The sequence below is a fragment of the Cucurbita pepo genome, chromosome 3 (assembly GCF_057944985.1).
Source record: "Cucurbita pepo subsp. pepo isolate OVF chromosome 3, ASM5794498v1, whole genome shotgun sequence".
NCBI lineage: Eukaryota > Viridiplantae > Streptophyta > Magnoliopsida > Cucurbitales > Cucurbitaceae > Cucurbita > Cucurbita pepo.
In genome coordinates this window covers 9553893-9625981 of record NC_141800.1, presented here as the reverse complement: position 1 = coordinate 9625981, position 72089 = coordinate 9553893, and the positions used below count along the sequence as shown (strand labels likewise).

The 72089-nt window shown below is 37.5% G+C and overlaps 1 long non-coding RNA gene and 3 pseudogenes across 2 annotated transcripts; 3 read left to right on the top strand and 1 right to left on the bottom strand.

Annotated features, from left to right (window-relative positions):
* Positions 1–5435: 5435 nt before the first annotated feature.
* Positions 5436–7735, bottom strand: LOC147793208 (uncharacterized). 2 transcript variants are annotated; one of them, XR_015420481.1, is made up of 4 exons: positions 7586–7735; positions 7416–7493; positions 6784–6863; positions 5436–5580 (listed from the first exon to the last, which is right to left on the bottom strand). It is a non-coding gene; the product is annotated as an uncharacterized LOC147793208 (long non-coding RNA). The 2 variants fall into 2 exon arrangements; XR_015420480.1 differs by lacking the exon at positions 5436–5580 and having other exon boundaries at positions 6344–6863.
* An 11033-nt stretch (positions 7736–18768) lies between these two features.
* LOC147793207 (S-protein homolog 1 pseudogene) lies at positions 18769–19074 on the top strand (annotated as a pseudogene).
* A 9150-nt stretch (positions 19075–28224) lies between these two features.
* On the top strand, positions 28225–28530 carry LOC147793206 (S-protein homolog 1 pseudogene; annotated as a pseudogene).
* A 9092-nt stretch (positions 28531–37622) lies between these two features.
* LOC147793205 (S-protein homolog 1 pseudogene) lies at positions 37623–37928 on the top strand (annotated as a pseudogene).
* The last annotated feature ends 34161 nt before the right edge of the window (positions 37929–72089 follow it).

Genomic DNA, 72089 nt, shown 5'->3' with positions numbered 1-72089 from the left:
TCATGAGAGCACCTTGCCTCGAGCTATTCAACGGTTTAGATTGGGGACTCGGTTCTCCGACGTCGGTTTTGATCCGATCTCCTCCCCTTCCTCAAAACCCTAATCTTCTTTCCCTCTTCTTTCTCTTTTCCCCATTTTAACTCGGCCAAAACAGACTCCTTAACTAATAAAGGCGAAATGACTAGTTTGCCCCTATTGTAACCTCTTTTTTTCTTTTTTCTTTTTTTCTTTTTTTTTCTTTTTTTCTTTTTTTTTTTTTACTCGGGCGCTACAATCCTCCACACGTTAGGAACTTTCATCCTCGAAAGTTGGTCCTTCTCGGAAGAGTTCGGGGTAGGATCTCCTCATGTCATCTTCACATTCCCAGGTGGCCTCGTTGTCTCTATGGTTTTCCCATAAAACCTTCACTAAGGGAATCTCCCTTCTTCGTAGTCTTCTCACATCATGTGCCAATATCCCTATGGATTTCTCCTCATACGATAGGTCCTTCCGGATGGGAAGCGTTTCGTGATCAATGATGTGAGTGGGATCTGGGGTGTACTTCCTCAACATCGATACATGGAATACGTTGTGCACCACGGCGAGTGTGGGTGGCAATGCTAGTTTGTAGGCCACAAGCCCTACCCTTTCTAGGACTTCAAAGGGTCCCACGAACCTCGGGCTCAGCTTGCCCTTCTTCCCAAATCTCAGCACTCCTCTCATGGGGGCTACCTTCAGGAAGACGTGATCACCCACTGCAAACTCGAGGTCTTTCCTACGAGAGTCTGCATAACTCTTCTGCCGACTTTGTGCAGAGAGTATCCTCTGTTTGATTTTCTGTACCGCTGCGTTGGTAGTCTGTACCAACTCCGGCCCCAACAACTGTTTCTTGCCTACCTCCTCCAAGAATATAGGGGTCCTGCACCTCCGCCCATATAGAGCTTCGAATGGTGCCATCTGGATGGTTGCCTGGTAACTATTGTTGTAGGCAAATTCCATGAGGGCCAGGTGCTCGTCCCAGCAACCTGCAAAGTCTATTACACACGCCCTCAACATATCCTCTAGGGTCTGATTAAGTCTCTCGGTTTGCCCATCGGTCTGAGGGTGGAAAGCTGTAGTGAACTTGAGTTGCGTTCCCAACGCCTTCTGTAACCCCTTCCAGAAGTTAGAAGTAAACTTAGCATCCCTGTCAGACACAATGTTCACTGGCACGCCATGCAGGCGGATTATCTCCTTAACATACAACCGGGCCCACTGGTCCACTCGGTAAGTAGCTCTACCGGGTATAAAGTGGGCCGCTTTAGTCAATCTGTCCACAATGACCCAGATGACATTAAAGCCTCGTCGAGTCTTTGGTAGGCCCGCGATGAAATCCATGCTTATTTCCTCCCATTTCCACTGCGGAATATCCAACGGTTGCAACAACCCTGCTGGTCGCTGTCTCGGGGCCTTTACTTGCTGACAGGTCAAACACCGACTCACATACTCAGCCACATCCTTCTTCATTCTCGGCCACCAATAACTACACTTCAAATCCTGATACATCTTAGTACTACCAGGGTGGAACGTGTAGGACGTGTTGTATGCCTCAGTCATGATTTCTTGTAGGATCTTCTCATCCCGAGGTACGCATAATCGGTCCTGCCACATCAAACCCCCTTCAGAAGAGACTGAATATCCCTCTGGTCTCTCAGTTTCTTGCTGACCCCAGATCCTACTGAGGTGCGTATCAATTCTCTGAGCTTCAATGATACGTCTCTTGAGGGTGGGTTGGACCGACAGTTGCGCTAGTTGAGCGGTAATGCCTCTAACCAAGACTTCTATTCCAGCCCTCTGTATCTCATCCTGTAGGTACTTCTGCCTCGTGATAAGGGCAGATGTGTGGGCTGCCTTTCTGCTCAAGGCGTCCGCCACTACATTAGCTTTTCCAGGGTGGTAAAGTATTTCAATGTCATAGTCCCTAACTAGTTTTAACCACCTTCGCTGTCTCATGTTGAGCTCTTTCTGTGTAAACAAATACTTGAGGCTCTTATGGTCCGTGTACACTTGAACTCTCTCCCCATACAGGTAGTGATGCCAGGTTTTCAATGCATATACCACGGCTGCTAGTTCCAGATCGTGGGTGGGGTAGTTGCGCTCATACTCTTTCAGCTGCCTAGAGGCGTAGGCTATCACTTTGCCCTTTTGCATGAGTACACAACCTAGCCCTTTTCCTGAAGCGTCGCTGTACACCACAAGTCCGCCTGATCCGTCAGGCACTGTAAGTACAGGCACGGTGACCAACCTCTTCCTCAGTTCTAAAAAACTCTGTTCACACTCTTGAGTCTAGATAAAAGGTTTTTCCTTCTTGGTTAGTTGTGTCAACGCTGCAGACATTTTTGAGAAATCTTGTACAAACCTTCTATAGTAGCCTGCTAGACCCAGAAAACTCCTTACTTCAGTGACCATGGTTGGTCTAGGCCATTTCAAGACTGCTTCAATCTTAGCTGGATCCACAGTTACCCCCTGACGGACACCACGTGTCCAAGAAAAGCCACTTCCTGCAGCCAAAATTCGCACTTCGAAAATTTGGCGTACAACTGATGGGTTCTCAGTAGAGTTAAGACCCTCCTCAGGTGTTCCTCGTGCTCCATTTCAGACTTAGAATACACCAAGATGTCGTCAATGAACACAATCACGAAGGTGTCTAAGAATTCCTTAAACACTCGGTTCATCAACTCCATAAACACTGCAGGAGCGTTGGTTAATCCAAAAGACATGACTATGAACTCATAATGTCCATAGCGACTTCTAAAAGCTGTTTTAGGTATGTCTTCCTCTCTGATTCTCATCTGGTGATATCCTGATCGCAGATCGATCTTAGAGAACACCGTTGCACCCTGCAATTGGTCAAACAGGTCATCTATCCTTGGGAGAGGATATTTATTCTTGATCGTGACTTTGTTTAATTCTCTATAATCTATACATAATCGCATAGTTCCATCTTTCTTCTTAACAAATAGCATAGGGGCTCCCCAAGGTGAGACGCTAGGCCGTATGAATCCCTTGTCCAAAAGTTCTTGTAACTGTATCTTTAGCTCCTTGAGCTCTGCAGGTGCCATTCTATATGGCACTTTGGATATCGGTGTTGTCCCTGGTTCGAGGTCAATAACAAAATCTACCTCTCGATTAGGGGGCAACCCTGGGAGTTCTTCTAGAAATACATCCTCAAATTCCCCAACCACAGAAACAGAGGATACCTTTAGACTGGTCTTATTGACTTTTGTCACACTAGCCAGAATTGCCCAGGCTCCCTAATTCAACATTTTTCTAGCCTTCAACGCCGTGATGACCCTAGGGGTGCTTCTGGATATATCCCCTTTGAATTCAAAGTTCTCTCCCATCAGGGGCCTAAAGGTTACCTTTCTTGCTTCGCAATCGATGAGGGCTCAATTCTCGCCCAAGCAATCCATCCCTAGGATCACGTCAAAGTCTTGCATACACAGAACAATCAAGGATGCTACAAGTTTTCGCCCTGCAACTATCACACTACCACCCCTAACCCTATGGGTAGCAGTCAAGCATTTATTTGCTTCATTTGCTGGTGTAGACACAGTAAGGGGAATCTCTAGAGGTTCTAATTCTAAGTTTGCAGATTTCACAAACCCCTTAGAAATAAATGAGTGGGTAGTACCTGAATCAAATAACGTAAATGCTAGGTGATCAAGGATAGGTAGTGTACCTGTCACCACTGTGCCAGTCTCTTCTGCTTTCCTAGTCGTGATAGCATGGGCCACAACTCGAGCTTGCTGTGTGGCTCCCCGACCCCTCTGATACTGTCCAACAGGTCTGTTTCCCTCATGGTTTCTCTTATGAGGGCAGTCAGCTATGCGATGGCCTGGCTTGCCACAACCAAAGCATCCTCCTGTTCCAGCAAAACACTCTCCCTCGTGATATTTCCTACAATTAGGGCATTCAAGTCTGTTATACTCTGGGGCTCTACCCCGACGTTCAAAACGTCCTCGAGGCTGTCTGTCAGATCTAAAAGAGTTTCTGTTAGGCCTTCTTCGTTGGCCAAAGGCATTCTGAGTGGTCACCACTGGCACATTTTGCTTTACCACCTGCCGCGGCATTTCCATCACTGTTGCCACTCTCAAGGCTACAGCATAATCTGAAGTTGTTTGTACCAAAACTGGACCCTGAAGCTCTATCCGGAGACCAGCGATAAAACGATCAATTTTCATCTTCTCGTTACTGACATACTCAGGGCAGAACCTTGCCAGTTTATTAAACTCCAGATCATAATCCTCAACAGTTTTGTCCCCCTGTTTCAGTTCTAGGAATGTTGTCTGACACTTGTGTCGGGCAACCACTGGGTAATATTTACATAAGTAGGCTTCCTTGAACTGATTCCAAGAAATATACCCTTCCTTTGGTGTAATGGCCCTCTGTGCACCTTTCCACCAAAAATGAGCTTCGCCCTTCAGCATGTAAGTCCCACAATGGACTTGATATTCAGGAGGACATTTCATGTATATAAAAGCTGTCTCTACAGCCTCCAGCCAAACCTCAGCTGCAACTGGGTCCATCTTACCCCCGTCGAAAGTGGGCGGTTTATACCTCTGAAAGTCCTTCAAATAACGGAACTCTATAGTCGTGCCCGGATCACTCGTCCCCTGCACAGTGGTCTGGTTTGTCGCTAGAGTTTGCATTATCTGAGCCATCTGTGCCTGAGTCTCCATGGTGGCTCTCATGAAAGCCTGAAACTCATCCCTTGAAACTGTCGTCGTCGACTGGGCAGGCACCACAGGAATCGGTGCTGGCGCTGGTGGAGCTTCTTCAGGTTCATGATCCTGAGGAGCAGTCTCAAGAATAACTCGAGGCTCGGCCTTCCTTCGAGCTCGCCTCGGCACGGGCGCCGGTGGCGGCGTTTGTTCCTCATCCGAGGTCAGTTCTGGGTTCTCCTCCAGAGGTGGATGCTGCTCCATCTCGAGGAAATGAAGATTTGGGTCCTCTTCGACCCTTCTCCTACCCCTCCTAGAACCAGGCCCAAGGTAATCTCCTCCTCTCTTAGGCGCCATTATCTGTCAACAGAGGGGAGTGAGTCAAAAATGCGTTCTCATTGTGCCTAATTCAAAGAAGCACATCCTTAATATTTTAATCCTCGTCTTAGATCCCATAACATATAACTCAAGTCTTCCTATTTCTCAATTATCAGAGAACTTACCAGGTCGCGGCGGAGCGTGTCGAAACTTAAGCCACAGAGATACAAGATTCTACAACCTAATGTCTACAGGACCTTAAAACCATGCTCTGATACCAAACTGTCACAGCCCAAAATTTGAATCTCGAAATTAAGAGCCGGACCAACAGACTATGCAATGAAATCGTGTAAGAACCAATAGAGAAACGAGATTACACAAAATAAAACTTTAACAATTATGTAAGAGGTTTACAATCCAAAACAAGGTGTTCAAATATGAATAGTAAGTAAGCGGTTTACAAAACAATGCATGGCAAATCTAAACAAAATTATGCACAGACTCCTAGACGTCCCGGGACACTCCTCTGTGGCATTAAGATTCAGCATGCATTCCCGCCTCGATCCCTGGCCTCACTCGCCTGAAAAAAAAAAGAGTAGAAAGGAATGAGTATAAAAGAATACTCAGTAAGCAGCCTACTTGTAGGCTCTTTTCGCATCCTTATCTTGGTACGTAACCACGGTCTTTCTCGGATTTCGAAGCAGGGTGATGTAAGCTACAACTCTCTTTTCTGTATCATAAAAGACTTGCCCATCTTATGCAGTGAAATGATCAGTGTCCTGAGGTGAGGCGCGACCTCATAAGCAAATCTGAGGGGATCGTATGGCTGGATCTGAATACGTGACTCTCTCTCTGAACATCATTCGTGGAGGTTAACTGACGACCCTCACACGGGACCATACATCCACAAAACGGGGTGCGACCCCCTATGTGCCGGTCAGCTACTGAGTCATCCTAAGTGGCTCCACGTCCCCCGCTCAGGGACGGGCTTCTACGGCCCAGGAGTCCTGTTCAGAAGACCCCTTAGCTATCACCACTAGGTCTGGGCACCTGTCACACTTCCCCATCCGGATCTGCAAAGCTCAACGATCACCGTACCGGAGCTCTGTCTCGACGGTATGGTATCGGAGGAGAGAGGGAAGTGGAGGTTCTGATGACACTATCTTCACTGCTCAACTCTAGCGGACTACCTACAGTTACCGTGGTGACCTATTATTCTTTCTAGGGTGGAACTTGGTGCCTTAGACTAGATTCGTGTTTCTCTAGGATTCTCGTGCCTGGTGTCACAAACCTATCGAGTTTGGAATTATGGGCTCTGGTTCCGCCGATAATCATTTCGAGGGTCTAATTGCACGGTATTCTAGAGGTCCCCCAATCTAGGGTCTCGTCTAGCTTATTTAGCCATAAGCATCCTAATCTAAGCTCATAATTTCTTCCTATTCATCAAGAAAGATAATACAAGCAATCATCATACAATAGAGTTTACACGTAGCAGTTCATGCAAAATTATCAAACATGCTCAACGGGAAGATAACGTCCATCTTTACCCGGAGCGCAGATTTCACAAGTTTCCCAACCTCCTCATGCATACATACATTATCAGAGTCTCAACCAAAACAGATTTAATACACATTTTGTATTAGCTTTCCATAATCATCTTATATTCGCAGTTTCTATAATAACACGCTAAGTCGGGCTAGCTAATTTCATAGGGGGTAGCATGCATGCTTGTTCCTAGCGGTTCCTACAAGTACTGCTCGTGGAAATCCAAATGGCTACTTACTTGGTCGACGCGTGCCTTCCCGAGTTCGAGTTTTCTTGACGGAATGGATTCCAACAATTCTGGAATTTTCTTCACAGGTCCTAATTCACATAATAATAGGGTCAGCATCAAAATCGGGTCGGAAAACAAGCAAACAGAGACCGAACGGGAAGAAAAACGGTGCCTCATGCGCCCCACGCGCGACGCACGCACCCTGGAAGGTCACTACATGCGCTTCCTACGCGCGCGTGCCCTACGCGCTTCTCCCACGCGCAGGCGCGGGTCAGAGGCGCCGGGTCGGGCCGGCCGGGTCCGCGCGCCTGATGCGTGCCCGCTGCCGGGTGAGGACGTGCCTCACCAGCCGGTGATCGACACGTGTCGATCACCGGTTCTGCCGCTCTCCTCTGCACACCGTCCGACGCGTGGCGGCCTCCACCCTCTCTCCTGCCTTCATTTTCCAGGTCTCTTTCCCGTTTCGATCTATTTTCTCCCGATTTTTTTATCTTCCAATCCGTAATCCGATTCGTTAAATTTTCTTCACGAAACTTGTAGACCTCATATTCTACTCCTTGGAAAGAATTTTCTTAAATTTTTCTGATGATCACAGATCTTATGATTTGAGTTCAAATTTGGAGAAAAACACGAGTTCTTACCGAAAATCACGTTATCTTTAAACTCCGATTCGAACGCCGATCTTGGCCGCCTTCACTCCAGAACTTAACCAGATAGCGCTGTTGAGGGTAAGAGTCCAAGGATCAACACAAAACGTTGCTAGCACACGAAAATCTTGATGACTTCTCAATGTAGATACTCGTGGACTAACCTGAAGTTCTTGAACGTTTTGTCGAAATAGGAAGGTGCGATTCGTGAGAGCACCTTGCCTCGAGCTATTCAACGGTTTAGATTGGGGACTCGGTTCTCCGGCGTCGGTTCTGATCCGATCTCCTCCCCTTCCTCAAAACCCTACTCTTCTTTCTCTTTTCCCCATTTTAACTCAGCCAAAATAGACTCCTCAACTAATAAAGGCGAAATGACTAGTTTGCCCCTATTGTAACCTCTTTTTTTCTTTTTTCTTTTTTCTTTTTTTTTTTTTTTTTTTTTTTTTTTTTTTTTTTTTTTTTTTTTTTTACTCGGGCGCTACAGAACTCCTTGCTAAAGGGTATGTACGTGAAAGTTTGAGTCCTTGTTCTGTTCCAGTTATTCTTGTACCTAAGAAAGATGGTTCTTGGCGTATGTATGTTGATTGTAGGGCTATAAACAAGATAACTATAAAGTATAGGCATCCAATTCCTACATTAGATGATATGCTTGATGAATTGCTTGGATGTAGTCTTTTTACTAAGATTGATTTAAAATCGGGTTATCATCAAATTCGCATGCATATTGGGGATGAGTGGAAAACAGCTTTTAAAACCAAGTATGGTCTTTATGAATGGTTGGTTATGCCTTTTGGATTAACTAATGCACCTAGTACATTCATGAGATTAATGAACCATGTCTTACGAGAATACTTAAGTAAGTTTGTGGTTGTTTATTTTGATGACATCCTTGTTTACTCTAAATCTTTAGATGATCATATTACCCATGTACACAATGTTTTGACTACTTTAAGAAATGAATGTTTGTATGTAAATTTAAAGAAATGTAGCTTTTGCATGGAAAAAGTTAACTTTCTTGGGTTTGTAGTTTCATCTAATGGTGTTGAGGTTGATGAGGAGAAAATGAAGGCTATAAAAGAGTGGCCTACACCTAAAAATGTAAGTGAGGTAAGAAGTTTTCATGGTCTTGCAAGTTTCTACCGTAGTTTCATTAAGAATTTTAGTACAATTGCTTCACCCTTGAATGAACTTGTTAAGAAAAATGTATCCTTTATATGGGAAAAAGATCAAGAACTTGCTTTTAATACTTTGAAAGAAAAATTGAGTTCTGCTCCTTTGCTTGCATTACCTAATTTTGAGTCTACTTTTGAAATTGAATGTGATGCTAGTGGAGTAGGGATAGGTGCTGTATTAATGCAAAATCAAAGACCTTTAATGTTCTTTAGTGAGAAGTTGACTGGTGCATCTTTGAGGTATCCAACTTATGACAAAGAGCTTTATGCTTTGGTTCATGCATTGCAAACCTGGCTCTGATACCAAATGATAAGATAAGGAATCACTACAAGGGGAGTAAGATTCGGATTACCTTGTTGATCGAATATCTCAAGCCAAGAACACTTTGTTTGAGATTCGAATCACTCCAGAAGCAAGATCGATCATGTCTAGCTTCAATGATTCTTGTTGATCAAATATCTCAAGACAAGAACACTTGATTGAGATTCGAATCACTCCACAAGCAAGATTGATCATGTCGAGCTTGAATGATTCTACATGCAACCTAAACTACATAGAGTTGCATAGAAATTTAGCCATTGGCTAAAGAAAAGCACAAATGCTCCTTTTACTATATTTTCCAAGCCTCCTTACAAATACAACATACATGGCTTTATATAGCCTCAAAATGAAACTATTAAAGGCATTCCAAGAGTTGTAACATTCATACTTAATGACCATAATTGGCCATTATGTAAATGTAACCTAAAGTAAATAAAATGTCTTAAAATACAATAACTCTAAATTACTTTAAATTGTAACCCACCCAAAATTTATAACAATCAAACGTCATTCTTCTTCAATGTGGTATGAATTGAAACATCTTCTGATAATTTTGACAATCTTTTCTTCACATCTTCATTGAAGTATATTGTATGATTGATGTGTTTTGGTTCATATCAGACCCAAACCCAATCACCTTGTTTAAAAATCAATTTCTTTCTTCCTTGGTTCTTGCGCGTGACTAGTTTTTTATTTTTGTTTTCAATTCTTTCTTTTTATGTCTTTGTGAATTTTTTTTATGGCTCTTGAAGAAGCTGCATCATTAGCAAACATATTAGGTGGCAAAGGCGATAAATCTAGAGGAGTTAAAGGATTAAATCCATACACAACCTCAAACGGTGAACATTGAGTGGTGCTATGTATTACTCTATTGTATGCAAATTCCACAAAAGGTAGAGTCTCTTCCCAAGACTTAAGATTTTTAGAAATTAGTGACCTAAGTAAGACTCCTAATGTTCTATTAACGACCTCAGTTTGTCCATCGGTTTGGGGGTGACATGTTGTAGAAAATAGGAGCTTAGTTCCCAACATTCCCCACAAAACCTTCCAAAAATGGCTTAAAAATTTTACATCCCTGTCACTAACAATGGTTTTGGGAATACCATGCAATCTAACCACTTCCTTAAAGAATAGATTAGCTATATTGGTAGCATCATCTGTTTTGTTACATGGAATGAAATGTGCCATCTTACTAAACTTATCAACCACCACAAAAATGCTATCATGGTGTCTTCTAGTCTTTGGTAATTCTAGAACAAAATCCATGCTAATGTCAACCCATGGTTCACTAGGAACATCTAAAGGTGTGTAAAGACCATGTGATTGTGTCTTAGACTTAGCCTCCTTACATTTAAAACATTTCTTGCATACTTTGTTCACATCTTTCCTCATTTTCAACCAATAAAAATGTTCACACAACATGCTATATGTTTTAAATTCTCCAAAATGTCCCATAAGTCCTCCCCCATGAGCCTCCTTCACAAGTAACTCTCGAATAGAACATCTAGGGATACAAAGTTTACCCTTCCTAAAATGCATATCATCGAACATAATATGATCTTGCACATGTTTCCCTTCTAAACATTGCATATACACATCATAAAATTCAGATTTTTCAACTTTGTATAATTCAATCATGTGTTTAAAACCAAGAATTTTTGTAGTAAGGGAAGAAAATAAAGCATACCTTCTTGATAATGCATCTGCGACCACATTATCCTTCCCCTTTTTGTAATGGATTACATAAGGAACCATCTCAATGAATTCCACCCATTTAGCATGTCTCCTATTTAGCTTTGTTTGGCTTTTGAGGTGCTTCAAACTTTCATGGTTCGTATGAATAACAAACTCTTTTGGCCACAAATAATGTTGCCAAACTTGCAAAGCCCTCACAAGTGCATATAACTTTTTGTCATAAGTCGGATAGTTGAGTTGTGCTCCATTAAGCTTTTCACTAAAGAACATGATTGGGCTTTTTTCCTGCATTAAAACAGCTCCTATGCCTATCCCACTTGCTTCACATTCAATTTCAAAAGATTTATCAAAGTTAGGTAAAGCAAGACAAGGTCCATTGGTTAATTTATCTTTTAGTTCATTGAATGCATTCTCTTGTTTTTCCTTCCATTCAAATTTCACATGCTTTTTAACAAGTTCCTTCAATGGTGATGCTATGCTACTGAAATCTTTAATGAATCTCCTATAGAAACTAAGCATATAAAACTACTGTTTGTACAATCATGGACCAAGACGAGAAAAATGGCGGGGAGATTAATGATCTAGTTGAAGAAGTCCAGAAGAATGAGGAGAAACTGGAAGATGGTATTCATTTGGCACTTATTACAAGAAGACTTCTTAAAAATCAAGTTACGGAGAATGATGTTGATGATCAAAGAGACAACCTATTTCACACGCGATGTTTAATCAAGGGGACTACTTGTAGTCTTATTATTGATAGTGGAAGTTGCACCAATGTAGTAAGTACTATGTTTGATCAAAAGATTGCAAATTCCAACTCAAGATCATCTTAAACCATACAAGCTCCAATGGCTTAATTATAGTGGAACAATGAAGGTAATTTCCCAAGTTTTAACATCTTTTACTTTGGGAAAATATAAAGATGAAGTTCTTTGTGATGTGTTACCAATGCATGCTGGAGACATATTGCTTGGCCGACCATGGCAATTTGATAGGAGGGTTATGTATGATGGCTATTTGAATAGGTATTCTTTTGTCAAAGATGGTAGAAAAACCACTCTTGTACCTTTGAGTTCTGCAAATGTATTTGCTGATCAATTAAAGTTGGAGGAAAGGCAAAATCGTAACAAGTTGTGTAAAAAAACAGTGAGAAATCTCCAAAAAAAAAAAAAAAAAAATGAAGTCTCTTAGCATATTATGTTTAATCATATTTATTGCTTTGAAACCAAACAATATGATTAAGTCGTGTTTAGCAGTATCCAAGGCGCAAGTCACATTGTCATTATCCAAGATGCAACCTCCAATTGGAAAGTGACCTTTTTGAATTTGATGGCGGATTCAACTTTTGTGGTTCACTACAAGTTGAAAGATAACGATCTGGGCGAGCACATTATCAATGTTGGAGGCAATTAGAATTAGAGCTTTAAAGAAAATCTTTTGCAAACAATATTGTTTTGGTGCAATTTTAGCAGCAAACATGACCAAGCTACGGGCAATGTTTTCTGGTGAGAGCGACGAAGCTGGCTTAGTAATCAATGTGTTGATCTTAACTGCATTTGGACTGCCGGAGACCAAGGCATTTTCTTGCACTATAGTCCTACCAATTCCAACAAATTAATGTATCCTTGATGTAATCAATCCTCAACTGGCATATTATCTCGTCAATCCCAAGCTATGAACAAAAATACTCGTTCTTTATTTTAAGGTCAAAGATTCATCCCTTTCATGTTTATTGAAATTAAAAAAAAAACATAATTAAGGTAAAAAAATTATCATTTATTGAAATACAAAAAAACATAAATAAAAAACATAACACTGATACTAACCTAAAGTGCACCACAATTTACAAAGAAATCTTATTCATCGAAACTTTATGATAAGATAAGGAATCAACTACAAGGGGAATAAGATTCAGATTACCTTGTTGATCGAATATCTCAAGACAAGAACAATGTTTGAGATTCGAATCACTCCACAAGCAAGATCGATCATGTCTAGCTTGAATGATTCTTGTTGATCAAATATCTCAAGGCAAGAACACTTGCTTGAGATTCGAATCACACCACAAGCAAGATTGATCATGTCGAGCTTGAATGATTCTACATGCAACCTAAACTGCATAGAATTGCAAAGAAACTTAGCCATTGGCTAAAGAAAGCACAAATGCTCCTTTTACTATATTTTTCAAGTCTTCTTACAAATACAACATACATGGCTTTATATAGCCTCAAAATGAAACTACTAAAGATATTCCAAGAGTTGGTAACATTCATACTTAATGGCCATAATTAACCATTAATTAATTGTAACCTATAGTAAATTAAAAGTCTTAAAATGCATTAATGAAATACAATAACTCTAAATTACTGTAAATTGTAATCCACCCAAAATTTAAAACATGAAACTTCATTCTTTTTCAATGTGGCAAGCATGCAAGTTTGGTTAAACCAAATTTTGACACCTCAAAACTCCACTCAAATTTGTGAGACATAAGGAACAAGAAGTAACTTCAGGGGTAAAACGGTAAATTGACCTAGCTCTAGTTACGAACAACCTGTGAAGGATCGACTTACTAATCATGTTGCTGATATGCTCGTACGTTCAAAATAATTTGTGACCAACTTCATGCCATTGGTAGACTTGTCGAGGACATTGATAAAGTGTACTAGTTCCTTTGTGGACTCGGCACCAATTTTTCAACTTTTTCTACTTCTCAACTGGTTCTCACCCCTCTCCCCTATTTTACAGATTTAGTCTCAAAAGCTGAAAGTTTTGAGTTGTTCCAGCGCTCTCCTTAGTTTTCTGACTCCGCTCCTAGGACATTCACAGCCATTAATTGTGGTCGCACCCATTGTGATCTTTGGGGTCCTTCCCCCATCAAAACCAATTCGGGTTTTCTTTACTATGTTATTTTTAATGACGATTATTCTCGATTCAGTAGGCTTTACCCTTTAAAATTTAAATATGATTTCTTTGATATTTTTCTTCAATTTACAAATTTTGTGAATAAAATAATATTGTGATTGTTTCAAGGTTTTTCAAAGTAATGAACTTGCCGAATTAAGAAAGTTTAGGTGACCGTACCTTTTACACTCTGTTATGGAAGGAAGATATGCTGTAATAACCAAAATTTACAACACACTTTTAACTAATTGTGGTTAAAAAATAACTACCTACCGCCTCAGTTTGGCTATACGTATGTGTATATATATATATAAGAGATATAATCCAAAGACATTTTTAAAAAAGGGCGGGCGATCTTCGAGAAGAAAATGAAGTCTCTAAGCGTATTTTTTTTAATCCTATTGATTGCTTTGGAACCAAACAATATGATTAAGTCATGTTTAGGAACATCCAAGATACAAACTAGACCGTCAGCGTCCAAGATGCAACCTGTACTGTCCCATTGGCAAGTGACCATTTTGAATTCGATGACGGATTCAACTCTGGTCGTTCACTGCAAGTCGAAAGATGACGATCTGGGCGAGCATGTCATCAATGCCGGAGGCAATTACAACTGGAGCTTTAAAGAGAATCTTTTGCAAACAACATTGTTTTGGTGCAATTTTAGCAGCAAACATGGCCAAGCTACTGGTGATGTTTTCTGGCCCGAGCAACAAAGTTGGCTTGCTGATCAATGTGTTGGTCATAACTGCATTTGGACGGCGGGAGACCAAGGAATTTCCTTGCATTATAATCCTACCAACACCAACAACTTAATGTATCGTTGGAAATGATGTAATCCATTCTTCAATTGCATTATCTCCTCCATCCTAAGCTACGAATAAAGATGCTCGTTACTTTTTTACGGTTCAGGATTCATCTCTTTAATATTTATTGAAATAAAAAGGGTAATAGTGATACTGACGTATAATGCACCACAATTTACAAAGAGCTCTCGTTCATCAAAACTTCTCATGTTCGACTTAATAGCGATAAGTTGTACTTTCTATCCATTATTAAGTAGTAATCATGATAACATATGAGGTCACTTTCTATTGAAGCGTTCTCATAGATGCGTCAATAGAGACCTTCGTTGCAGCAAGGTATAAGACGTCGACAAAAGCTACGTACGACAATGCTTCCGGCACGTCGCTAACAAATGTGACTGTTTCTTGTGTAGGCATACGACCTCTTCTCTCACAAGGTTCTACCGATGCAGAGGCCAACATTATTTATTATTATTTTTTTGTTTTTGTCGAAAATGTGTTTTTCGGTAGAAGTGTCTAGAAATGTTCAAATCATATACTATTTTAGGTATAAAACCATAACAATCATAAAAACAAAAAGGTTGGGTCATGGAGCTAGGGGCAGCAGAAAGTGAATTTCATCAAATTGAGTGTGGCGAGTGATGTATAGCTTAGTGTGATGGTGTTAATATAACACATGCGGAAGCAATTTGGATCTTAGACTCTCTAAGTACATCAATTATAGTAAATTGGCTAGCATGTTCAAAAGCATTAAAACTCAATGAGTTTGAATACTAATCTTTTGTAGTTCAAATTCGTTTTTCCTCACGAATGGTTTTGAACCACCACCAGTGTCTTCTCCACTATTCTCTGGCCTTAGAACGGGATTGTGGAATCCGGTGAGTGAGTAAACTTGGAAGGGATTTAGTATATATGAAGAGAGAGTTTGTGAGAGTTTTTCTCAAGGTTTTTCTCCCGGGGGAAGTTCCATGTACCTTGATCACTCTATTTATAGAGTCATATTTGCATGTTCACGCAAATGGGAGATCACCAAATTTTGACACTCAAAGTTCCACTCAAATTTGTGGGGTTCATTTGGCAAGCATGCAAGTTTGGTTAAACCAAATTTTGACACCTCAAAACTCCACTCAAATTTGTGAGACATAAGGAACAAGAAGTAACTTCAGGGGTAAAACGGTAAATTGACCTAGCTCTAGTTACGAACAACCTGTGAAGGATCGACTTACTAATCATGTTGCTGATATGCTCGTACCTTCAAAATAATTTGTGACCAACTTCATGCCATTGGTAGACTTGTCGAGGACATTGATAAAGTGTACTAGTTCCTTTGTGGACTCGGCACCAATTTTTCAACTTTTTCTACTTCTCAACTGGTTCTCACCCCTCTCCCCTATTTTACAGATTTAGTCTGAAAAGCTGAAAGTTTTGAGTTGTTCCAGCGCTCTCCTTAGTTTTCTGACTCCGCTCCTAGGACATTCACAGCCATTAATTGTGGTCGCACCCATTGTGATCTTTGGGGTCCTTCCCCCATCAAAACCAATTCGGGTTTTCTTTACTATGTTATTTTTAATGACGATTATTCTCGATTCAGTAGGCTTTACCCTTTAAAATTTAAATATGATTTCTTTGATATTTTTCTTCAATTTACAAATTTAGTGAATAAAATAATATTGTGATTGTTTCAAGGTTTTTCAAAGTAATGAACTTTCCGAATTAAGAAAGTTTAGGTGACCGTACCTTTTACACTCTGTTATGGAAGGAAGATATGCTGTAATAACCAAAATTTACAACACACTTTTAACTAATTGTGGTTAAAAAATAACTACCTACCGCCTCAGTTTGGCTATACGTATGTGTATATATATATATAAGAGATAGAATCCAAAGACATTTTTAAAAAAGGGCGGGCGATCTTCGAGAAGAAAATGAAGTCTCTAAGCGTATTTTTTTTAATCCTATTGATTGCTTTGGAACCAAACAATATGATTAAGTCATGTTTAGGAACATCCAAGATACAAACTAGACCGTCAGCGTCCAAGATGCAACCTGTACTGTCCCATTGGCAAGTGACCATTTTGAATTCGATGACGGATTCAACTCTGGTCGTTCACTGCAAGTCGAAAGATGACGATCTGGGCGAGCATGTCATCAATGCCGGAGGCAATTACAACTGGAGCTTTAAAGAGAATCTTTTGCAAACAACATTGTTTTGGTGCAATTTTAGCAGCAAACATGGCCAAGCTACTGGAGATGTTTTCTGGCCCGAGCAACAAAGTTGGCTTGCTGATCAATGTGTTGGTCATAACTGCATTTGGACGGCGGGAGACCAAGGAATTTCCTTGCATTATAATCCTACCAACACCAACAACTTAATGTATCGTTGGAAATGATGTAATCCATTCTTCAATTGCATTATCTCCTCCATCCTAAGCTACGAATAAAGATGCTCGTTACTTTTTTACGGTTCAGGATTCATCTCTTTAATATTTATTGAAATAAAAAGGGTAATAGTGATACTGACGTATAATGCACCACAATTTACAAAGAGCTCTCGTTCATCAAAACTTCTCATGTTCGACTTAATAGCGATAAGTTGTACTTTCTATCCATTATTAAGTAGTAATCATGATAACATATGAGGTCACTTTCTATTGAAGCGTTCTCATAGATGCGTCAATAGAGACCTTCGTTGCAGCAAGGTATAAGACGTCGACAAAAGCTACGTACGACAATGCTTCCGGCACGTCGCTAACAAATGTGACTGTTTCTTGTGTAGGCATACGACCTCTTCTCTCACAAGGTTCTACCGATGCAGAGGCCAACATTATTTATTATTATTTTTTTGTTTTTGTCGAAAATGTGTTTTTCGGTAGAAGTGTCTAGAAATGTTCAAATCATATACTATTTTAGGTACAAAACCATAACAATCATAAAAACAAAAAGGTTGGGTCATGGAGCTAGGGGCAGCAGAAAGTGAATTTCATCAAATTGAGTGTGGCGGGTGATGTATAGCTTAGTGTGATGGTGTTAATATAACACATGCGGAAGCAATTTGGATCTTAGACTCTCTAAGTACATCAATTATAGTAAATTGGCTAGCATGTTCAAAAGCATTAAAACTCAATGAGTTTGAATACTAATCTTTTGTAGTTCAAATTCGTTTTTCCTCACGAATGGTTTTGAACCACCACCAGTGTCTTCTCCACTATTCTCTGGCCTTAGAACGGGATTGTGGAATCCGGTGAGTGAGTAAACTTGGAAGGGATTTAGTATATATGAAGAGAGAGTTTGTGAGAGTTTTTCTCAAGGTTTTTCTCCCGGGGGAAGTTCCATGTACCTTGATCACTCTATTTATAGAGTCATATTTGCATGTTCACGCAAATGGGAGATCACCAAATTTTGACACTCAAAGTTCCACTCAAATTTGTGGGGTTCATTTGGCAAGCATGCAAGTTTGGTTAAACCAAATTTTGACACCTCAAAACTCCACTCAAATTTGTGAGACATAAGGAACAAGAAGTAACTTCAGGGGTAAAACGGTAAATTGACCTAGCTCTAGTTACGAACAACCTGTGAAGGATCGACTTACTAATCATGTTGCTGATATGCTCGTACCTTCAAAATAATTTGTGACCAACTTCATGCCATTGGTAGACTTGTCGAGGACATTTGATAAAGTGTACTAGTTCCTTTGTGGACTCGGCACCAATTTTTCAACTTTTTCTACTTCTCAACTGGTTCTCACCCCTCTCCCCTATTTTACAGATTTAGTCTCAAAAGCTGAAAGTTTTGAGTTGTTCCAGCGCTCTCCTTAGTTTTCTGACTCCGCTCCTAGGACATTCACAGCCATTAATTGTGGTCGCACCCATTGTGATCTTTGGGGTCCTTCCCCCATCAAAACCAATTCGGGTTTTCTTTACTATGTTATTTTTAATGACGATTATTCTCGATTCAGTAGGCTTTACCCTTTAAAATTTAAATATGATTTCTTTGATATTTTTCTTCAATTTACAAATTTTGTGAATAAAATAATATTGTGATTGTTTCAAGGTTTTTCAAAGTAATGAGCTTGCCGAATTAAGAAAGTTTAGGTGACCGTACCTTTTACACTCTGTTATGGAAGGAAGATATGCTGTAATAACCAAAATTTACAACACACTTTTAACTAATTGTGGTTAAAAAATAACTACCTACCGCCTCAGTTTGGCTATACGTATGTGTGTATATATATATAAGAGATAGAATCCAAAGACATTTTTAAAAAAGGGCGGGCGATCTTCGAGAAGAAAATGAAGTCTCTAAGCGTATTTTTTTTAATCCTATTGATTGCTTTGGAACCAAACAATATGATTAAGTCATGTTTAGCAACATCCAAGATACAAACTAGACCGTCAGCATCCAAGATGCAACCTGTACTGTCCCATTGGCAAGTGACCATTTTGAATTCGATGACGGATTCAACTCTGGTCGTTCACTGCAAGTCGAAAGATGACGATCTGGGCGAGCATGTCATCAATGCCGGAGGCAATTACAACTGGAGCTTTAAAGAGAATCTTTTGCAAACAACATTGTTTTGGTGCAATTTTAGCAGCAAACATGGCCAAGCTACTGGTGATGTTTTCTGGCCAGAGCAACAAAGTTGGCTTGCTGATCAATGTGTTGGTCATAACTGCATTTGGACGGCGGGAGACCAAGGAATTTCCTTGCATTATAATCCTACCAACACCAACAACTTAATGTATCGTTGGAAATGATGTAATCCATTCTTCAATTGCATTATCTCCTCCATCCTAAGCTACGAATAAAGATGCTCGTTACTTTTTTACGGTTCAGGATTCATCTCTTTAATATTTATTGAAATAAAAAGGGTAATAGTGATACTGACGTATAATGCACCACAATTTACAAAGAGCTCTCGTTCATCAAAACTTCTCATGTTCGACTTAATAGCGATAAGTTGTACTTTCTATCCATTATTAAGTAGTAATCATGATAACATATGAGGTCACTTTCTATTGAAGCGTTCTCATAGATGCGTCAATAGAGACCTTCGTTGCAGCAAGGTATAAGACGTCGACAAAAGCTACGTACGACAATGCTTCCGGCACGTCGCTAACAAATGTGACTGTTTCTTGTGTAGGCATACGACCTCTTCTCTCACAAGGTTCTACCGATGCAGAGGCCAACATTATTTATTATTATTTTTTTGTTTTTGTCGAAAATGTGTTTTTCGGTAGAAGTGTCTAGAAATGTTCAAATCATATACTTTTTTAGGTACAAAACCATAACAATCATAAAAACAAAAAGGTTGGGTCATGGAGCTAGGGGCAGCAGAAAGTGAATTTCATCAAATTGAGTGTGGCGGGTGATGTATAGCTTAGTGTGATGGTGTTAATATAACACATGCGGAAGCAATTTGGATCTTAGACTCTCTAAGTACATCAATTATAGTAAATTGGCTAGCATGTTCAAAAGCATTAAAACTCAATGAGTTTGAATACTAATCTTTTGTAGTTCAAATTCGTTTTTCCTCACGAATGGTTTTGAACCACCACCAGTGTCTTCTCCACTATTCTCTGGCCTTAGAACGGGATTGTGGAATCCGGTGAGTGAGTAAACTTGGAAGGGATTTAGTATATATGAAGAGAGAGTTTGTGAGAGTTTTTCTCAAGGTTTTTCTCCCGGGGGAAGTTCCATGTACCTTGATCACTCTATTTATAGAGTCATATTTGCATGTTCACGCAAATGGGAGATCACCAAATTTTGACACTCAAAGTTCCACTCAAATTTGTGGGGTTCATTTGGCAAGCATGCAAGTTTGGTTAAACCAAATTTTGACACCTCAAAACTCCACTCAAATTTGTGAGACATAAGGAACAAGAAGTAACTTCAGGGGTAAAACGGTAAATTAACCTAGCTCTAGTTACGAACAACCTGTGAAGGATCGACTTACTAATCATGTTGCTGATATGCTCGTACCTTCAAAATAATTTGTGACCAACTTCATGCCATTGGTAGACTTGTCGAGGACATTTGATAAAGTGTACTAGTTCCTTTGTGGACTCGGCACCAATTTTTCAACTTTTTCTACTTCTCAACTGGTTCTCACCCCTCTCCCCTATTTTACAGATTTAGTCTGAAAAGCTGAAAGTTTTGATTTGTTCCAGCGCTCTCCTTAGTTTTCTGACTCCGCTCCTAGGACATTCACAGCCATTAATTGTGGTCGCACCCATTGTGATCTTTGGGGTCCTTCCCCCATCAAAACCAATTCGGGTTTTCTTTACTATGTTATTTTTAATGACGATTATTCTCGATTCAGTAGGCTTTACCCTTTAAAATTTAAATATGATTTCTTTGATATTTTTCTTCAATTTACAAATTTTGTGAATAAAATAATATTGTGATTGTTTCAAGGTTTTTCAAAGTAATGAGCTTGCCGAATTAAGAAAGTTTAGGTGACCGTACCTTTTACACTCTGTTATGGAAGGAAGATATGCTGTAATAACCAAAATTTACAACACACTTTTAACTAATTGTGGTTAAAAAATAACTACCTACCGCCTCAGTTTGGCTATACGTATGTGTGTATATATATATAAGAGATAGAATCCAAAGACATTTTTAAAAAAGGGCGGGCGATCTTCGAGAAGAAAATGAAGTCTCTAAGCGTATTTTTTTTAATCCTATTGATTGCTTTGGAACCAAACAATATGATTAAGTCATGTTTAGCAACATCCAAGATACAAACTAGACCGTCAGCATCCAAGATGCAACCTGTACTGTCCCATTGGCAAGTGACCATTTTGAATTCGATGACGGATTCAACTCTGGTCGTTCACTGCAAGTCGAAAGATGACGATCTGGGCGAGCATGTCATCAATGCCGGAGGCAATTACAACTGGAGCTTTAAAGAGAATCTTTTGCAAACAACATTGTTTTGGTGCAATTTTAGCAGCAAACATGGCCAAGCTACTGGTGATGTTTTCTGGCCAAAGCAACAAAGTTGGCTTGCTGATCAATGTGTTGGTCATAACTGCATTTGGACGGCGGGAGACCAAGGAATTTCCTTGCATTATAATCCTACCAACACCAACAACTTAATGTATCGTTGGAAATGATGTAATCCATTCTTCAATTGCATTATCTCCTCCATCCTAAGCTACGAATAAAGATGCTCGTTACTTTTTTACGGTTCAGGATTCATCTCTTTAATATTTATTGAAATAAAAAGGGTAATAGTGATACTGACGTATAATGCACCACAATTTACAAAGAGCTCTCGTTCATCAAAACTTCTCATGTTCGACTTAATAGCGATAAGTTGTACTTTCTATCCATTATTAAGTAGTAATCATGATAACATATGAGGTCACTTTCTATTGAAGCGTTCTCATAGATGCGTCAATAGAGACCTTCGTTGCAGCAAGGTATAAGACGTCGACAAAAGCTACGTACGACAATGCTTCCGGCACGTCGCTAACAAATGTGACTGTTTCTTGTGTAGGCATACGACCTCTTCTCTCACAAGGTTCTACCGATGCAGAGGCCAACATTATTTATTATTATTTTTTTGTTTTTGTCGAAAATGTGTTTTTCGGTAGAAGTGTCTAGAAATGTTCAAATCATATACTTTTTTAGGTACAAAACCATAACAATCATAAAAACAAAAAGGTTGGGTCATGGAGCTAGGGGCAGCAGAAAGTGAATTTCATCAAATTGAGTGTGGCGGGTGATGTATAGCTTAGTGTGATGGTGTTAATATAACACATGCGGAAGCAATTTGGATCTTAGACTCTCTAAGTACATCAATTATAGTAAATTGGCTAGCATGTTCAAAAGCATTAAAACTCAATGAGTTTGAATACTAATCTTTTGTAGTTCAAATTCGTTTTTCCTCACGAATGGTTTTGAACCACCACCAGTGTCTTCTCCACTATTCTCTGGCCTTAGAACGGGATTGTGGAATCCGGTGAGTGAGTAAACTTGGAAGGGATTTAGTATATATGAAGAGAGAGTTTGTGAGAGTTTTTCTCAAGGTTTTTCTCCCGGGGGAAGTTCCATGTACCTTGATCACTCTATTTATAGAGTCATATTTGCATGTTCACGCAAATGGGAGATCACCAAATTTTGACACTCAAAGTTCCACTCAAATTTGTGGGGTTCATTTGGCAAGCATGCAAGTTTGGTTAAACCAAATTTTGACACCTCAAAACTCCACTCAAATTTGTGAGACATAAGGAACAAGAAGTAACTTCAGGGGTAAAACGGTAAATTGACCTAGCTCTAGTTACGAACAACCTGTGAAGGATCGACTTACTAATCATGTTGCTGATATGCTCGTACCTTCAAAATAATTTGTGACCAACTTCATGCCATTGGTAGACTTGTCGAGGACATTTGATAAAGTGTACTAGTTCCTTTGTGGACTCGGCACCAATTTTTCAACTTTTTCTACTTCTCAACTGGTTCTCACCCCTCTCCCCTATTTTACAGATTTAGTCTGAAAAGCTGAAAGTTTTGATTTGTTCCAGCGCTCTCCTTAGTTTTCTGACTCCGCTCCTAGGACATTCACAGCCATTAATTGTGGTCGCACCCATTGTGATCTTTGGGGTCCTTCCCCCATCAAAACCAATTCGGGTTTTCTTTACTATGTTATTTTTAATGACGATTATTCTCGATTCAGTAGGCTTTACCCTTTAAAATTTAAATATGATTTCTTTGATATTTTTCTTCAATTTACAAATTTTGTGAATAAAATAATATTGTGATTGTTTCAAGGTTTTTCAAAGTAATGAGCTTGCCGAATTAAGAAAGTTTAGGTGACCGTACCTTTTACACTCTGTTATGGAAGGAAGATATGCTGTAATAACCAAAATTTACAACACACTTTTAACTAATTGTGGTTAAAAAATAACTACCTACCGCCTCAGTTTGGCTATACGTATGTGTGTATATATATATAAGAGATAGAATCCAAAGACATTTTTAAAAAAGGGCGGGCGATCTTCGAGAAGAAAATGAAGTCTCTAAGCGTATTTTTTTTAATCCTATTGATTGCTTTGGAACCAAACAATATGATTAAGTCATGTTTAGCAACATCCAAGATACAAACTAGACCGTCAGCATCCAAGATGCAACCTGTACTGTCCCATTGGCAAGTGACCATTTTGAATTCGATGACGGATTCAACTCTGGTCGTTCACTGCAAGTCGAAAGATGACGATCTGGGCGAGCATGTCATCAATGCCGGAGGCAATTACAACTGGAGCTTTAAAGAGAATCTTTTGCAAACAACATTGTTTTGGTGCAATTTTAGCAGCAAACATGGCCAAGCTACTGGTGATGTTTTCTGGCCAAAGCAACAAAGTTGGCTTGCTGATCAATGTGTTGGTCATAACTGCATTTGGACGGCGGGAGACCAAGGAATTTCCTTGCATTATAATCCTACCAACACCAACAACTTAATGTATCGTTGGAAATGATGTAATCCATTCTTCAATTGCATTATCTCCTCCATCCTAAGCTACGAATAAAGATGCTCGTTACTTTTTTACGGTTCAGGATTCATCTCTTTAATATTTATTGAAATAAAAAGGGTAATAGTGATACTGACGTATAATGCACCACAATTTACAAAGAGCTCTCGTTCATCAAAACTTCTCATGTTCGACTTAATAGCGATAAGTTGTACTTTCTATCCATTATTAAGTAGTAATCATGATAACATATGAGGTCACTTTCTATTGAAGCGTTCTCATAGATGCGTCAATAGAGACCTTCGTTGCAGCAAGGTATAAGACGTCGACAAAAGCTACGTACGACAATGCTTCCGGCACGTCGCTAACAAATGTGACTGTTTCTTGTGTAGGCATACGACCTCTTCTCTCACAAGGTTCTACCGATGCAGAGGCCAACATTATTTATTATTATTTTTTTGTTTTTGTCGAAAATGTGTTTTTCGGTAGAAGTGTCTAGAAATGTTCAAATCATATACTTTTTTAGGTACAAAACCATAACAATCATAAAAACAAAAAGGTTGGGTCATGGAGCTAGGGGCAGCAGAAAGTGAATTTCATCAAATTGAGTGTGGCGGGTGATGTATAGCTTAGTGTGATGGTGTTAATATAACACATGCGGAAGCAATTTGGATCTTAGACTCTCTAAGTACATCAATTATAGTAAATTGGCTAGCATGTTCAAAAGCATTAAAACTCAATGAGTTTGAATACTAATCTTTTGTAGTTCAAATTCGTTTTTCCTCACGAATGGTTTTGAACCACCACCAGTGTCTTCTCCACTATTCTCTGGCCTTAGAACGGGATTGTGGAATCCGGTGAGTGAGTAAACTTGGAAGGGATTTAGTATATATGAAGAGAGAGTTTGTGAGAGTTTTTCTCAAGGTTTTTCTCCCGGGGGAAGTTCCATGTACCTTGATCACTCTATTTATAGAGTCATATTTGCATGTTCACGCAAATGGGAGATCACCAAATTTTGACACTCAAAGTTCCACTCAAATTTGTGGGGTTCATTTGGCAAGCATGCAAGTTTGGTTAAACCAAATTTTGACACCTCAAAACTCCACTCAAATTTGTGAGACATAAGGAACAAGAAGTAACTTCAGGGGTAAAACGGTAAATTGACCTAGCTCTAGTTACGAACAACCTGTGAAGGATCGACTTACTAATCATGTTGCTGATATGCTCGTACCTTCAAAATAATTTGTGACCAACTTCATGCCATTGGTAGACTTGTCGAGGACATTTGATAAAGTGTACTAGTTCCTTTGTGGACTCGGCACCAATTTTTCAACTTTTTCTACTTCTCAACTGGTTCTCACCCCTCTCCCCTATTTTACAGATTTAGTCTGAAAAGCTGAAAGTTTTGATTTGTTCCAGCGCTCTCCTTAGTTTTCTGACTCCGCTCCTAGGACATTCACAGCCATTAATTGTGGTCGCACCCATTGTGATCTTTGGGGTCCTTCCCCCATCAAAACCAATTCGGGTTTTCTTTACTATGTTATTTTTAATGACGATTATTCTCGATTCAGTAGGCTTTACCCTTTAAAATTTAAATATGATTTCTTTGATATTTTTCTTCAATTTACAAATTTTGTGAATAAAATAATATTGTGATTGTTTCAAGGTTTTTCAAAGTAATGAGCTTGCCGAATTAAGAAAGTTTAGGTGACCGTACCTTTTACACTCTGTTATGGAAGGAAGATATGCTGTAATAACCAAAATTTACAACACACTTTTAACTAATTGTGGTTAAAAAATAACTACCTACCGCCTCAGTTTGGCTATACGTATGTGTGTATATATATATAAGAGATAGAATCCAAAGACATTTTTAAAAAAGGGCGGGCGATCTTCGAGAAGAAAATGAAGTCTCTAAGCGTATTTTTTTTAATCCTATTGATTGCTTTGGAACCAAACAATATGATTAAGTCATGTTTAGCAACATCCAAGATACAAACTAGACCGTCAGCATCCAAGATGCAACCTGTACTGTCCCATTGGCAAGTGACCATTTTGAATTCGATGACGGATTCAACTCTGGTCGTTCACTGCAAGTCGAAAGATGACGATCTGGGCGAGCATGTCATCAATGCCGGAGGCAATTACAACTGGAGCTTTAAAGAGAATCTTTTGCAAACAACATTGTTTTGGTGCAATTTTAGCAGCAAACATGGCCAAGCTACTGGTGATGTTTTCTGGCCAAAGCAACAAAGTTGGCTTGCTGATCAATGTGTTGGTCATAACTGCATTTGGACGGCGGGAGACCAAGGAATTTCCTTGCATTATAATCCTACCAACACCAACAACTTAATGTATCGTTGGAAATGATGTAATCCATTCTTCAATTGCATTATCTCCTCCATCCTAAGCTACGAATAAAGATGCTCGTTACTTTTTTACGGTTCAGGATTCATCTCTTTAATATTTATTGAAATAAAAAGGGTAATAGTGATACTGACGTATAATGCACCACAATTTACAAAGAGCTCTCGTTCATCAAAACTTCTCATGTTCGACTTAATAGCGATAAGTTGTACTTTCTATCCATTATTAAGTAGTAATCATGATAACATATGAGGTCACTTTCTATTGAAGCGTTCTCATAGATGCGTCAATAGAGACCTTCGTTGCAGCAAGGTATAAGACGTCGACAAAAGCTACGTACGACAATGCTTCCGGCACGTCGCTAACAAATGTGACTGTTTCTTGTGTAGGCATACGACCTCTTCTCTCACAAGGTTCTACCGATGCAGAGGCCAACATTATTTATTATTATTTTTTTGTTTTTGTCGAAAATGTGTTTTTCGGTAGAAGTGTCTAGAAATGTTCAAATCATATACTTTTTTAGGTACAAAACCATAACAATCATAAAAACAAAAAGGTTGGGTCATGGAGCTAGGGGCAGCAGAAAGTGAATTTCATCAAATTGAGTGTGGCGGGTGATGTATAGCTTAGTGTGATGGTGTTAATATAACACATGCGGAAGCAATTTGGATCTTAGACTCTCTAAGTACATCAATTATAGTAAATTGGCTAGCATGTTCAAAAGCATTAAAACTCAATGAGTTTGAATACTAATCTTTTGTAGTTCAAATTCGTTTTTCCTCACGAATGGTTTTGAACCACCACCAGTGTCTTCTCCACTATTCTCTGGCCTTAGAACGGGATTGTGGAATCCGGTGAGTGAGTAAACTTGGAAGGGATTTAGTATATATGAAGAGAGAGTTTGTGAGAGTTTTTCTCAAGGTTTTTCTCCCGGGGGAAGTTCCATGTACCTTGATCACTCTATTTATAGAGTCATATTTGCATGTTCACGCAAATGGGAGATCACCAAATTTTGACACTCAAAGTTCCACTCAAATTTGTGGGGTTCATTTGGCAAGCATGCAAGTTTGGTTAAACCAAATTTTGACACCTCAAAACTCCACTCAAATTTGTGAGACATAAGGAACAAGAAGTAACTTCAGGGGTAAAACGGTAAATTGACCTAGCTCTAGTTACGAACAACCTGTGAAGGATCGACTTACTAATCATGTTGCTGATGTGCTCGTACCTTCAAAATAATTTGTGACCAACTTCATGCCATTGGTAGACTTGTCGAGGACATTTGATAAAGTGTACTAGTTCCTTTGTGGACTCGGCACCAATTTTTCAACTTTTTCTACTTCTCAACTGGTTCTCACCCCTCTCCCCTATTTTACAGATTTAGTCTGAAAAGCTGAAAGTTTTGATTTGTTCCAGCGCTCTCCTTAGTTTTCTGACTCCGCTCCTAGGACATTCACAGCCATTAATTGTGGTCGCACCCATTGTGATCTTTGGGGTCCTTCCCCCATCAAAACCAATTCGGGTTTTCTTTACTATGTTATTTTTAATGACGATTATTCTCGATTCAGTAGGCTTTACCCTTTAAAATTTAAATATGATTTCTTTGATATTTTTCTTCAATTTACAAATTTTGTGAATAAAATAATATTGTGATTGTTTCAAGGTTTTTCAAAGTAATGAGCTTGCCGAATTAAGAAAGTTTAGGTGACCGTACCTTTTACACTCTGTTATGGAAGGAAGATATGCTGTAATAACCAAAATTTACAACACACTTTTAACTAATTGTGGTTAAAAAATAACTACCTACCGCCTCAGTTTGGCTATACGTATGTGTGTATATATATATAAGAGATAGAATCCAAAGACATTTTTAAAAAAGGGCGGGCGATCTTCGAGAAGAAAATGAAGTCTCTAAGCGTATTTTTTTTAATCCTATTGATTGCTTTGGAACCAAACAATATGATTAAGTCATGTTTAGCAACATCCAAGATACAAACTAGACCGTCAGCATCCAAGATGCAACCTGTACTGTCCCATTGGCAAGTGACCATTTTGAATTCGATGACGGATTCAACTCTGGTCGTTCACTGCAAGTCGAAAGATGACGATCTGGGCGAGCATGTCATCAATGCCGGAGGCAATTACAACTGGAGCTTTAAAGAGAATCTTTTGCAAACAACATTGTTTTGGTGCAATTTTAGCAGCAAACATGGCCAAGCTACTGGTGATGTTTTCTGGCCAGAGCAACAAAGTTGGCTTGCTGATCAATGTGTTGGTCATAACTGCATTTGGACGGCGGGAGACCAAGGAATTTCCTTGCATTATAATCCTACCAACACCAACAACTTAATGTATCGTTGGAAATGATGTAATCCATTCTTCAATTGCATTATCTCCTCCATCCTAAGCTACGAATAAAGATGCTCGTTACTTTTTTACGGTTCAGGATTCATCTCTTTAATATTTATTGAAATAAAAAGGGTAATAGTGATACTGACGTATAATGCACCACAATTTACAAAGAGCTCTCGTTCATCAAAACTTCTCATGTTCGACTTAATAGCGATAAGTTGTACTTTCTATCCATTATTAAGTAGTAATCATGATAACATATGAGGTCACTTTCTATTGAAGCGTTCTCATAGATGCGTCAATAGAGACCTTCGTTGCAGCAAGGTATAAGACGTCGACAAAAGCTACGTACGACAATGCTTCCGGCACGTCGCTAACAAATGTGACTGTTTCTTGTGTAGGCATACGACCTCTTCTCTCACAAGGTTCTACCGATGCAGAGGCCAACATTATTTATTATTATTTTTTTGTTTTTGTCGAAAATGTGTTTTTCGGTAGAAGTGTCTAGAAATGTTCAAATCATATACTTTTTTAGGTACAAAACCATAACAATCATAAAAACAAAAAGGTTGGGTCATGGAGCTAGGGGCAGCAGAAAGTGAATTTCATCAAATTGAGTGTGGCGGGTGATGTATAGCTTAGTGTGATGGTGTTAATATAACACATGCGGAAGCAATTTGGATCTTAGACTCTCTAAGTACATCAATTATAGTAAATTGGCTAGCATGTTCAAAAGCATTAAAACTCAATGAGTTTGAATACTAATCTTTTGTAGTTCAAATTCGTTTTTCCTCACGAATGGTTTTGAACCACCACCAGTGTCTTCTCCACTATTCTCTGGCCTTAGAACGGGATTGTGGAATCCGGTGAGTGAGTAAACTTGGAAGGGATTTAGTATATATGAAGAGAGAGTTTGTGAGAGTTTTTCTCAAGGTTTTTCTCCCGGGGGAAGTGTTGAGTTATGGAGTCTGCTCCCTGTATTTATAGCTTGGTCAATGGCTATATCCGGTAAAGCTATATATGGTACATAGCTATATATAGTAGATGGTTAAATCTGGTAAAGCTATATTTAGTAGACTGAACCATATATATATCCCGTCCAGTAAAGCTCTTAAATGTACTTTTCTATTCTCTGTACTCTCTTGTTGTACATGCCTGAAGTCATCAATACAAAATCCTTTTAGCCCGAGTTCTCCTTGCAACTTCTCTCTATCCTTCTCTTTGTGTTCATCTAGATCGAGCGTGTGCGTTGTTGTGCGATCCTAACAACTGGTATCGATCCTAACAACTGGTATCAGAGCCAGGCGGAAGTCAGAGCCAGGCGAAATTCACCACGATCTGTGAAGATGGAAAGTTCAAAGATTGGAATTGAGAAGTTCGATGGATCCGATTTCGGTTTCTGGAAGATGCAGATTGAAGATTATCTGTACCAGAAAGATCTTCACGAACCTCTGTTGGGGGTGAAGCCGGATACCATGACCACGGAACAGTGGAAGCTAAAGGATCAACAAGCCTTAGGGATGATCCGGTTGACGCTATCCAGAAACGTGGCGTTTAACATCATCAAGGAGAAGACAACGTTAGATCTGATGAAGGCGCTGTCAAATATGTATGAAAAACCGTCGGCTATGAACAAGGTGTATTTGATGCGTAGATTGTTCAATCTACAGATGTCTGAAGGTGGACGTGTTGCGGATCATATAAATGAATTCAATATGATCATAAGTCAACTGGGTTCGGTGGAAATTAATTTCGAAGATGAAATTAAAGCGTTGATTTTGATGTCATCCTTACCCGAGTCATGGGATACTGTTGTTGCCGCAATCAGCAGTTCCCGAGGATCTGATAAACTGAAGTTTGATGAAATTCGAGATGTAGTTCTCAGCGAAAGTATTCGCAAACGGGAAACTGGAGATTCATCAGGCAATGCTCTCAGTGTTGATCGAAGGGGAAGAAGCAAATCAAAGAGCTCAAACAAACATGGGCGTTCAAAATCAAAGAACCGGGGAAAATCTCCAAACAAACCCAACGTAACGTGTTGGAGCTGTGGGGGAAAAGGACACTTTCGGACAGATTGTACAAAGCTAAAGAAGAAGCAGAATCATAAATCTGAAGATGATGATGATTCTATATACACAACAGAAGATGCTGAGGACGTTTTAATCCTTAGTGTGGATAGCCCAGCTGAATCCTGGATTTTGGATTCAGGTGCATCGTTCCATTCGTCTCCAAGTAAGGAATTGTTTCGAAATTTCAAATCAGGAAATTTCGGGAAGGTGTATCTTGCCGACAATAAAACCTTGGAGATTGAAGGAAAGGGAGATGTCTCCATACAAACTCCAGCAGGAAATCAATGGACATTACAAGATGTCAGATACATTCCTGGTCTCAAGAAGAACCTGATCTCTATTGGTCAGTTGGACAGCACAGGCTATGCAGCAGAGTTTGGAAAGAGTTCCTGGAAGATTGTGAAGGGCGCCATGGTTGTTGCGTGTGGCACAAAATCTGGAACCTTATACACTACTGCAGAGTGTATAAACATGACTGCTGCTGCTGAGAGTGCTTCCAATTCAAGTCTATGGCACAATAGACTTGGACATATGAGCGTCAAAGGAATGAAGATGCTCACTGCGAAAGGAGCTTTAGAAGGCTTAAAATCTGTTGATATGGGTCTTTGTGAGAGCTGCGTTATGGGCAAACAGAAACGAGTTAGTTTCACAAAGGCTGCCAGAGAACCGAAGAAAGTGCGGTTGGAAATGGTCCATACAGACGTCTGGGGACCATCTCCAGTTTCATCACTTGGTGGATCAAGGTACTACGTCACCTTCATCGATGACTTCAGCAGGAAGGTATGGGTTTACTTTCTGAAACATAAGTCAGATGTGTTTACCACCTTCAAGAAGTGGAAAGCTGAAGTTGAAAATCAGACCGGCTTGAAGATCAAATGCCTGAGGTCTGACAATGGAGGAGAGTACAACAAATCAGAGTTTATAACATTTTGTGCAGCTGAGGGAATTAGATTAATAAGAACAATTCCCGGTAAGGCAAGACAAAATGGTATTGCAGAAAGGATGAACAGAACCTTGAATGAGCGAGCAAGAAGCATGAGGATTCATTCTGGATTGCCAAAGGCATTCTGGGCTGATGCTGTGAACACAGCAGCATATTTGATTAATAGAGGGCCGTCAGTACCCTTGAAGTTCAAATTGCCCGAAGAAGTATGGACAGGAAAAGAACTCAAGTACTCTCACTTGAGAACCTTTGGCTGTACTGCATATGTTCATGTTGATCCAGAGAAGAGAGATAAGCTTGATGCTAAGGCTGTGAAATGCTACTTCATAGGCTATGGCTCTGACATGTTCGGGTATAGGTCTTGGGATGAGAAAAATATGAAGATCCTAAGACACTGTGATGTGACCTTTGATGAAAATGTCATGTACAAGGACAGAGAGAAGATAAACTCTGAGACTACGAAGCAAGTGGGAGTTGAATTTGAGTGGCAAGAAAATTCACACAGTGATGGTACAACAGAAGCTCAAGAAACTCCTGATCCTATTGCTGAAGAACCAGACGTGGCTGATCCTATTGCTGAAGAACCAGACGTGGAGCAAGTTGCACCTGAACAGGTGTTGAGAAGATCATCCAGAACTACCAGAGCACCAGACAGATATTCAACCTCATTACACTATCTGTTGCTGACTGACGAAGGAGAACCAGAGTCCTTTGATGAGGCCCTACAAGTGGAAGATTCAACTAAGTGGGAGCAAGCCATGGATGATGAGATGAGCTCACTTGAAAGGAATAATACGTGGGTGCTGACTGAGTTGCCTACAGGAAAGAGAGCTCTGTTGAACAAATGGGTGTTCAAAATCAAGGTTGAACCAGATGGCAGAAGGAGGTTTAAGGCTCGGTTAGTAGTTAAAGGATATTCACAAAGAAAAGGCATTGATTATGCTGAGATCTTTTCTCCAGTTGTGAAATTAACTACTATCCGAATTCTACTGAGTATTGTTGCATCGGAGAATTTGCACCTTAAGCAAATGGATGTAAAAACGGCATTTTTACATGGAGATCTAGACGAGGAGATCTATATGCAACAACCCGAAGGATTTGCAGCTCCAAGCAAGGAGCACATGGTGTGTAAGCTCAATAAGAGCTTGTATGGACTGAAACAAGCACCGAGACAATGGTACAAGAAGTTTGACTCCTTCATGAGCAAGAGTGGTTTCCACAGAAGTGAAAAGGATCAGTGTTGCTACCTCAAGAAATACACTGATTCTTATGTGTTTCTACTCCTGTATGTGGATGATATACTAATTGCTGGATCAAGTATGAGGGAGATAAACCACCTGAAGGCAAGCTTGTCTTCAGTATTTGAGATGAAAGATTTAGGTGCAGCGAAGTAGATCCTTGGGATGAGGATTTCTCGAGATAGATCTGCTGGCACATTAAATCTATCCCAAGAGCAGTACATTGAGAAGGTGTTGTCCAAATTCAAGATGAATAACGCTAAACCCAGGACTACCCCCTTGGCAAATCATATTAAATTGTCAAAGGGGCAATCTCCCAAGACAGTTGAGGAACGTGAGCACATGGCATCAGTTCCGTACGCTTCTGCAGTTGGGAGTTTGATGTATGCTATGGTCTGCACTAGACCTGACATAACACATGCAGTGGGAGTTGTTAGCAAGTACATGGCAAATCCAGGGAAGGAACATTGGGAAGCTGTGAAGTGGCTTCTAAGATATTTGAGAGGTACATCCAATACTACACTTTGTTATGGCAATGGCAAAGTAGTTCTGCAAGGTTTTGTGGATGCTGATCTGAGTGGAGATGTAGACTCCAGCAAGAGCACATCTGGGTATATCTACACTATAGATGGAACAGCAGTGAGTTGGATGTCTAAGCTTCAGAAATGCGTTGCTCTTTCATCTACTGAAGCTGAGTACGTGGCCATAGCTGAAGCTGGAAAGGAGATGATATGGATGACAGACTATCTAGAAGAATTAGGCCGGAAGCAGTGCAAGAAGATCCTTTATACAGATAGTCAGAGTGCCATACAGTTGGTGAAAAACCCAGTCTATCATTCAAGAACAAAACACATTAGAAGACGGTACCATTTCACTCGCAGGTTAATGGAAGAAGGCGATATGTGTTTGGAGAAGATAGAGGGTGCAAAGAATCCAGCAGACATGTTGACAAAATGTGTTGATGTTGGAAAATTAAAGCTATGCAAAGCCCTAATTGGTATGGTGTAGGATCAGTCTCCAAGTGGGAGAATTGTTGAGTTATGGAGTCTGCTCCCTGTATTTATAGCTTGGTCAATGGCTATATCCGGTAAAGCTATATATGGTACATAGCTATATATAGTAGATGGTTAAATCTGGTAAAGCTATATTTAGTAGACTGAACCATATATATATCCCGTCCAGTAAAGCTCTTAAATGTACTTTTCTATTCTCTGTATCTCTTGTTGTACATGCCTGAAGTCATCAATACAAAATCCTTTTAGCCAGAGTTCTCCTTGCAACTTCTCTCTATCCTTCTCTTTGTGTTCATCTAGATCGAGCGTGTGCGTTGTTGTGCGATCCTAACAACTGGTATCGATCCTAACAGGAAGTTCCATGTACCTTGATCACTCTATTTATAGAGTCATATTTGCATGTTCACGCAAATGGGAGATCACCAAATTTTGACACTCAAAGTTCCACTCAAATTTGTGGGGTTCATTTGGCAAGCATGCAAGTTTGGTTAAACCAAATTTTGACACCTCAAAACTCCACTCAAATTTGTGAGACATAAGGAACAAGAAGTAACTTCAGGGGTAAAACGGTAAATTGACCTAGCTCTAGTTACGAACAACCTGTGAAGGATCGACTTACTAATCATGTTGCTGATATGCTCGTACCTTCAAAATAATTTGTGACCAACTTCATGCCATTGGTAGACTTGTCGAGGACATTTGATAAAGTGTACTAGTTCCTTTGTGGACTCGGCACCAATTTTTCAACTTTTTCTACTTCTCAACTGGTTCTCACCCCTCTCCCCTATTTTACAGATTTAGTCTGAAAAGCTGAAAGTTTTGAGTTGTTCCAGCGCTCTCCTTAGTTTTCTGACTCCGCTCCTAGGACATTCACAGCCATTAATTGTGGTCGCACCCATTGTGATCTTTGGGGTCCTTCCCCCATCAAAACCAATTCGGGTTTTCTTTACTATGTTATTTTTAATGACGATTATTCTCGATTCAGTAGGCTTTACCCTTTAAAATTTAAATATGATTTCTTTGATATTTTTCTTCAATTTACAAATTTTGTGAATAAAATAATATTGTGATTGTTTCAAGGTTTTTCAAAGTAATGAACTTGCCGAATTAAGAAAGTTTAGGTGACCGTACCTTTTACACTCTGTTATGGAAGGAAGATATGCTGTAATAACCAAAATTTACAACACACTTTTAACTAATTGTGGTTAAAAAATAACTACCTACCGCCTCAGTTTGGCTATACGTATGTGTGTATATATATATATAAGAGATAGAATCCAAAGACATTTTTAAAAAAGGGCGGGCGATCTTCGAGAAGAAAATGAAGTCTCTAAGCGTATTTTTTTTAATCCTATTGATTGCTTTGGAACCAAACAATATGATTAAGTCATGTTTAGCAACATCCAAGATACAAACTAGACCGTCAGCATCCAAGATGCAACCTGTACTGTCCCATTGGCAAGTGACCATTTTGAATTCGATGACGGATTCAACTCTGGTCGTTCACTGCAAGTCGAAAGATGACGATCTGGGCGAGCATGTCATCAATGCCGGAGGCAATTACAACTGGAGCTTTAAAGAGAATCTTTTGCAAACAACATTGTTTTGGTGCAATTTTAGCAGCAAACATGGCCAAGCTACTGGTGATGTTTTCTGGCCCGAGCAACAAAGTTGGCTTGCTGATCAATGTGTTGGTCATAACTGCATTTGGACGGCGGGAGACCAAGGAATTTCCTTGCATTATAATCCTACCAACACCAACAACTTAATGTATCGTTGGAAATGATGTAATCCATTCTTCAATTGCATTATCTCCTCCATCCTAAGCTACGAATAAAGATGCTCGTTACTTTTTTACGGTTCAGGATTCATCTCTTTAATATTTATTGAAATAAAAAGGGTAATAGTGATACTGACGTATAATGCACCACAATTTACAAAGAGCTCTCGTTCATCAAAACTTCTCATGTTCGACTTAATAGCGATAAGTTGTACTTTCTATCCATTATTAAGTAGTAATCATGATAACATATGAGGTCACTTTCTATTGAAGCGTTCTCATAGATGCGTCAATAGAGACCTTCGTTGCAGCAAGGTATAAGACGTCGACAAAAGCTACGTACGACAATGCTTCCGGCACGTCGCTAACAAATGTGACTGTTTCTTGTGTAGGCATACGACCTCTTCTCTCACAAGGTTCTACCGATGCAGAGGCCAACATTATTTATTATTATTTTTTTGTTTTTGTCGAAAATGTGTTTTTCGGTAGAAGTGTCTAGAAATGTTCAAATCATATACTTTTTTAGGTACAAAACCATAACAATCATAAAAACAAAAAGGTTGGGTCATGGAGCTAGGGGCAGCAGAAAGTGAATTTCATCAAATTGAGTGTGGCGGGTGATGTATAGCTTAGTGTGATGGTGTTAATATAACACATGCGGAAGCAATTTGGATCTTAGACTCTCTAAGTACATCAATTATAGTAAATTGGCTAGCATGTTCAAAAGCATTAAAACTCAATGAGTTTGAATACTAATCTTTTGTAGTTCAAATTCGTTTTTCCTCACGAATGGTTTTGAACCACCACCAGTGTCTTCTCCACTATTCTCTGGCCTTAGAACGGGATTGTGGAATCCGGTGAGTGAGTAAACTTGGAAGGGATTTAGTATATATGAAGAGAGAGTTTGTGAGAGTTTTTCTCAAGGTTTTTCTCCCGGGGGAAGTTCCATGTACCTTGATCACTCTATTTATAGAGTCATATTTGCATGTTCACGCAAATGGGAGATCACCAAATTTTGACACTCAAAGTTCCACTCAAATTTGTGGGGTTCATTTGGCAAGCATGCAAGTTTGGTAAAACCAAATTTTGACACCTCAAAACTCCACTCAAATTTGTGAGACATAAGGAACAAGAAGTAACTTCAGGGGTAAAATGGTAAATTGACCTAGCTCTAGTTACGAACAACCTGTGAAGGATCGACTTACTAATCATGTTGCTGATATGCTCGTACCTTCAAAATAATTTGTGACCAACTTCATGCCATTGGTAGACTTGTCGAGGACATTTGATAAAGTGTACTAGTTCCTTTGTGGACTCGGCACCAATTTTTCAACTTTTTCTACTTCTCAACTGGTTCTCACCCCTCTCCCCTATTTTACAGATTTAGTCTGAAAAGCTGAAAGTTTTGAGTTGTTCCAGCGCTCTCCTTAGTTTTCTGACTCCGCTCCTAGGACATTCACAGCCATTAATTGTGGTCGCACCCATTGTGATCTTTGGGGTCCTTCCCCCATCAAAACCAATTCGGGTTTTCTTTACTATGTTATTTTTAATGACGATTATTCTCGATTCAGTAGGCTTTACCCTTTAAAATTTAAATATGATTTCTTTGATATTTTTCTTCAATTTACAAATTTTGTGAATAAAATAATATTGTGATTGTTTCAAGGTTTTTCAAAGTAATGAACTTGCCGAATTAAGAAAGTTTAGGTGACCGTACCTTTTACACTCTGTTATGGAAGGAAGATATGCTGTAATAACCAAAATTTACAACACACTTTTAACTAATTGTGGTTAAAAAATAACTACCTACCGCCTCAGTTTGGCTATACGTATGTGTGTATATATATATAAGAGATAGAATCCAAAGACATTTTTAAAAAAGGGCGGGCGATCTTCGAGAAGAAAATGAAGTCTCTAAGCGTATTTTTTTTAATCCTATTGATTGCTTTGGAACCAAACAATATGATTAAGTCATGTTTAGCAACATCCAAGATACAAACTAGACCGTCAGCATCCAAGATGCAACCTGTACTGTCCCATTGGCAAGTGACCATTTTGAATTCGATGACGGATTCAACTCTGGTCGTTCACTGCAAGTTGAAAGATGACGATCTGGGCGAGCATGTCATCAATGCCGGAGGCAATTACAACTGGAGCTTTAAAGAGAATCTTTTGCAAACAACATTGTTTTGGTGCAATTTTAGCAGCAAACATGGCCAAGTTACTGGTGATGTTTTCTGGCCAGAGCAACAAAGTTGGCTTGCTGATCAATGTGTTGGTCATAACTGCATTTGGACGGCGGGAGACCAAGGAATTTCCTTGCATTATAATCCTACCAACACCAACAACTTAATGTATCGTTGGAAATGATGTAATCCATTCTTCAATTGCATTATCTCCTCCATCCTAAGCTACGAATAAAGATGCTCGTTACTTTTTTATGGTTCAGGATTCATCTCTTTAATATTTATTGAAATAAAAAGGGTAATAGTGATACTGACGTATAATGCACCACAATTTACAAAGAGCTCTCGTTCATCAAAACTTCTCATGTTCGACTTAATAGCGATAAGTTGTACTTTCTATCCATTATTAAGTAGTAATCATGATAACATATGAGGTCACTTTCTATTGAAGCGTTCTCATAGATGCGTCAATAGAGACCTTCGTTGCAGCAAGGTATAAGACGTCGACAAAATTTACATTCACATTCCATGCAAGGTAAAACATAACACATCAATACAACAATTTACATTCACATTCCATGCAAGGTAAAACAAAACGTATTCTAAATTATAATAAATATAGAATTAAGCTAACATGAATGCAGTAAATAATATTACGATCAATAAAGTAAAGTCCAATTATGAGTTATATTTTATAATGACCAAACAATAACAACATACACAATCAACGACATTTCATTTTCTTATCTTACGCAAGACATACCTGACGGAGACGGGGCACCGACGGTGGGACCATGGAACATGCCAAGCCTACATCGTAGGCTAGTCTACAAGATCTATAACTTAGAGCTCTGATACCAACTGTAACGACCCGAAATTTTCTACTTAATTTAAGGTCGCTACTGTATACATACCATAAACATTGAATGCGGAAGACTTCATTTAAATTCCATAAAACATATCCTTTAACTTAAAAACACAGCCATGGACTTACGTGTTTCGAAAACATCTTTAAAACGACACAACAAAAGACCCGAAATAAAATAAATAAGCGTTTAAGTTTAAAACATCCTATTCTATCCTAAGTCTAAGAAAATAAATACCACTATCATATGCATGTGCCATGATCTCGAGTTGCGATGCCGTCGTCAGCCGTACAGGAATGCCTTGCCTTAACCTGAAAAATGTAGTAGCACATGGCCTGAGTATTTAAAGAAATACTCAGTAAGTGACCCCACTATTGGGGTTAGATGCAACAATCACATGCAATGAAATGATGGGACCTATCTTTCGTTTCGTTTCGTTTCGTTTCGTTTCGTTTCTTTTTCGTTTCGTTTCGTTTCATTTTCCCTACGGTGTAATCCTAACAGGTAATCGTGGACGTGCACCATATACTCTACACGCAGCCCATACGTGCGAGTATGAGCTCACCAGCTAGTTCGCACACCGCTGGGCCACTGTCCCTAGCCGGTGGGCATGCTCTGGGGGCCCACCGGGACCTGTTAAAACTAAAACCGTCACGGCAGCGCTATGCAGGGCATAATGATCGTTGTCCTGCCATTTGGATGTACGCGTCCGTACCCTCGTGATGGGATAGGGGTATCCCCCCAAATGCATGATCACACAATATGCATGAGGTCCCACTAGTCCTACAGTCATCATTTAATGAACATAACCCCGTGTCACATTTTCATGCTTACATGTCATTCTCATTCTCATTTCGTTACATATCATACATATTCCTAGCGGGGTTATGTACCATGCAATTTACCGTATTTCATGTCATACAATTCATTCAATCACATTTCAATACTCATACAACAAGCCATAATCGTATAAGGGCCACACATCGTCACATGAATTCATATCACATCAACTAAGCAGCATAAATAACATACATTCACGTTCACATGATTTCGTACTTAAGCACAATAATCTAGCATACAATGTATCATATCATAACCGAGTCAATAACGCAAACACTTCATAGTCATATCATTCTCTAACTTACCACAGTCTTAACGTTCTTATACCTATCACCGACATATCATTACGTGACGTACCTTAGTCATATCGTCACAAGAATGTACCCTAATGCTATCGTTCTATCAATCTATCACAAACCTATCCCTTTCTACCCATAAGCTAACCGTATTCCTTCATCAATCTCTCCTATCCATAGCACTCCGGTATGTAACCTAACTCTAACGTTTCATGAACGTATCTCACTCCTATCGTTACATTTCGTTTTGTGCATCCTTCTCGTACCCTATCTCAAACCTATCCTTGAGCACATCGTACCATAATTATTATCATACAAACCACATATTATAACATAACATAACATATAGGAAGCATATCAATCCACAGACAATTCACACATATCAATATATATGACACGTGCAGAACCACAGGGCACGTGTCAACATCAAATATAACCACGCCAATAGTAAGGTCACTTACCTAGCTAGCTTAAGTCGTTGTCACAAATATATCTTTAATGAAAGTTCGATTCCGTCCTTTGAAATCCGAGTCAACCTATATGAGTTCAGGACATCAGTTTCAAGTTTGAACTCTATACAATTATTTCTCTAATTTACCTTGTTAAAATTCTGATATTTACTGTTACACAGAATTTAATTTCATGGCCTCTGATATCTCCTGTTATATTTTTAAATTCTGTTTAACAAATCTTCCCTCAATCTTCCCTCCTCCCTCAGGGTAATTATTTTCATTCCCATTCTGTAAATAGATTCTCAGTTTTGTAAACATCTGTAAATAAGATATTACTCTAATTCTATATTTATTTTCATTCTGTAAACCGATATTATTGGCCAATTTTAATTTAGCTACTATCTTACAGATTTATGGATCTGCCAGCTAAAATTATATGGATTCTAACCTTATTTCCTATAACTTCCGATGCTAAAATAATCTAATTAATTGAACATGGGATCTGATTATTACATACGGTAAGATAGGAAAGAAGATTTGATCCTAAATTAATTTCTTATAAGCATAACTATAAAGGAAAAGGAGTTCTGAGGTAGAATTTTACCGTAATAACTGACAAAAATCTCTAAATCTGCAATTTGTTCAAATACTTCTTCTCAAATTTGACGATGGTTGTTTTCTGTTTCTTTTTTTTTTTTTTTTTTTGTCAAGGTTTCTGTTTCTTTTTTGCAACGTAGATGGGCAGAGGAGAGATAATTGTGGGAAGGGATGAGAGGTTAGTGGAGAGAGATGGGGAAAGGTTTATTTTTTTATTTTTTTTATTTTTTTAATTAATTAATTAATTAATTTTATTTTTTTATTATTATAATTTTAACTATTTTTTATAATTATTTTTATTCTTTATTTCTTTATTTAGGTTTAGTGTCTAGAAATGTTCAAATCATATACTTTTTTAGGTACAAAACCACAACAATCATAAAAACAAAAAGGTTGGGTCATGGAGCTAGGGGCAGCAGAAAGTGAATTTCATCAAATTGAGTGTGGCGGGTGATGTATAGCTTAGTGTGATGGTGTTAATATAACACATGCGGAAGCAATTTGGATCTTAGACTCTCTAAGTACATCAATTATAGTAAATTGGCTAGCATGTTCAAAAGCATTAAAACTCAATGAGTTTGAATACTAATCTTTTGTAGTTCAAATTCGTTTTTCCTCACGAATGGTTTTGAACCACCATTAGTGTCTTCTCCACTATTCTCTGGCCTTAGAACGGGATTGTGGAATCCGGTGAGTGAGTAAACTTGGAAGGGATTTAGTATATATGAAGAGAGAGTTTGTGAGAGTTTTTCTCAAGGTTTTTGATATGAATCCAACAACTGATCACTTCCATGTACCCGAACGAGCAATTACAAGAAGCAATACAAAGAAGATTCAAGTACCAAATCAAGAAAATAATGGAGTGGCTGACATTGGAAAGTGATTAGAAGACTTGCCTTTGGTAGTTGAACTACCAATTAAGACAATTTATGAATGTCTTATTTTCTTCAATTTATATTTAATAGCATTTATTAATAGTTTGTATGAATTGTCTTATATTCTTCAATTTGTATTTAATAGCATTTATTAGTGATTTGTAGTTGGTGGCTGAACCTTATTATGTTAGGGTTACCTTTTAGGCCTATTTATAAAGGCATGTAATATTCATGTTTGGATGATTTTGTTGAATACAGAAAAAAACCTTTGTGTTTTCTTGATACCCTTTTGGTGTTATTCTTTTTCAAACCTTGCTTTAAGTTTGATGTTTAAACCGATTCATTGAATTAGTTTTGATCAAGCTAATTCTGGAGTGAATTGTCTTGGTATCTAAGAGTGACCATCATAGATTCCAAGTTCGATCTAAGAGTCATTCATCTTCTAACCAGCTCTTGGTTGGAATCAATCCGTTAAGTTAGCTTCTCTGTGAACGTTTTGGCAAGGATTCTAGAACGACCTCTAGCTTTACAAAATCCAGCATTGTAGGCGCTTATCATTTGGTATCAGAGCATTTGGTCGACGTTCTTTGGCCGCTCTAGAGGTGAAATATCTTTACTGTTTTTTTTTTTTTTTTTTGTATCAATTTTGTTTCTCTCTCTCAGATTCTCGAAAAAAAAAAAAGCCAGCCTTTACATTCTTAACCTAGTACCAAAAGCCCACCTTTGAGTGTTAAACACGGTGTCCCTGAGTGAAATTTTTGTGAGAAGTGTGGAGAGGCCCCTTAATAACAAAATGTCACATAATGAAGAAGGAGTACCACCAGTACCAGATCTTAATACAACCATTATTCAAGCAATTCAAGGTATGATGCAAATGATGATGGAAGATAGACAAGAAAGTAGGGTGCAACAACAAAGACAAGAACGAACATTAGAAGAAGATGAAGATATAGTAGTACAAGAAAGACAAGTTGTTGAAGGAAGATGGAGAGGAAGAAATAACCATGCAACTATTATGAAACCTAGAAGGATGGAAAGAGTACATGAAGATAGAGATGGAGGAGTTAAACTCAAAATCCCACCATTTTGTGGAACGGCAGATTCTGAGGCATACTTTCAATGGGAAAGAAAGATAGAGCATGTGTTTGATTGCAACACCTATAGTGAAAATAAGAAGATGAGACTTGCTGATATGAACCAAGAGACATCAACGAAGATGTGAAGAAAATGTTGTCAAAATTATCAAAAATGTTTCAATTCATGCTACATTGAAGAAGAATGAAGTTTGATTGTTGTAAATTTTGGGTGGGTTACAATTTAGAGTAATTTAGAGTTATTGTATTTTAAGACATTTTATTTACTTTAGGTTACATTTGCATAATGACTAATTATGGTCATTAAGTATGAATGTTACAACTTTTCATTTTGAGGCTATATAAAGCCAGGTATGTTGTATTTGTAAGGGAGACTTGGAAAATATAGAAAGAAGCATTTGTGCTTTTCTTTAGCCAATGGCTAAGTTTCTTTGCAATTCTATGTAGTTTAGGTTGCATGTAGAATCATTCAAGCTCGACATGATCAATCTTGCTTGTGGAGTGATTCGAATCTCAAGCAATTGTTCTTGCGTTGAGATATTTGATCAACAAGAATCATTCAAGCTAGACATGATCAATCTTGCTTGTGGAGTGATTCGAATCTCAAACAATGTTCTTGCCTTGAGATATTCGATCAACAAGGTAATCCGAACCTTATTCCCCTTGTATTGATTCCTTATCTTATCACTTGCTATTGCCGAATTTACCAATCATGCTGGTGATTGGTACCAACATCTCAAATCCGAGAGAAGAAGAAAAGAGGAGGATCCAATAGAGACATGGGAAGAACTTAAAGAAGCCATGAGAAAAAGGTATGTTCCAAAACATTATGAAAGAAATTTGAAAACTAAATTGCAAGGTTTGAGGCAAGGAACAAAAAGTGAGGCGGAATATTATCAAGAGACGGAAACTATGATGGAAAGAGCAAATGTTAGAGAAGAAGAAGAAGATACCATGTCTAGATTCCTTGGAGGTTTGAATCGAGAAATTGCTCATCTTGTTGACAAAAATCCACCACCATATCTGGAAGACATGTATCATTATGCTCTCAAAATTGAAGACCAATTGAAGGAAGAAAAAGAGCATTAAAAATGATACACATCACGAACTAACACCTTTTGAAATTCTAAAACTTGGAACAAGGATAGTTTTGTGAATAGAAATGAATCAATGTCACCAAAAGAAAAGTTTGTGGCTGCTAAAAGAGTGGAGGCTGAGAGTTCCAATGGTAAAAAGAATGAAGCTTCAAAGACGGTAAAGAGACCTTATTATGTTAGGGTTACCTTTTAGGCCTATTTATAAAGGCATGTAATATTCATGTTTGGATGATTTTGTTGAATACAGAAAAAAAACCTTTGTGTTTTCTTGATACCCTTTTGGTGTTATTCTTTTTCAAACCTTGCTTTAAGTTTGATGTTTAAACCGATTCATTGAATTAGTTTTGATCAAGCTAATTCTGGAGTGAATTGTCTTGGTATCTAAGAGTGACCATCATAGATTCCAAGTTCGATCTAAGAGTCATTCATCTTCTAACCAGCTCTTGGTTGGAATCAATCCGTTAAGTTAGCTTCTCTGTGAACGTTTTGGCAAGGATTCTAGAACGACCTCTAGCTTTGCAAAATCCAGCATTGTAGGCGCTTATCATTTGGTATCAGAGCATTTGGTCGACGTTCTTTGGCCGCTCTAGAGGTGAAATATCTTTACTGTTTTTTTTTTTTTTTTTTATCAATTTTGTTTCTCTCTCTCAGATTCTCGAAAAAAAAAAAAAGCCAGCCTTTACATTCTTAACCTAGTACCAAAAGCCCACCTTTGAGTGTTAAACACGGTGTCCCTGAGTGAAATTTTTGTGAGAAGTGTGGAGAGGCCCCTTGATAACAAAATGTCACATAATGGAGAAGGAGTACCACCAGTACCAGATCTTAATACAACCATTCTTCAAGCAATTCAAGGTATGATGCAAATGATGATGGAAGATAGACAAGAAAGAAGGGTGCAACAACAAAGACAAGAACGAACATTAGAAGAAGATGAAGATATAGTAGTACAAGAAAGACAAGTTGTTGAAGGAAGATGGAGAGGAAGAAATAACCATGCAACTATTATGAAACCTAGAAGGATGGAAAGAGTACATGAAGATAGAGATGGAGGAGTTAAACTCAAAATCCCACCATTTTGTGGAACGGCAGATTCTGAGGCATACTTTCAATGGGAAAGAAAGATAGAGCATGTGTTTGATTGCAACACCTATAGTGAAAATAAGAAGATGAGACTTGCTGATATGAACCAAGAGACATCAACGAAGATGTGAAGAAAATGTTGTCAAAATTATAAAAAATGTTTCAATTCATGCTACATTGAAGAAGAATGAAGTTTGATTGTTGTAAATTTTGGGTGGGTTACAATTTAGAGTAATTTAGAGTTATTGTATTTTAAGACATTTTATTTACTTTAGGTTACATTTGCATAATGACTAATTATGGTCATTAAGTATGAATGTTACAACTTTTCATTTTGAGGCTATATAAAGCCAGGTATGTTGTATTTGTAAGGGAGACTTGGAAAATATAGAAAGAAGCATTTGTGCTTTTCTTTAGCCAATGGCTAAGTTTCTTTGCAATTCTATGTAGTTTAGGTTGCATGTAGAATCATTCAAGCTCGACATGATCAATCTTGCTTGTGGAGTGATTCGAATCTCAAGCAATTGTTCTTGCGTTGAGATATTTGATCAACAAGAATCATTCAAGCTAGACATGATCAATCTTGCTTGTGGAGTGATTCGAATCTCAAACAATGTTCTTGCCTTGAGATATTCGATCAACAAGGTAATCCGAATCTTATTCCCCTTGTATTGATTCCTTATCTTATCACTTGCTATTGCCGAATTTACCAATCATGCTGGTGATTGGTACCAACATCTCAAATCCGAGAGAAGAAGAAAAGAGGAGGATCCAGTAGAGACATGGGAAGAACTTAAAGAAGCCATGAGAAAAAGGTATGTTCCAAAACATTATGAAAGAAATTTGAAAACTAAATTGCAAGGTTTGAGGCAAGGAACAAAAAGTGAGGCGGAATATTATCAAGAGACGGAAACTATGATGGAAAGAGCAAATGTTAGAGAAGAAGAAGAAGATACCATGTCTAGATTCCTTGGAGGTTTGAATCGAGAAATTGCTCATCTTGTTGACAGAAATCCACCACCATATCTGGAAGACATGTATCATTATGCTCTCAAAATTGAAGACCAATTGAAGGAAGAAAAAGAGCATTAAAAATGATACACATCACGAACTAACACCTTTTGAAATTCTAAAACTTGGAACAAGGATAGTTTTGTGAATAGAAATGAATCAATGTCACCAAAAGAAAAGTTTGTGGCTGCTAAAAGAGTGGAGGCTGAGAGTTCCAATGGTAAAAAGAATGAAGCTTCAAAGACGGTAAAGAGACCTTATTATGTTAGGGTTACCTTTTAGGCCTATTTATAAAGGCATGTAATATTCATGTTTGGATGATTTTGTTGAATACAGAAAAAAACCTTTGTGTTTTCTTGATACCCTTTTGGTGTTATTCTTTTTCAAACCTTGCTTTAAGTTTGATGTTTAAACCGATTCATTGAATTAGTTTTGATCAAGCTAATTCTGGAGTGAATTGTCTTGGTATCTAAGAGTGACCATCATAGATTCCAAGTTCGATCTAAGAGTCATTCATCTTCTAACCAGTTCTTGGTTGGAATCAATCCGTTAAGTTAGCTTCTCTGTGAACGTTTTGGCAAGGATTCTAGAACGACCTCTAGCTTTGCAAAATCCAGCATTGTAGGCGCTTATCATTTGGTATCAGAGCATTTGGTCGACGTTCTTTGGCCGCTCTAGAGGTGAAATATCTTTACTGTTTTTTTTTTTTTTTTTTTTTTATCAATTTTGTTTCTCTCTCTCAGATTCTCGAAAAAAAAAAAAAGCCAGCCTTTACATTCTTAACCTAGTACCAAAAGCCCACCTTTGAGTGTTAAACACGGTGTCCCTGAGTGAAATTTTTGTGAGAAGTGTGGAGAGGCCCCTTGATAACAAAATGTCACATAATGGAGAAGGAGTACCACCAGTACCAGATCTTAATACAACCATTCTTCAAGCAATTCAAGGTATGATGCAAATGATGATGGAAGATAGACAAGAAAGAAGGGTGCAACAACAAAGACAAGAACGAACATTAGAAGAAGATGAAGATATAGTAGTACAAGAAAGACAAGTTGTTGAAGGAAGATGGAGAGGAAGAAATAACCATGCAACTATTATGCAACCTAGAAGGATGGAAAGAGTACATGAAGATAGAGATGGAGGAGTTAAACTCAAAATCCCACCATTTTGTGGAACGGCAGATTCTGAGGCATACTTTCAATGGGAAAGAAAGATAGAGCATGTGTTTGATTGCAACACCTATAGTGAAAATAAGAAGATGAGACTTGCTGATATGAACCAAGAGACATCAACGAAGATGTGAAGAAAATGTTGTCAAAATTATAAAAAATGTTTCAATTCATGCTACATTGAAGAAGAATGAAGTTTGATTGTTGTAAATTTTGGGTGGGTTACAATTTAGAGTAATTTAGAGTTATTGTATTTTAAGACATTTTATTTACTTTAGGTTACATTTGCATAATGACTAATTATGGTCATTAAGTATGAATGTTACAACTTTTCATTTTGAGGCTATATAAAGCCAGGTATGTTGTATTTGTAAGGGAGACTTGGAAAATATAGAAAGAAGCATTTGTGCTTTTCTTTAGCCAATGGCTAAGTTTCTTTGCAATTCTATGTAGTTTAGGTTGCATGTAGAATCATTCAAGCTCGACATGATCAATCTTGCTTGTGGAGTGATTCGAATCTCAAGCAAGTGTTCTTGCGTTGAGATATTTGATCAACAAGAATCATTCAAGCTAGACATGATCAATCTTGCTTGTGGAGTGATTCGAATCTCAAACAATGTTCTTGCCTTGAGATATTCGATCAACAAGGTAATCCGAATCTTATTCCCCTTGTATTGATTCCTTATCTTATCACTTGCTATTGCCGAATTTACCAATCATGCTGGTGATTGGTACCAACATCTCAAATCCGAGAGAAGAAGAAAAGAGGAGGATCCAATAGAGACATGGGAAGAACTTAAAGAAGCCATGAGAAAAAGGTATGTTCCAAAACATTATGAAAGAAATTTGAAAACTAAATTGCAAGGTTTGAGGCAAGGAACAAAAAGTGTGGCGGAATATTATCAAGAGACGGAAACTATGATGGAAAGAGCAAATGTTAGAGAAGAAGAAGAAGATACCATGTCTAGATTCCTTGGAGGTTTGAATCGAGAAATTGCTCATCTTGTTGACAGAAATCCACCACTATATCTGGAAGACATGTATCATTATGCTCTCAAAATTGAAGACCAATCGAAGGAAGAAAAAGAGCATTAAAAAAGATACACATCACGAACTAACACCTTTTGAAATTCTAAAACTTGGAACAAGGATAGTTTTGTGAATAGAAATGAATCAATGTCACCAAAAGAAAAGTTTGTGGCTGCTAAAAGAGTGGAGGCTGAGAGTTCCAATGGTAAAAAGAATGAAGCTTCAAAGACGGTAAAGAGAAGTCTAGTTCTATTCAATGTTGGAAGTGCAAAGGGTTTGGACACATGAGCAAAGAGTGTGTTAATAAAAAAGTTATGGTGATAAGGAATGGATACTTGATTCAGATGATGAATGTGAGGATCATGATTCACAGCTTGTGGAAGAAATCGCAGCATATGATGATGAGTATGTTGAAGAAGGTAATTCCATATCTTTGATCACAAGAAGGGTACTCAATGTTCAAATCAAGGAAGAGAAATTTGAAGATCAAAGGGAAAACTTGTCCAACACAAGATATTTGGTCAAAGGAAACCCATGCAGCTTGGTGATTGATAGTGGAAGTTGCACAAATGTGGTAAGCAGCTTCCTTGTAAAAAGACTTCAACTTTCTGTCCATCCCCATCCAAAACCATACAAACTTCATTGGTTAACAAACAAAGAAGAAATTAAGGTGAACTCCTAAGCTCTTATTTCTTTTACTCTTGGAAGATATAAAGATGAAATTCTTTGTGATGTCGTACCAATGCATGCGGGGGACATCTTATTCGGCCGACCTTGGCAATATGATAGAAAGGTAACATTTGATGGTTTGATGAACAAGTATACTTTTACTTTGTTTGGGAAGAAATTTACCTTACTTCCATTGTCTCCATATGAAGTACATTGTGATCAATTGAAATTACAGAAGAAAAGAAAAGAATATGAAGAACAACAGTGGAGAGAAGAAACTTAGGTAAAGGTGAGAAAAAAAAATATATTCAGTTCTTGTCTGGAAAGAACGATGAATTTGATTTGAGGACAAATCCTTTTAAAGAAAGGGGGGATGATATGAATCCAACAACTGATCACGTGCATGTACCCGAAGGACCAATTACAAGAAGCAAAGTTAAGAAGATTCAAGAGGCCTATACATTGCATCTTCAAAAGCTAGCTAGTGTACCGGTTGAAACAAAGACTTTTGAGCCCAAAAATCTTTATAGCATTAACATATCAAATCAAGAAGATAATGGAGTGGCTGATATTGGAAAGTAATTAGAAGACTAGCCTTTGGTAGTTGAATTACCAATTAAGGAAATTTGTTAATGCCTTATTTGCTTCAATTTGTATTTAATAGCATTTATTAGCATTTATTAGTGGTTGGTGGCAGAACTTTATTTTGTTAGGGTTATCTTTTGGGCCTATTTAAAGGCATGTAATATTCATGTTTGATGGATTTTTGTTGAATACAGTAAAAACCTTTGTGTTTTCTTGATACCCTTTTGGTGTTATTCTTTTCCAAACCTTGCTTTAGGTTTGATGTTTAAACCGATTCATTGAATTAGTTTTGATCAAGCTAATTCTGGAGTGAATTGTCTTGGTATCTAAGAGTTTGTGAGAGTTTTTTCTCAAGGTTTTTCTCCCGGAAGAAGTTCCATGTACCTTGATCACTCTATTTATAGAGTCATATTTGCATGTTCATGCAAATTGGAGATCACCAAATTTTGACACTCAAAATTCCACTCAAATTTGTGGGGTTTATTTGGCAAGCATGCAAGTTTGGTTAAACCAAATTTTGACACCTCAAAATTCCACTCAATTTTGTGAGACATAAGGAACAAGAAGTAACTTCAGGGGTAAAACGGTAAATTGACCTAGCTCTAGTTACGAACAACCTGTGAAGGATCAACTTACTAATCATGGTTTTATCAAATGGACAGAAATATATCTATAGTGAGGGGAGTGCAACTACTAGGCTATAGTGGAGTGTCTTAGTAGTTAACGAATGTTGGTTAACAAGGTTAATGAGTTTAACCGGTTAATCTTGGATCGTTGGCATCCATATCTATAGGTCCATTAGGTCCCTCTGCTAGCTCAAATCGGACTAAACCATAGAAGAGTGTGACGAGTGAGTTCGAAGTGTTCAAATTCAAATCAGGGAATATGCGCTACATACATATATACGATATATTTAACCGCATTTTTGTGTTTATTTACGAATTAAACAAAAAGAGAGAATCTGAAATATTTAAATAAGATTTAAATATCTTAATCAAATATGTGTCGGAATTGATTGAGATTGGCATTTAAATTAATATTAAATATTAATTAAATAGTTTAATTAATCATTTAATATTACTTTAATTTGAAATTAATTATTTAAATTAATTGTTGAATCAAATGAAAAAAATTCAAAATGTTGACTTTATCTAATGGAAAATCCATTTTTGAGTTAGTGGAATTTTGAGGTGTCAAAATTTGGTTTAACCAAACTTGCATGGCCAAATAAACCCCATCAATTTGAGAGTGGAATTTTGAGTGTCAAAATTTGGTGAACTCAAACTTGCATGCTTGCCACATAATCCCAAACATTTGAGTGAAATTTTGAATGTCAAAATTTGGTGATCTCAAATTTGCATGAACATGCAAACATGACTCTATAAATAGAGTGATCATGGTACATGGAAGGTCTTCCTTGGGGAAAAACCTTGAGAAAAACCTCTCACAAACTCTCTCTTCGTATATACTAAATCCCTCCCAAGTTTAGTCACTCATCGGATTCCACAATCTCGTTCTAAGGCCGGAGAATAATGGAGAAGACACTAGTGGTGGTTCGAAACCGGTTCGTGAAGAAACTTGAGCGACAAAAGGTTAGTATTCAAACTCATTAAGTTTTAATGCTTTTGAACATTCTAGCTAATTTACTATAACTGATGTACTTAGAGTGCCTAAGATCCAAATTGCTTCCGCATGTGTTATATTAACACAATCAGATTATTACATGAGCTGGTAAAATCTTGGATAAAGAAAGGAAGATCTGATCCAAAATTAATTTCTTATAACCATAACTATAAAGGAAAAGAAAATTTGAGATAGGATTTTACCTTGATAACATACCAAAATCTCTAAATCTGCAATCCGGGTGTTGAAAGCCCTTTTACTTTTCTCTCAAATCTGACCTTTTTTGTTTTTTTTTTTTTTTTTGTTTTTTTGCCTGTTACTTTCATAAGGATGGGTTGAGGAGAGATAATTGTGGAAAGGGATGAGAGGTTAGTGGAGAGGAGTGGGAAAGGTTGTTTTTTTTTTTTTTTTTTTTTTTTATTTATTATTATTTTTTTAAACGATTTTTTTATAATTATTTTTATTGGTTTATTTCTTTATTTATTTTATTATTTATGATTTTTTTTGGGCTAGTACACCATAGTTTCTACAGCCTAACGGAACTCTATTTCCTGCTCCATAATGAACCTTTGAAAGATGTTGCATAAACCTAGAAATAATACCAACAGGAAATGCATTCCATTAAGGTTTACCGTATGTATCATATTTCACCGTTTATTTTAGGCAAATATCTAGATATATGCATTCCATTAAGGCTTACCGTAGGTATCATATTTTCACTTTTATTATAGGCAAATATATTGTATCCATCTATGGTCCATTCCATATCATTTGTAATTTACCATAGTTCTCTATTTTGAAAATGTTTATAAATAGAGAACTTTCATCACCATCTAGGTGGGGTGGTTTTAGCAAATATTATCATGGTATCAGAGCCCCTTCGATTTAACAACCTTGATCCTTTCTTCTCAATTGCTTCCGAATTCTCTTATCATCTTTTTCCTTTCAATACTCTAATCCATATGATCGCCATCAAACTTTCTTCCTCCAACTATCTTCTTTGGAAAAGCCAATTTATCCCTCTCCTGATAGTCAAGACATGTTGGGCATGTAACATATTTTATCATTGTATGACGTGTACTATCTTACATTTACGCTATGTTATGCTATGTTGTAGAGCTTCATTATGTTAGGTTATGTCATCTGTGCCATGTTGTAAGTTATGCTATAATATGTTCATGCATAATAAGGAGTTATATTATATTTTCAATGACACATGATGCGCAACCCTCGAACTTATATACACTAATTATGAAAGATGTGATAAGTATAATTATGTATAATCTATATTCACGTTATATCATGAATGAAAGGAGGTACAATTGGTATCTTAAACATATACCATGATTTTAAGATATGGAGATCTCATGCATTTATGTGTGTTATGTGCATCAAGATACTTCTCCGTTATGATTAGTAAGGACGTGTACCTTACGATATTTATGTTTGTCATGATATCATGTGGGTTCGTACCCTCCTTGCTGTCCACAGTGCTAGCGTGCGCTAGCTCGACGAACCAAGCTTGGGGTACGAATACGCTCACTTGGTGGGTCCATGGGCATTGCGTGGCCCGTGTGTGAGGAAGTACTGCACGTCCAACCCTACTTGAACAGGAAAGCGGAGACTAAAGCCATGTTATGATATTTTTAAAAGAATAAGTCCCACCATGATTGCTTGTGTAGGCATTTCTGACCTCAACCTTGGGGTTACTAAGTTTTCTTAAAATACTAAAGTTACGTGTTATTCTTATTTTTAGGTGAAGGTAAGGTACCCTTGCATGGATGACGTCGACGCTGTGGAAGCCATGGAATCGAAGCTAGGGTAGACGCATTCATGTTGTTTTTATGGCCCTTCGGTTAGTTTAGGCACTTCAAGAGATGAGGCAGTAGGTTGCTTTTTGGCACTCTAAGAAATGAGATTGTTACCAAGATAAATAGAATAGCCGGATGTAGAACGACGAGTATCGAGACAACCAGCTCAGTCAACATCCGAATAAGCCACTAGCGCACTAGGAATAGTGGATGGACGAAAGGTAAGACGAAAGTGAGGTGTTCCCTTGACATTCTCCACTTCTTCAAGAGGATTCGTCCTTCGAATCTATTTGTGAAACTTTGCTGCAAAAAATTAGTTATGGAAATACAAAGGACCTCACAACACTCTCTCACAAGTATACACTCAAGGAATTTTAGACCACTCTTTTTGTACTCATTTACACAAATGAAGCTCTCATTCTCACCTCTCAAAATTTTAAATAGAGCAAAGATTGAATTTTAAACTCTGGGTCGATTAAAAACTAATAAAATAAAAATCAATAAAAATCAAATTGAAAAGAAACGCAAAGCAAACATATATTCGATCTTGAGCCTGAAGCTCTGATACCAAATGATATGTGGAAATCAACCCAAGGGGAGTAAGATTCGGATTTTCTTGTTGATCGAATATCTCAAGACAAAAACATTGTTTGAGATTCGAATCACTCCACAAGCAAGATCGATCATGTCTAGCTTGAATGATTCTTGTTGATCAAATATCTCAGCGCAAGAACACTTGATTGAGATTCGAATCACTCCACAAGCAAGATTGATCATGTCAAGCTTGAATGATACTACATACAACCTAAACTACATAGAATTGCAAAGAAACTTAGTCATTGGCTAAAGAAAGCACAAATGCTTTATTTTTTACTATATTTTCAAGTCTCCTTACAAATACAACATACATGGCTTTATATAGCCTCAAAATGAAACTACTCAAGGCATTCCAAGAGTTATAACATTCATACTTAATGGCCATAATTAACCATTACGTAATTGTAACCTAAAATAAATAAAAAGACTTAAAATATATTAATGAAATACAATAACTTAAATTGAAATCCACCCAAAATTTATAACAAGAAACTTCATTCTTCTTCAATGTGGCATGAATTGAAATATCTTTTGATAATTTCAACAATATTTTCTTCACATCTTCATTGAAGTATATTGTATGATGGATGTCTCTTGGTTCATATCATCAGACGTTGAGGGTAGCAAAGAGGAACCTACAAGAGAAGTAACAACCTACACAAACTCATCCACAAGGTTAGAACAAATATCAGACGGGGATGAACTGGATCGAGGAATGTGGAGTGAAGAAGTGGTAAGGGGGATAAATCAATATGGTAAAGATGCCGTTACAAGAAATTTGAAAAATAAAGAGAGGAAAAAGGTTGGGTCTAGGAGCTAGAGGCAGCAGAAAGTGAATTTCATCAAATTGAGTGTGGCGAGTGATGTATAGCTTAGTGTGATGGTGTTAATATAACACATGCGGAACCAATTTGGATCTTAGATACTTTAAGTACATCAATTATAGTAAATTAGCTAACATGATCAAAAGTATTAAAACTCAATGAGCGTTTTGTAGTTCAAATTCCTTTTTCCTCACGAACGGTTTCGAACCACCATTAGTGTCTTCTCCACTATTCTCTGGCCTTAGAACTGGATTGTGGAATCCGATGAGTGACTAAACTTGGAAGGGATTTAGTATATATGAAGAGAGAGTTTGTGAGAGTTTTTCTCAAGGTTTTTCTCCCGGGAGAAGTTCCATGTACCTTGATCACTCTATTTATAGAGTCATATTTGCCTGTTCATGCAAATTGGAGATCACCAAATTTTGACACTCAAAATTCCACTCAAATTTGTGGGGTTTATTTGGGAAGCATGCAAGTTTGGTTAAACCAAATTTTGACACCTCAAAATTCCACTCAATCAAACATGGAATCTTCCATTAAGTGAATCAACATTTTGACTTTCTTCATTTTAATTCAACAATTAATTTGAATAATTAATTTCAATTTCAAGTAATATTAAATGATTAATTAAACTATTTAATTAATAAGTGTATTAGTTCAAATGCCAATCCCAATCAATTCCGACACATATTGATTAAAATCTTTAAATCTTATTTAAATATCTCCAATTCTCTCTTTTTGTTTAATTCGTAAATAAAACAAAAATGCGGTTAAATATATCGTATGTATGTATCGCATATTCTCTAATTTGAATTCGAACACTTTGAACTCACTCGTCACACAGTTCTATGGTTTAGTCCGTTATGAGCTAGCAGAGAGACCTAATGAACCTATAGATCATAGGCTCCAACGATCCAAGATTAACCGGTTAAACTCATTAACCTTGTTAACCAACATTCGTTATCTACTAGGACACTCCACTATAGCCTAGTAGTTGCACTCCCCTCACTATAGATACATTTCTGTCCATTTGATATAACCATGATTAGTAAGTCGATCCTTCACAAGTTGTTCGTAACTAGAGCTGGGTCAATTTACCGTTTTACCCCTGAAGTTACTTCTTGTTTCTTATGTTCCACTGATCCTCTAATGAACAATTGGTTTGTGGTCCAACCAGTAAACTGAATCCCTCTCATGCCAATGAGAGGGTGGGGACCCTTGTTCAAGACTTGGAGTCAGTACTTAAGGGAACTTCTATCTCTAAAAGTGAGTAGGAGTGAATTCCATCTTACACCCCACGTCCCCAGCCATTCACCCAGTCTTACCCCTGGAATGGGAGGCCTATTTAGTCGGCGAACTCGAGCCACTCTCACCCATGCAAATCTAAGGATAATTCCAAATAAACAGAAGTTCATGGTTAGCTCAGGATTAGGATCGAGTTACCTAGGTCATCGAATGAAAAGAAAATCAGTCTCAACAATAAACGACATTATAAAGTGAGTGATTTTCTTCATGGTCTGATCTTATGCAATACTCATTATAGGACGCTCCCACTCACATGTTTCCGCATGTACAATTTAGTGACCACATTGTTTATGTCATATACAAAAGTAGGCCGCATCCATAGTGTCCCCAGGATAAGGTACTTAGCCTTATCCTTGTACTATAGATCATTTTGACTATATACTTGAACTTGATCCACTCTTATGTCTCTACATATAGTTAAGTAATCATACTATAGTCATAATATTCTTAGTTTATTGAATTTAGATTAATAATAGTAAAATTCACTTTATTCCATAACAATGTTTACTGAATAAACATCAATAATAACTTTACTGAAAATAGAATATGTTTTTGTTTACAAACTATGAGTTTTAGGACATAAAACCCAACAAAGGGAACACTCCACTTTGGTCTAAAAAACCCAACAAAGGGAACAATCCACTTTGGTCTTACCTTTCGTCCATCCATTATTCCTAGTGTGCTAGTGGCTTATTCAAATGTTGACTGGGCTGGTTGAACTGATACTCATCCTCTGATATTTTTCGATTTTATTTTTAAATTATCTTCACCAAATCTTTCCTCAATCTTCTCTCCTCACTTCTGATTGTATAAATATATTTACGTTCTCTAAACAGACTACTCAGTATTTATTTTCTAAACGAATATTATTGGCTAATTTTAATAGATTGTTTGCCTAATCTTACAGATTTATAAGACGAAAATGAGATTTGATTATTACATGAGCTGGTAAAATATTGGATAAAGAAAAGAAGATCTGATCCAAAATTAATTTCTTAAAATATTGGATAAAGAAAAGAAGATCTGATCCAAAATTAATTTCTTATAACCATAACTATAAAGGAAAAGAAAATTTGAGATAGAATTTTACCGTAATAACAGACCAAAATCTGCAATCTACATGTTGAAAGTCATTTTACTTTTCTCTCAAATCACATTTTCTGTTTTTTTCCAGGTTACTTTTTGGAATAAGGATGGGTTGAGGAGAGATAATTCTGGGAAGGGATGAGAGGTTAGTGGGGAGGAGTGGGGAAAGGTTGTTTTTTTTTTTTTTTTTTTTTTTTTTTTTTATTTATTATTATTTTTTAAACGATTCTTTTATAATTATTTTTATTGGTTTATTTCTTTATTTATTTCATTATTTATGATTTTTTTTGGACTATTACACCATAGTTCCGACAACCTAACGGAACTCTTTTTCCTGCTCCATAATGAACCTTTGAAAGATGTTGCATAAACCTAGAAATAATATCAACAGGAAATGCAATGTTGGGTCGTGTGTGCATTAAGGTAAATTAATCCGCCAACCAAGCTTTTGAACCTTCTAACATCTACCATTTCTGCTCCATCCTCATGTTGTAATTTCTCATTAATATTCAATAGTGTGACTGCATGGTTACAATTAAGCATACTAAATTTACTCATAATATCTTTGACATATTTTCTTTGCGAAATAAAAATCTCACATTCAACTTGACATGCTTCAAGACCAAGAAATAGTGCAATAAATCCATATTCGACATGCTTGTCCAGGACGTGTTGTACATGGCCATATAACCATTCCAAACCCCTTTTGCATGCTTTTATCTTAGATATGTCTTTACTATTTTCACGTTCGGTCAATATGGGGGTGTATGATCGTTCACCAAAATCATGTCTAAAGCTGAAAGAATCGATGAGATGACAGACCACCTTAAGCAATGCCTGTCCGCGAATTACTGACTAGGGTCGAGGCCCTATAAGACAAGGCCAAAAATGATGGTGGCTTCAAGCGTAGGGATAACTCGACGAGCTTGGTTGCCCAAATGGAAGAACGTGTCAAAGACTTAGACAATGCCCAACAAGGGATCATTCATATGGTCTCAGATTTTTCTAAAGATTTGAGAACAACACTTGGAGTGGTCACGGCTGAAGTGGCAAATCTAAGTACTAGATTAAACCTCGACATGAGAGTGATGGGAAACAAAACCCAAATTGAGGGTGTAGCACAGTTTAACAAGATAAAAATCTCAGAGCGTAACTTCTATGGAGTTTAGGAAAAATGGCTTCCGAATTCTCTTATCATCTTCTTCCTTTCAATAATCTAATCCATATGATCGCCATCAAACTTTCTTCTCCCAATTATCTTCTTTGAAAAAGCCAACTTATCCCTCTCCTGAGAGTCGAGACATGTTGGGCTATGTTGATGGAACTATGGTTCCACCATCTTGCTTTGAACCAGAAACCTCCTCAACACTTAACACAAAATATTTGGCATGAAAAGTAGTCGATCAACGACTTCTCTGTCTCCTACTCTCTTCTCTCACCGAGGAAGCCATTCTTATTCTTGTTGGTCTCTCCACTGCACGTGATGTTTGGCTCGCGTTGGTAACTACGTTCAACCATCATTTGAAAGCTCGTGAACTAAGACAAAAGAATGACTTGCAGCTTGGTAACTACGTTCAACCATCATTTAAAAGCTCGTGAACTGAGACTCAAGGATGACTTGCAGCTGATGGAACACGGCACAAAAATGTTGCTGAGTATGCTCATACCTTCAAAATAATTTGTGACCAACTTCATGCCATTGGTAGACCTGTCGAGGACATTGATAAAATGTACTGGTTCCTTTGTGGACTCGGCACCAATTTTTCAACTTTTTCTACTTCTCAACTAGTTCTTACCCCTCTCCCATATTTTACAGATTTAGTCTCAAAAGCTGAAAGTTTTGAGTTGTTCCAGCGCTCTCCTTAGTTTTCTGACTCCACTCCTAGGATATTCACAGTCATTAATTGTGGTCGCACCCATTGAAGTCACCATGCTTCCTCTAGCAACCAGCGAGGTTGTTCTTATTCCCACAAAAATAACTCTTCCAACCGAGGACAAACCAATTAAGGTCACGGTTGTCGACGTCACCTTGTTGTGAAATATGTCGAACGGAGGGCCATTATGCTAACCGCTGCAACCAACGGTATGTTCGGCCTTGCTGAAGCCTTTTGTAGTACTTGGCAGCTTGCGAAGGCTTCCGCAAGGTGAGCATTTTGTAGTATTTGGCAGCTTGCGAAAAGTCATTGATTGTTTTATTCCCGCAATGAAAGTAGGTCATCTAACGCGTTAGATCTTATTTATTGGGATCTTTGGGGTCCTTCCCCATCAAAACCAATTCGGGTTTTCTTTACTATGTTATTTGTGGTAAGTGTGTTCATATTGTTCTATTCAAAACCAATTCTATACATTTAAATAAACCATGCAAGAAAGTTAGGGTGACATTACCTTTGGTAAGTGTGTTCATATTATTCTATACATAGTAAATAAAACTCATTTATAATTTTGAAATTCTAGTCAATAAATAGAAGATCTTCTCCCACCTAGGGCTTTAAAAATTTATTAAATGAGTTGTTTACAATTCTAAAATTTCCATTAATAATTAGATGATTTGCGGTCATAAAGGCCTTTAAATAAAATAAATTTTCACAACTTTTTCAATAGGTGCATACAAGTAATTGTATGGTATTCAATTTGACTATATACACATACACACACGCTACGGGCAATGTTTTTTTGGGAAGAGCAACGAAGCTAGCTTAGTAATCAATGTGTTGATCATAACTGCATTTGGACTGCCGAAGACCAAGGCATTTTCTTGCACTATAGTCCTACCAATTCCAACAAATTAATGTATCCTTGATGTAATCCATTCTTCACTGGCATATTATCTCGTCAATCCCAAGCTATGAACAAAAATACTCGTTCTTTATTTTAAGGTCAAAGATTCATCCTTTTCAAGTTTATTGAAATTAGATAAGCATAATTAAGGTAAAAAATTATCAGGTTTATTGAAATTCAAAAAAACATAAATAAAAAACATAACAGTGATACTAACCTAAAATGCACCACAATTTACAAAGAAATTTTATTCATCGAAACTTCACCTCTTCGACTAAATATTGATAAGTTGTATTTTTTATTTATATATTATTAAGTAATAATCATGATAACATGATAAGATAAGGAATCAATACAAGGGAAATAAGATCCAGATTACCTTGTTGATCGAATATCTCAAAGCAAGAACATTGTTTGAGATTCGAATCACTCCACAAGCAAGATCGATCATGTCTAGCTTGAATGATTCTACATGCAACCTAAACTACATAGAATTGCAAAGAAACTTAGTCATTGGCTAAAGAAAAGCACAAATGCTTCTTTTAATATATTTTCTCATTCTGCTTACAAATACAACATACATGGCTTTATATAGCCTCAAAATGAAATTATTAAAGGCATTGCAAGAGTTGTAACATTCATACTTAATGGCCATAATTAACCATTATGTAATTGTAACCTAAGGTAAATAAAAGCTCTTAAACTATATTAATGAAATACAATAACTCTAAATTGTAATCCACCCAAAATTTATCACATGAAACTTCATTTTTCTTCAATGTGGCATGAATTGAAAAATTCTTTTGATAATTTCAACAATATTTTCCTCACATCTTCATTGAAGCATATTGTGTATGACTGATGTCTCTGTGTTCATATCATTCTCCACTTCTTCAAGAGGATTCGTCCTCGAATCTATTTGTGAAACTTTGTTGCAAAAAATAAGTTATGGAAATACGAAGGACCTCACAACACTCTCTCACGAGTGTACACTCAAGGAATTTTAGGCCACTCTTTTTACACTCGTTTACACAAATGAAGCTCTCATTCTCACCTCTCAAAATTTTAAATAGAGCAAAGATTGAATTTTGAACTCTGGGTCGATTAAAAATTAAAAAGATAAAAATAAATAAAAATCAAATTGAGAAGAAATGCAAAGGAACATATATCCGATCTTGAGCCTGAAGCTCTGATACCAAATGATATGATAAGGAATCACTACAAGGGGAATAAGATTTGGATTACCTTGTTGATCGAATATCTCAAGGCAAGAACATTGTTTGAGATTCGAATCACTCCACAAGCAAGATCAATCATGTCTAGCTTGAATGATTATTGTTGATCAAATATCTCAACGCAAGAACATTTGTTTGAGATTCGAATCACTCCACAAGCAAGATTGATCATGTCGAGCTTGAATGATTCTACATGCAACCTAAACTACATAGAATTGCAAAGAAACTTAGCCATTGGCTAAAGAAAAGCACAAATGCTTCTTTCTATATTTTCCAAGTCTCCTTACAAATACAACATACAATGCTTTATATAGCCTCAAAAATGAAACTATTAAAGGCATTACAAGAGTTGTAACATTCATACTTAATGGCCATAATTAACCATTAGGTAATTGTAACCTAAAGTAAATTAAAAGTCTTAAACTACATTAATGAAATACAATAACTATAAATTACTCTAAATTGTAATCCACCCAAAATTTAAAACATGAAACTTCATTCTTCTTCCATGTGGCATGAATTGAAATATCTTTTGATAATTTCAACAACATTTTCTTCACATCTTCATTGAAGCATATTGTATGATTGATGTCTCTTGGTTCATATCATAACATATAAGGTCACTTTCCATCAAAGCGTTCTCATAGATGTATTGTAAAGACCGAAATTTTCTACTTAATTTAAGGTCGCTACTGTATACAGACCATAAACATTGAATACGGAAGACTTCATTTAAATTCCATAAAACATAACCTTTAACTTAAAAACACAGCCATGGACTTACGTGTTTCGAAAACATCTTTAAAACGACACAACAAAAGACCCGAAATAAAATAAATAAGCGTTTAAGTTTAAAACATCCTATTCTATCCTAAGTCTAAGAAAATAAATACCACTACCTTATGCATGTGCCATGATCTTGAGTTGCGATGTCGTCGTCAGCCGTACAGGAATGCCTTGCCTTAACCTGAAAAATGTAGTAGCACATGGCCTGAGTATTTAAGGAAATACTCAGTAAGTGACCCCACTATAGGGGTTAAATGCAACAATCACATGCAATGAAATGATGGGACCTATCTTTCGTTTCGTTTCGTTTCATTTCATTTCATTTCGTTTCGTTTTCCCTACGGTGTAATCCTAACAGGTAATCATGGACGTGTACCATATACTCTAAACGCAGCCCATACGTGCGAGTATGGGCTCACCAGCTAGTTCGCACACCGCTGGGCCACTATCTCTAGCCGGTGGGCATGCTCTAGGGGCCCACCGGGACCCGTTAAAACTAAAACCATTAGGGCAGTGCTATGCAGGGCATAACGATCGTTGTCCTGCCATTTGGATGTACGCGTCCGTACCCTCGTGATGGGATAGGGGTATCCCCCCATATGCATGATCACACAATATGCATGAGGTCCCACTAGTCCTACAGTCATCATTTAATGAACATAACCCCGTGTCACGTTTTCATGCTTACATGTCATTCTCATTCTCATTTCGTTACATATCATACATATTCCTAGCGGGGTTATGTATCATGCAATTTACCGTATTTCATGTCATACAATTCATTAAGTTACATTCCAATACTCCTACAACAAGCCATAATCGTACAAGGGCCACACATCGTCACATGCATTCATATCACATCAACTAAGCAGCATAAATAACATACATTCACGTTCACATGATTTCGTACTTAAGCACAATAATCTAGCATACAATGTATCATATCATAACCAAGTCATAACGTAAACACTTCATAGTCATATCGTTCTCTAACTTACCATAGCCTTAACGTTCTTATACCTATCACAGACATATCATTACGTGACGTACCTTGGTCATATCGTCACAATAACGTACCCTAACGCTATCGTTCTATCAATCTATCACAAACCTATCCCTTTCTACCCATAACCTAACCGTATTCTTTCATCAATCTCTCCTATCCATAGCACTCCGGTGTGTAACCGTTAACTCTAACGTTTCATGAACGTATCTTACTCCTATCGTTACATTTCGTTTTGTGCATCCTTCTCGTACCCTATCTCAAACATATCCTTGAGCACATCGTACCATAATTATTATCATACAAACCACATATTATATAACATAACATAACATAACATATAGGAAGCATATCGATCCAGAGACAATTCACACATATCAATATATATGACACGTGTAGAACCACAGGGCACGTGTCAACATAAAAAAATAACCATGCCGATAGTAAGGTCACTTACCTGGATAGCTTAAGTTGTTGTCACAAATATATCTTTAATGAAAGTTCGATTCCATCCTTTGAAATCTGAGTCAACCTATATGAGCTCATGACATCAGTTTCAAGTTTTATCTCTGTAAAATTATTACTCTAATTTACATTGGCCATCTTAAAATTCTTATTTTTTCTGTTGGACAAAATTTAAGGAAGCTCACTGCCCTCCGATGAAAATTCTAAATGTTTTCTGTTACACAAAATTGAAAGGAGCTCACTGTCCTCTGATATTTCCTATTATTGTTAAATACTATTTAACAAATCTTTCCTTACTCTCCCTTCCTCTCTCCCTAATCTTTTTCATTATGTAAATAGGTTTTAAAATTGAAAGGAGCTCACTGCGGCCTGATATTTCCTTTTATTGTTAAATACTATTTAACAAATCTTTCCTCAATCTCCCTCCCTCTCTCTCTCTAATCTTTTTCATTCTCTAAATAGGTTTTTCAATTGGGTAAACTGATATTACTGACCAATTTCCTACGATCTTTTAGTTTATAGATTTGCCACCTAGAATTTTATTGAATCTAACTTATAACCTTATTTTGTATAATTAAAATGCTAACAAAAATCTAGTAATTGTATATGGATCTGACTATTACAGACTGTTAAAGATAGGAAAGAAGATTGGATCCTAAATTAATTTCTTATCACCATAACTATAAAGGAAAAGGAAATCTGAGATAGAATTTTACCGTAATAACTGACAAAAATCTTTAAATCTGCAGTAGCCATTGTACTTCTTCTCAGATCTAACCATTGTTGTTTTTCTGTTTTTTTTTGGCAGGTGGGATGGAGGAGAGATAATTGTGGGAAGGGACGAAGGGTTGGTCGGGAAAGGTGGGGAATGATTCTTTTTTTTTTTTTTTAATTCTAATTTTAATTAATTAATTAATTTATTATTATTATTATTTTAACTATTTTTTTTATAAAGTTTTTTTTTATTTGTTTATTTCTTTATTTATTTTTCGGCTATTACATGTATCAATAGAGATCTTCATCGAAGCAAGGTATAAGACGATGGCAAAAACTACGTATGACAATGCTTCCGAAATGTCGCTAACAAATGTGTCAATTCTTGTCTAGAAAACATCGTCAAGTGACTAAGACTGGTTTGGCCCTTCTCTTTCACTCCCAACTTTCTCCTCATTTCTTAGTTGTGCCTTCAGCACTATAGCTTATATTATCAACTGGTCGCCTACTTCACTTCTTGGAGGTAAGTCACTCTTTGAACTCCTCTACGGCTACTCTCCCCATTATGACAATTTTCATCCCTTTGGTTGTCGTGTTTATTCTTAGTTGAGTGATTATATGCCTAACAAGTTTTCTCCCACCGCATATCTTGCATCTTCTTGGGTTGTAGTCTTGCTCATAAAGAGTTTTGTTGTGTTGAATCCACCAACACTAAGCTATACATCACCTGCCACGCTAAATTTGATGAAATTCACTTTCCTGCTATCCCTAGCTCCTAGACCCAACCTTTTTACTCTCTTCATATTTTAAATTTCTCTGAACCATATCTTTACCTTATTGATTCATCTCCCTTACCACCGCACATTCCTCGATCCAGTTCATCCTTGTGTGATATTTGTTCTGACCTTGTGGATGAACTTGTGCAAGTTGTTACTTCTCTTGCAGGTTCCTCTTTGCTACCCTCGACTTTTGATTCGGCCTCTATTGAATCTACTGCTGATTCCTCTTCTTCTTTGGTCTCTCATCCTATGATCACTCGAGCCAAAGTTTGTATCTTCAAGATTCATCATCAGGCAAATCTTGGTATTTTGGGCTCATCTGGACTTCTTTCGCTCTTCTTGCATCCACTTAGCCAAAAGGATTCGAATCTGCGGTTAAGAATCCTGCTTGGGCGCTGCTTGGACCTATTGCCAAGAAGATTTAAAAAAATGTCATCAAGATTCAAAAAAATATGTCAACAACAGAATTCGAACCTACGCATGAAGAGCTCAATTGATTTTAATCCTGTTGCATTAGCCACTCAAGCACATCAACATTTGTTAGAAAAAACTATGTTTAGTTTCATAAATTATGTAAAAGTCAAATGGTCAATTTGACTTATTCTTTGTGGAGATTAAAGGGGATCAGGAATAAATCCTGTCCACAAACATCTCGAATAAATTTCGTCCACAAACGTCTTTTGTCGGGAGACTATAAATACCCACAATATGTTATGTAAAATTGAGATTCGTGGATGAATGTAATTTAGATCTAAAATTGAGACGTTTCCCTTAGAAATCCGAGCATCATATTGCCATTTCTAAGTTTCAAGCAATTCTTGTAGTAGAATTGCACCCGAGCCATTCAATCAAGCCTTGATCAAGTTAGATTGTGGAGTGACTCAATTTAGAACAAGGTTTCCAAATCTTGCTTCTAGATCTTCGATCGCAAGAGGTAATCTAATTCTAGTCTTATCTCTTGGTTGATCCAAATTTCGTATAAGGAGGTGTTAATTACTTTGATTCAAAGGTTCTTGCTTCAACAAAAGCTTGGATCGTTGGGCTGAGGATTAGGGTTGCCTTATCAGTCTTGTTGCCAAAGATTATACTCAGATTCCTAGTCTTGACTACACTGACACTTTCAGTCTGATTGTCAAAGTTACCACTGTCCGTGTAGTGGTTTCTACTGCAGTCGCAAATAAATGGCCTCTTGGGCAACTTGATGTCAAGAATGCTTTCCTCAATGGCACTCTTTATGAACTTGTTCATATGGAACCACCTCCTAGATATATTGATCCTCGATTTTCCACTCATATCTGTCGATTAAAGAAAGCCTTCTATGGCTTAAAGCAAGCTCCTCGCACCTAGTTTCAATGTTTTAGCTCACTTCTTCTAACACTTGGTTTTTCTTGCAGTCGCACTGACACGTCCCTTTTTGTCTTTCATCAGCAATCTAACCTTATCTATTTGCTTCTTTATGTTGATGACATTATTGTTACCGACAACAACTCATCTCTTATTGACAACTTTACTTGCAAGTTTCATTTTGAGTTTGCTACCAAGGATTTGGGTTCTCTCAGTTACTTTCTTGGTCTTGAAGCTTCATCCACTCCTAATATTCTCTTTATTATTCAGTTAAAATAGCTCGAGATATTCTTACTCGTGCTCAGTTGCTCGATAGCAAATTAGTTCACACTCTCATGGTTGTTTCTCAACACCTGACTGTTTATGGTTCTCCTTTCTCTAATCCTACTCTCTATCGATCTCTTGTTGGTGCCCTATAGTTGATAAGATAAGGAATTAATACAAGGGGAATAAGATTCGGATTACCTTTTTGATCGAATGTCTCAAGGCAAGAACACTTGATTGAGATTCGAATCACTCCACAAGCAAGATTGATCATGTCGAGCTTGAATGATTCTACATGCAACCTAAACTACATAGAGTTGAAAAGAAATTTAGCCATTGGCTAAAGAAAAGCACAAATGCTCCATGTTCAAGGGGTGTCTGAACATGTCATGTCTCATTCAACGTTTAGATACGGTCATTATGAATCACTCGTCATGTATTTTGGACCCATCAATGCCCATGTCATGTTCATGGAGTTGATGAACTGAGTGTTCAAGGGGTGTCTGAAACGTTTGTTATCACGTTCATAGATGACATCCTTGTGTATTCTAAAACGATCTAGGAAGTCCTCTAGAAAGTCCTGACAATTTTGAAGGAGAACAAGTTGTATGCCAAATGCTCCAGGTGCGAATTTTGGTTACGAAAGGTCACATTTTTAGGACATTGATCACTCGTGAAGATATATAGTAAAATAGTGTAAAGTTCACAAGAATAACTGCAAGTATACAATGTCACAAGTAGAAAGTAACAAGTAAATTGTAAGTTTCAAGCAATTCTTGTGGTAGAGTTGCTCCTGAGCCATTCAATCAAGCCTTGATCAAGTTAGATTGTGGAGTGACTCAATTTAGAACAAGGTTTCCAAATCTTGCATCTAGATCTTTGATCATAAGAGGTAATCTAATTCTAGCCTTATCTCTTGGTTGATCCAAATTTCGTATAAGGTGGTGTTAATTACTTTGATTCAAGGTTTCTTGCTTCAACAAAAGCTTGGATCGTTGGGCTGAGGATTAGGGTTGCCTTGTCAGTACTATAGGTTATTTTGTATAAGATTTTGCCATTACAGCCTCACCGCTGATCTATTTGACTAGGAAGGTCGTTCCGTTTGTGTGGATCGAGGCATGTGAAGCGAGTTTCCAAGATTTGAAACACAAGTTTGTGAGCTTAGTATGCCAACAGGTGAAGACACCAAGACAGAGAACGTCAGGATTGTTGCAACCTCTGACCGTGCTGGAGTGGAAGTGAGACAATATAGCTATAGACTTTATTGTAAGTCTACCCAGAATGTTGAAAAGGGTATACAATGATATGGGTGATCGTCGATAGATTGACCAAGTTGGCACACTTTCTACCTAGTAAGATCACCTATACGGAGGATAATTGGGCATAGTTAGACATGAGGGAAATCGTTAGATTGCATGGAGTTCGAGTGTCTATTGTATTGGTCTGGGACCCACGTTTTGCGTTGGTATTTTGGCATAGCCTTCAGAACGTGTTAGGTACTCTCCTTGATTTTTATAGTTCCTTCCAAGTCATGTTCTTAAATCTTTCTTCGATTCAATTGTGTAAACTTGGTTGCAATTTTTAGATCTTAGTTGGAATAATTTACGTTTTAGTTTAGAAAATAAAATGCCATGGATTAACCGTGTATTCTAGAAATTTATGATTTGAGATTAGAAACTAAATATCAAAATTATCTACTTGTTTATCTCAATGTCTTACCACTCTTCCCATTTTGACTTTAGGAAAAATGGTAGATAATCCTAGAAAAATTAAATATAAAAAATAGCCAAGTGTTCTGGGAGTTTACGGTGCAAAATTAGACAAATTTCTTTTTGCCAAAAAGCAAGAAAAATCACACAAAAAAAAAAAAAAAAATCAAAAGGAATTTGCCAAAATCCAAGTTTGAAGCTTGAAAAGCGAAGCTAGAAATCGAACTTGAGCTTTAGAGGTAGCACCTAGACAACAGGTTCGGATCAAAACTTGTGATAGGCTTCGATAAAATCAATTAGCCTTTAACCCATCCATTTCCGGTCCAACGCAATCACAGACACACCAAAATTAAACCAATAACCTTCAGCCTAGATCTGCCAGACTCCAAGTGATAAGGCAACCCCTAATCCTCAGCCCAACGATCCAAGCTTTTGTGATATGAATCCAACAACTGATCACTTCCATGTACCCGAACGAGCAATTACAAGAAGCAATACAAAGAAGATTCAAGTATCAAATCAAGAAAATAATGGAGTGGCTGACATTGGAAAGTGATTAGAAGACTTGCCTTTTGTAGTTGAACTACCAATTAAGACAATCTATGAATACCCTATTTTCTTCGATTTGTATTTAATTGCATTTATTAGTGATTTGTAGTTGGTGGCTGAACCTTATTATGTTAGGGTTATCTTTTGGGCCTATTTAAAGGCATGTAATATTCATGTTAGGATGAATTGTTGAATACAGACAAAACCTTTGTGTTTACTTGATACCCTTTTGGTGTTATTCTTTTCCAAACCTTGCTTTAGGTTTGATGTTTAAACCGATTCATTGAATTAGTTTTGATCAAGCTAATTCTGGAGTGAATTGTCTTGGTATCTAAGAGTGACCATCATATATTCCAAGTTCGATCTGAGAGTCATTCATCTTCTAACCAGCTCTTGGTTGCAATCAATCTGTTAAGTTAGCTTTTTCTATGAACGTTTTGCAAGGATTCTAGAAGGACCTCTAGCTTTGCAAATTCCAGCATTGTAGGCCCTTATCATTTTGTTTTAGCAAGAACCCTTGAATCAAAGTAATTAACACCTAGATCTGCCAGACTCCAAGCCCAACCCAACCAGACCTGGTGACTCGATGTTGTGCCAGATAAGTACGACCACTGTTTTGCCAATTTAAAATGTTCTAAGCTAAATTAGAGGTTTAATTATGAAGATTAGGTAGATTAAATCGCTCAAACATATTTTAACTCGATTTTGTGAACTCACATGAGTTGACTTGAATTTCAAGTGACAGATCCGGACTAGCTCCACGGATAAATTACTGACTTTAAGTTAAGTTACTCAGGTAAGGGACCTTAATGTTGGTTTGGTTGGATGATTGATGAATATATGAATGACACATGCACTGTGTCTCTGCACGTAACATATTTTATCGTTGTATGACGTGTACTATCTTACATTTACGCTATGTTATGCTATGTTGTAGCTCCATTATGTTAGGCTATGTCATGTTATGTTGTACCATGTTGTAAGTTATGCTATAATATGTTCATGCCATAATATGGAGTTATATTATATTATCAATGACACATGATGTGCCACCCTCGAACTTATATACACTAATTATGAAAGATGTGATACGTATAATTTGTATCTTAAACATATACCATAACTTTAAGATATGGAGATCTCATGCATTTATGTGTGTTATGTGCGTCAAGATACTTCTCTGTTATGATTAGTAAAAACATGTACCTTACGATATTTATGTTTGTCATGATATCATGTGGGTTCATACCCTCCTTGCTGTCCACAGTGCTAGCGTGCGCTAGCTTGACGAACCAAGCTTGGGGTACGTATACAGCTCATGCGGTTACTTACTAAATTTTCTTAAAATACTCAAGTTACGTGTTATTCTTATTTTTAGGTAAAGGTAAGGTACTTTTGCATGGATGACGTCGACGCTGTGGAAGCCATGAAATGGAAGCTAGGGTAGATGCATTCATGTTGTTTTTATGGCCCTTCGGTTAGTTTAGACACTTCAAGAGATGAGACAGTAGGTTGCTTTTTGGCACTCCAAAAAACGAGATTGTTACCAAGATAAATAGAATAGATGGATGTAGAACGACGAGTATCGGTTCAACCAACCCAGTCAACATCTGAATAAGCCACTAGCACACTAGGAACAATGAATGGACGAAAGGTAAGACCATTGAAGAAGAATGAAGTTTCATGTTATAAATTTTGGGTGGATTACAATTTCGAGTAATTTAGATTGATTGTATTTCATTCATGTATTTTAAGACTTTTAATTTGCTTTAGGTTACAATTACATAATGGTTAATTATGGGCATTAAGTATGAATGTTACAACTTTTGGAATGTCTTTAGTAGTTTCATTTTGAGGCTATATAAAGCCATGTATGTTGTATTTGTAGTTGGACTTGAAAAATGTAGTAAAAGAAGCATTTGTGCTTTTCTTTAGTCAATGGCTAAATTTCTTTGCAATTCTATGTAGTTTAGGTTGCATGTAGAATCATTCAATCTTGACATGATCAATCTTGCTTGTGGAGTGATTCGAATCTCAATCATTTGTTCTTGCGTTGAGATATTAGATCAACAAGAATCATTCAAGCTAGACATGATCGATCTTGCTTGTGGAGTGATTCGAATCTCAAACAATGTTCTTGCCTTGAGATATTCGATCAACAAGGTAATCCAAATCTTATTCCCCTTGTAGTGATTCCTTATCTTATCAAATGGAATGTTGAGAAAGGATGGTAGAAATGCATATTGAACATGAGAAACAGATGATGCAAATGTATGCTGCAATCCTTTCAAAATCCCAAAACAATGGCGAAGAAGAAGCCCACGCGATCGGCAAACGAGCCAAAGAAACTGCCGGACCATCAGGAGGAGAACAGAGATTCAGAGCAACACCCAAATCTGCCGTGGATAAATATGTGGAGAAGTTTTAGTTGCAGACGTTGAAATCGCTGAACGAGCGCCTTTTGAAGGAGACACATGAGAAGAGAAAGGAGTTTGGAGTTCTGGTTTAGGCTAAAGAGGGTTTCGAGCTCGACTTGAAGAAGAATGCCAATGAGAAGAAACAGAGTCAAATGGATGAAATGGGAGATAGGATTTGTAGGTTAGTTGAGAGTGAGAAAGTGAAGAATGTGGAGATTGTGAGATTGAAATATGAGAATAATGGGCTTGTTTTGAAAGTTGAGGAAGAGAGGGACAAATGGATGAAGGTTTGTTGTAAGAGGGATGGAATTAAGGCTGATTTTGATGGATGGTTGGAGGAATCAGGGGATTTGAGAAGGAAAATGGATGAAAGGAGAAGAATGAGAAAAGGGCTTTGGAAGAGATGGAGGATTTGGAGGTGAAATGCAAGAAGTTGTCTTGAGAAAAGATGGAAAGTGAGATTATGAATGGGAACCTGTTGAAAGAGAAGGAATTTGTTAGGAGGTTGAATCTGATAGGGTTATTGAAGATTTGGAGAGAAGAGTCGATTCGAAAACGAAGGAGAAAGTAGAGATTGCAAAGGAAAAGAAAGTTTTGAAAATGGAGATTGAAAGGTTAGTGAGGGAAGTGGCGAACTGTGGCGTCTTGCCAAATATTGTAGTTCAAAAATATTTCGAGTAAAGTGACTAGAAGTGAATTAAAGCCAGTAACTCTCTACGTCGACAACAAATCTGCGATTGCACTGATAAAGAATCTTATATTTCAGGAACGCAACAAACACATTGACACTCCCTTCCACTTCATCCATGAGTGCGTTGAGAAGAGACAAATCGTTGTGGAGTTCGTATGCACAAAGGCCCTAACAAGGGCTAAGTTTGCAGAGAAGCGAGATGGTGGAACCATAGTTCCATCAACATAGCCCAACATGTCTTGATTACCAGGAGAGGGATAAGTTGGCTTTCCAAAAAAGATAATTGTTGAAAGAAAGTTTGATGGCGATCATATGGATTAGATTATTGAAAGGAAGAAGATGATAAGAGAATTCGAAAGTCATTGAGATGAAAGGATCAAGGTTGTTAAACCGAAGGGGCTCGGATACCATGAGAATATTTGCTAAAACCATCACACCTAAATGGTGATAAAAGTTCTTTATTTATAATCATATTAAAAAAAGAGAACGGTGGTAAATTACAAATGATATGAAATGAACAATAAATGGATATAATATATTAATCTAAATAGGATTGAGAGATTGGTTAAAAGAGGACTTCTAAATGAGTTAGAAGACAACTCTTTACCAACATGTGAGTCTTGTCTTGAGGGTAAAATGACTAAACGATCATTTTTCGAATAAGGTTATAGAGCCAAAGAAACCTTAGAACTTGTGCATAAAGAT